Here is a 70163-nt window from a genome sequence, read left to right as displayed (position 1 = left end):
GTGTCCCCAGGCAGAGCTGCCTGGAACGTGCTAACTAAGGTATTACTACATATTAGTGCGAGCTTTTGGCTAATAAATAACAGAACTCCGTTCATGCAAACGAGCTGTGGTCCTCGAAGGTTAAGTGATGGGACCAGCACTCTGGGGTACCCTCAGTGACGGCGAACTTCACATTCTCGAGGGAGAAAGGACTTGTGCAGGGAGTCCAAAACCATTCAGCAAAATCCTTGATCACTGATCAAAATGACCAGGGGTCTTCTGGTATAAAGTAGTAAAATTGGTATACATATATATATTCTTTAATGTTTATTATTAAAGAAAGAAACAGTGTGTGAGCAGGGAAGGGGCAGAAAGAGAGACCCAGAACCTGAAACAGGCTCCAGGCTCTGAGCTGTCAGCACAGAGCTCAATGCGGGACTTGAACCCACGAACTGCAAGATCATGACCTGAGCCGAAGCTGGACACTTAACCGACTGGTTGAACCACCCAGGCGCCCCAGAACTGGTGACTTAAAGGGACACCTGGCCGACTCAGTCAATAGAGCATGCAACTCTCCATCTCGGGGCTGTGAGTGCGAACCCCACACTGGGTGTAGAGTCTACTTAAAAAAGAAAACAAAAACACCCAAAAAACTGGTGTCTTTAAAAACTGGCTCAAAAAAATTTACTAAAAGTCAGTATTATTTTAAAAACTTCCTAATTGATCATAACAGTCTACTATTTTATTTATAAAGTTCTTTGTATAAAAATTAAAATACAAGTAGAAAGCCATCTATAACTCCATCATGCCACGTTAATAACTTGACAACTTTTGCTTTTTTGACAAAGCGTGTTTGGCAAAAGTTAGCCATCAGCAAGGCAGGATGGCTTCAGGCAGATACCCCCCCCACCCTGGGAAGAGACCCGCCCAGGAGAGCCCTTCTCACTGGGTTAGTCACACTAGGGAAGGACACCAGGGCACAAAGGACACAGGGGGGTGGGGGGTGCCCAGGAGACCGGGTTGGAGCCGGCAGAGGAGCCTCGAGAAACTATCTGGGGACCAATTACCAAGGGCCAGGCTGAGGGGAGCAGGCTGGGGACAAACAACAGAGGCCGCCTGCCACTGGCAATCAGGAGGGACTGAAGGAGGGGAGGGACACACTCCAGAGCAGTACGGGGGGGCCTGTAGCTGCCTCTGGGCCCCAAGAAGGCTTCTCTGGCCAGGGGTCTTTAAATCCTTCCAGCCCTCACCAGCGCCCCGGGAGTTAGGGGCCTGAGGCAGGAGTGAGTTGGGGCGGGTGGGGGGGGTGCCCTCCCTTCTTCACCCTACTTCTATGACACACTGAGGCTCCAAGTAAAATTTTATTCAACCGGAGCTCTGCTGTTAAAAAGAGTCAGTAGAAATATAGTAAATAATTCCATGGTTCCTGAGAAATAGGCGGTCACCAGGGATACCAGGTTCAAAACCCAAGAGCTGCTCTTAAAACTTGGATCTTAACTTCCCAAAGGTAAAGACCGTTGAAGGGAAAAATCCGGAGACGGCCTGTCACTCTGACCCCACTTCATGCGCTGTTAGACGTGGACGCGGGCACGGGGTGGATTAGCAAAGGGGAGCTCATTCTCACGCAGGACAGGGAATCCAACGGCTCCTTTAGCTCTCAGAATAAGCTCTTCCATAACCAGGAAAGCCCACTGGCCTGGGAGACGCTCTGACGGCATTAACACATTAGTTACCGGGAGGCAGGTCCTACCTTGCTAATCAGGGCAGGTGCAATAGTTTTATTGATGTGCTCAACAGCCTTTGAGACACCTAGAAGGAACAATCAAACCACATTACCGACGTTAAGGAAAACCAGGCGTGAGCGGCACTGAGCGAACCACCAAGGATACGAACCCAGATATTCAGAAGCGCGCCCAGAGACCTTAAATGGGACCACTTTCAAATCCCCAATTCTCTGTCCCCCCGAAGTTGGGGTGTTTTCTGGCCCAGTCTGAGTGCTCTTACCTAGGACCCCCAAGGATTAGAGCCACACACAGAGCAGCCACCTCGAGGGAGGTTAGTCGGCAAGGGCATGCACTGGGAACCAGCCGCGGACGCTGAAGGATGCCCCGTGCATTACCTGTGTGCACAAGGCTGGTGCCAGGAACTCATTAATATACTTAACGGGTCTGGAGACACCTGACCAGTAGAGATTGACGGAGAAGGAAAAAAGACAGACTCAGAAGAGGACAGGCTGTGAAGGACACGGAATGAGAGAAGACAGAGGAGACAGGAAGGCAGGGAGAGTCCTCGGGGCCACGGGTTCACCCGCTTGACGGTCAAGGTGACGCTCAGCCCTGCTCGGGGGACCGGTATCCGCCTGGGAACCCGTGGGAGGTCGTCGCCACAGCGCCGGCCTTGGACTTCCCTAGGTCACTTCATTACCACCCCTTCCTTGCAGTCTTTTTAGGATTTTCCCCTAATGGCCCTTCTCTGAACCTAATACCACAGACACGGTGCACACCCGTTTATATACTGTGGCCCTTTGGAGGGCCATAACCCACAGTAATATTGTAGGATTTTTTTTTTTTTTTTTTTTGCCTTCCCCAAGAACCAATTTCTATCCCCGGGGTGACACTGCCCTGCTGAGAAGGCATGGTCTAGCCCCAGCTGCTCTTCTGTGATGTGGCCACACAGCCTCTGTGTACGGCAAGGCGGACTTTGCCTTGGTGAGTCACCCAAGAGAAAGATCGCACCGCCAGGACTGGTCTGCAGGCGAGCCATTCGCCAGGCCTTCCAGACAGCCTCCTGACAATAGCCGCCTGGAGGCCCCCCTACCCCCCTGGCCCCCCCCGGTCCCCCCAAGGCTCTTCCTCAGTATGAGGGAACACATCTTCTCCTTGCACTTCGACCCTAACCAGGACTTTTCCAGATCGGAGACCAAGCGCGATACAAATGAGCAAGAAACTCTTGCCCCCGAGTTTATAGGTTCAGGAAGGCTGGAATCGATACCCAGCTCTCCCCCCACCCGTGCAGGGTACACGCTCGCCATCGACACCACAGGCCAAATCAGAGGGCCGGCCTCAAGTACAAGGTGCATGGAAAGTCGGGGAGGCTGTGACGGGCTGGAGGCGAGGGCGACGCACGCAGCCACGCTCCGGAGGCAGGTAGAGGACCCGACCCTTACCTTTTCCCATATAGCGTGTCTTGTCATTGTCCCGGAGCTCGAGGGCCTCGTAGATACCAGTTGAGGCCCCGCTGGGCACAGCAGCTCTGAAGAGACCTGCATGTTGAGGGAGGGAGAGGAAGAAATCGTGACTGTGAGACACAGTCCCACCCACTCACTCACAGATGGCAGCCATCAGGAAACGCTTCCCCGCACCACCTGGGAGATCCAGACCGTCTGTCTCCCATCCCCTTCTCGTGGGGACCATTTCCCAACGCGGACTCTACGGCAAAGCCGGAGAACTTCTCTAGTTTCAAGAGTGTTCAGGCAGAGCCTCTCAAATGTTCCTGCACACAAATGATCACCTGGTAACCTTGTTAAAACGAAGGTTCCGAAACGGGGGGTCTAAGACTCTGGCCTGTACCTCCAACAGGCTCCCCGCCAGTGCCCTGCAGCTGGTCTGTGACCACGCCTGCGGCACCGCCTCCCGACAGAGATACGCGCAGGCCACGGATGGGATTGAAGATCCTCCAGTAGCTACGCTGAAGCCAGAAAGTAAAACCAAGGGCGCCTGGGTGGCTTAGTTGGCTAAGCATCTGACTCGGCTGGGGTCATGATCTCACAGTTCGTGAGTTCAGGCCCTGCATTGAGCTGATAACGTGAAGCCTGCTTGAGATATTCTCTCTCTCTCTCTCTCTCTCTCTCTCTCCCTAAAAAGAAACAAACTTAAAAAAAAAAGTAAAACCAAGAGAAATGAAACTATTCTTTAACCCACTACATCAAAAAGATTATCATTCAACATGTAATCAATAAAAAAGAATGAAGCTGGTCCAGGTCTGAGCTCGGGAACACTGGAATGCGATCGGGCCCTGCAGCACGCCGTCCCGCGCACGGGGGACCCGCCGTCCCGCGCACAGGGGACCCGCCGTCTGGCAGGAGCTGCGCTACAGAGCAGAAAAGTCGCTGATCTTGAAAAGGACAGTGTCAAGAAAGGCACTGCAGGCAGACAGGTTCAGGGGAGCAGGAAGTGAAGGCAGCTTCTAGAATCTACTTGAAACTGTAAGGGATTTCCCCACCTGAGACACAAGATGGGAAACGAACAAAGAAAAAAAAGAATCAACCAGGCATTTTAAATAAACGGTCCGGTAATCTGCCTGCATCACTGCAGTGACCTTGTGGGCAGCAGGACACGTGGTTTTCTGACATGCGCCCTGGCTTTCTAGATCCCCACCAGCACTGGAGGAGTTGCAGGAGCCGCGAAAGGACGTTCCAGTGTTGGCAAATGTCCCACTTGGGGGGGGGGGCGTGCCCAGGTGGGGACAGGGGCCACGTGCTGTCTGTACCTTTTGCTCCATTTTGCTGTGAACCCAAAACTGCTCTCAAAAGTAAATTAAAAAAAAAAAAATGATGAAAGCATCTTCACAAGTCCACGATTTCCTGTTTTTGAAAAGCATGAAGAGACTTGCAAGAGAAAAATTTCCATTCATTAAAAAAAAAAAAAAAAAAAAACACCTGGTCATTTTAAAGTATTTCAAAGAAAATACCCCCTTCCCCAACAATCTTTCAGTATCTTGAATCCTTTCTTCACTGTTGGTTAGAGGCTGTTAACTTCCCAACGGAAAGTTCCATGCTCTAAGCAAGCCAATCTTGCAAGACGCAAGGAAATTCCCAGCATCCTCTGCGAACCCGTGGTATTGGGCATGAAGCACATGCTGTGTGGAAACCCTGCTCGGAGAGCACCCGCCACAGCCAGGAGCCACAGGCAGGGCAGGAAGGGAAGGGCCGGACTTTCTACAGACCATGACTCAGCTCTGACTGGCGGGTCTGTGTGCTCAGCACCGCTAGGTGATTCTGCCTGAAGCTCCTTTCCTCCCCCACCCACGAGGTCCATTTAGAAACTGGCTCACACATTGTGCTCTCTCCAAAGAAAGAAGCTTTAATAGAAAAAGTCTCCATTTTAATATTTTCTCCATTTGGGCAAAGTCCTCCCAGGGGGACTTACAGCTAGGTATAAAACAAGAGCCTTTGGAAGGGCCCAACACCCAAATGTTAAGAACTGTCCCCAATTCTTGGTCTAAGAGTTATTTCTGGAAACAAGAGAATACACTTGCACTCCTCTGATCTTTCCATTTCAACGGAGAAAGCTCCATCTTACCACTCAGATCTGCTTTGCTGGTCAGGAGCAAGCTATGAAGCAAACTAGTGATGGGCCCTTTTTGGGACAAGGAATCGCCTTACCTCCCAACTCAGTGACCTAGGAGCCAACCTGCTTTCTGTTTTAAATACCAAGAAGCAGTAAGTCAAGGACCCCATGCTGGGCAACCTTCCCCACCTCCTCCCAGTGAGGAACTACAACCTACCAGCATGTGGGGATCAGAGGGAAAGGCTTTCACAACAGACCTTTCCTAACCTAAGGCTCTTGTCATTTAAATTAAAAACAAAAAAACAAAAAACAACGTGGAGGGTGGGAGCAGACCTGCAGAGAGGAAGGCTCACGTACCTTTGGAGGTATAGAGGTCAACCTCCACAGTGGGGTTCCCACGAGAATCGAAGATCTCTCTGGCGTGGATCTTGAGAATAGACATGGTGACTATCTGTGGGGAGACACAGTTCATACTTTCCATAAGCCATAATGCAGTGTTGAGTCATCTGTTCAAAGACTCGCTTTGGAAGGTTCCTGGACAAAGAAAGACTTTGTACTGGACAGATACTGGATGCGAGGCCGACAAAGGTGGGGAAGCCTGTGGGCCCTGGCCCTGAAGGCCCTAAACCCCAGCAGTCTAGGCCTTGTCCTCTACGTGAAGAAAGCCTGAAAATGTGTGCCAAGGCAGAACCAGAAACAACCGGAAAGATTCATGTGCTGCCGGCATGCAGAATGGCTGAAGAGGAGGCGGTTTGAAACGGGTTATTGTCAACAGTTCCCAGAGAGGGCTGGCATGGGAATGGAAAGGACCAAGTAAGGACCAAGGGGACATGAAGGTCATAAGCAAACCCACCTAGGACAAAACACACACACACACACACACACACACACAAATCCAAAACCAAACCAAACCACAAAAAAACCCAAAAAATACAAAAACCAACCAAACAAAAAACAACCCTGATGTGATCCAAGGAGGAAAATCTGGTATGTAGTGTAGCAGTGAATTAACAGCTGGGGACACAAATCACCAAGTTGGAGGGTAGCAGTAAAAGATATTCAACTGGTGGATACTGGATACTCAGAACTTTTGAAGCCAGGAGTGGCCTCGGCCTGTGCACGATCTTTGCCACCGCCAATTTCACACTTCACTGTACTTGGATCTTTACCAAGAAAGGACCCACAGTGATATCTAATTAGTATTTCTTTCAATAGGCATTTGACCCATTCAAAAAAAAAACCTTAATTATGAAACGTCCTAAGTTGAAAGTAGAATAAAGATTGTATCTTTGTTTTTTTAAAAAATTAAAAAAATTTTAAAAAGTAGGCTCCATGCCCAACGTGGGGCCTGAGCTTACCACCCTGATACTGAGTCACATGCTCTGAGCCAGCCAGCACCCCCCCACCCCCCCCACCCCCCTCCAAGAGTCCATCTTTGAATGCTAAGATACTCCAGGGAAAGTTTTCTTTGAAAGCACGCGCCCGTGTGCGCACACACAAAGATTTGCTGCCACCAAGAGCAAACACCAAGTCCTTAAAGAAAGCCCTTTCTCACCTTCCCCTCCAGGGACTCCCAAGGAAGATAAGAACTTCCAGGACTGAAAGCCGCCTAGTGGAATTGGGTGAGTGTCCAGAGCCATTATCTAGCTGGGCTCCTCTCCAGGATCTTGTCTGGAATGCTCTGAAGCAGCAAATGGCATCTTTCTTTTTTATGTTTCAAAATTAGACAGTGAAATCACTTCAGTGGCTTCACTAGGTTTTTAACAATAGAGTTTTATTCCTTAGTCAATAAAAAAAGGCATCTAGTTTTTATTATCTCACAAAAAGGCAAATTTGTTTACACATTTTTTTTTTAGCTTCATGATTTTGGTTAAGTTCGAATTTTGGCGTATTATGCCTGTGTATGACTGCCACCACCTGACAGAGTCCCTCAGGCACTTTGCTGCCAATCTCCCCCCCCACCCCCGAGGCCACCAGACTCACTTCATAGGTTTCAGATGCACTTTTATTTTTCTTAATGTGTAATTATTTTGGGAGAGGCAGAGAGAGAGACAGACAGATATACTTTTAAACACATCTTTATGACACTATGGCCTCTTAAGAACTCATTTTTTGTTTCATTTTAGAGATATTAAAACAAAGTAATCGACTTATTTCAGCGTGTGAAAATAAAATGCAATTTAAATTGGAGAGGAAACTATTCTTGAAGTCATTAACGTACGGTAGGCAGAGACCACAAGGAGGGCCGGTCTCCCCAGTTCATCTGCCTGCACTGAACCCCGGACCAGGGGCAGCACGTGTGGACCGCGGCGGTCCAGGGCCGAAGTGTGTCCTCGGCTGCGAGTCACCGATGGGCCACACCACCCAGAGGGACGACCACGTTGTAGGGGAAACCGCGAACAGGAAGTTTTCTTTAAAAGGCATCCTTTCTAAGGCAGATCGGGAGCCGACCGCGGGTGGCCAGGCCGGGCAGCGGGAGCAGCTCCAGCGTGACCCGGGCGAGGTCGCCTGGAGGGCTTTCCCAATTATGCAACGGTCCTGCCGCGGCCTCCCTAAGCGTAAGGGCCTCCTGAAGTTTCATTCATCAGTCGCTCTGCTCACCCCGTCCCCCCGCCGCCCGCCTGCAGGCCGAGGGCCCCCAGGCCGGAGCAGGGGCTGCCGGCGGGGGGAGGGGACCGCGGCTTCCGGGCATCTCTCCCGTCCCTGCCCCTTCCTCCATTTTAGGAAAGGCCCGGCGCTCATTAGCACCCGGGGTTAGGCCCGTATCTTCCCCAGAGCCCTGCACCCTCCGCGCCTGCCGCATCCTACTCCCGAGCTCCCGCTGCCCAGGAGGCCCCTTAAGTCCGTAATCGCGGGCTCATCAAATCCTGCCCCCGCCCCGGGCACAGCCCGGCGCCGCGCCCCTGGTCCCCGAGGCCCGCTCGCACGTGCCGGCCCGCCCCTTCCACGTCCCCGCGGGCCCCAGGGGCAGGGCCCCCCGCAGGCCTGGGCGCCGGCTCGGCAGCCCCTCCCCGAGCCCCTACCTGGCCGCCGGATAGCGCTGCCCGGGAAAGAAGCAGGGGTGCCGCAGACACCGAGCCGGAGGATCAGCCGCAAGGTCTCAGCGCTCGGAGGGCTCGAGGCTGGTCTCCGGGCTGCCTGCCCCGACTTCCTGCCCAGCTCCCAGAGGCCCCGCCCACTTCCCGCCCCCGCCACGCCTCCTCGCCATTGGCCCGGCGCGCCGTCATTCGGGCCCGCTCCTCCCTGGAGGGGGCGGGACTGCAGCGGCCGCCGTGGCCCGGAGTGGGAGGCGACGGTCCGGGGACGGGGAGCGGAGCGGGGCCGGGGGGCCCCGACTCCCCCGCCGCCGCTGCGTGGGGGTGCGGGCCAGCCCCCGCCCCGATGAGCCCCACACTCCCGCCCCGCGCTGGGACCTCTGGCCGAGCGGGGTCTGCGGTGCCGGGGCCCCCGGGAGGGGAGGGGCCGGGCGGGGCGGCCGGCATGAGGGTTCGGGGCTCTGTCACGTACTCCGAGTCCCGCACGCACGCAGCGTCGCTGCGGCGCCGCACGTCCGGCCCACGACCTTGGCGGCGACCTGCGCGGCCCGCCCCTCCCGGCCTGCCCTGCTCCGTACCGCGGGGCGGGAGACCCGGCCGGCCTGGCGGCCTCGACCCTGCGCCCAGGCCGGGGTGGCGGCGCCTCGGGGCGCGGTGCTGGGGGCCACGTGCGCCCGCCTGCGTGCTGCGCCCCTGGCCGCCCGCCCTCCGCGGTGCCCCGGTCGTTCTGTCCTTGTGCGTCGGTCAGACAATGGGTGTCAGGCGAGGTGGCCCACAGAAAGCCAACTTCCCTACATTTTGGCGCTGATGCCTTTTGAGCGCTTTCTACGTGCCCAGTGTTCGTTCGGCCTTTAGCCCTTAAGTGTTGCATCTGCGCGGGAGGCTTCGAGCCTTTATCACCTGGTACCTGTGAACCACGAGTGTAATGATTTGGGACTGGAATTTCGCACAGACCAGCGGAGGCCTCAAAGCCCAAAGCAGGTGGTATTCCACGGTGGTCTGGCAAATGAGAAACAGGAAAGGGTGGGTGCAGTGATTTCACCTTTCTGATCAAGAAAGAACTGCTACTCAGGGGCGCCTCGGGGGCTCAGTCAGTTAAGTGTCTGACTTTGGCTCAGGTCATGATCTCACGGTTCGTGGGTTCGAGCCCCGCCTCAGGCTCTGTGCTGACAGCTCAGAGCCTGGAGCCTGTTTCAGATTCTGTGTCTCCCTCTCTCTCTGACCCTCCCCTGCTCACGCTGTCTCTCTCTCTCTCAGAAATAAAATTAAAAAAAAAAAAAAACCCTGCTACTCATGTAGACTCACTCCTACATCACATCGCTCCCCTGCCCCGGTCCAAGGAAGTGCTGAGGCAACTACTTCGTTGTCTATTGTCGTTAAATTTGTATTTGTCAGCCTTCTCGGTCTGTAAATCTGAGAGCTAAAATGTAACGCATCTCTTTGTTCTCTGCATTGCCTTGCAGGTAGAGATTCAAATGTGTGTTCGAATTTAATTATTATTTCTTTTGGCCAGCGGCAGATCCCTCTTTTCTTCCTCGGCTCCTAGCACTTTGATCCCCCCAGCCAGGGGCTTGGGTTTCCAAGGCTCTGGTGCACAGTATTTTGTTTCCCACTTGCTGAGCAAGAATTTTTAGGATTAAATTCAACTAAAGAAACAACAAGGAAATTGCAAAATATTTCCAAAAGAATTATGTGAATTTTGCAAGCAGAGTTTGTGATTTCACCAATACACTGATGTTTCAGGCTGCTTAAAACCTAGACCCGGGCCCCATGACTCAGCAGCTAAATCAACAGCCAGCAACTCCTAAGCATTATAACTAAGGAAATCAGCCTCACAGAGCTCATATTCGGAGCGATTCTAAGGTGTGGCCCTGAAAGGGCTCCAAAAAACAATCTCTCTTATTTTACATCAGCATGGTTAGAGCGATAAAGATAGAAAGAGAGGGCTCTCTGGCCAGAGCCAGTGAATCTAGCAGGAAATCAAATGCAGAACCTGACAGCTGCTGTTGCAAGATTTTTAGAGGCCTCAGCATAGCGTTCCAAGCCAGCGCTTCAACCTCAAATTGTAGCTCAGATGTTAATGATTGGTAGAGATGCCCTCACATCTTTCCCCAAATCCCTAGGCTGCCAAATGCCCTCCCTGCCTCCACAGATCCTGAGGTTTTGTTAGCAGGCCACTGAGCTCACGTTTGCCTCCTGTGCAGTGCGGGAGCTTTTACCTTGTTACGGGAATTTAGTTATTATGTATCACCGACAGAATGCTTGTGGAGCAATTGTGCCAGTGCTGGAGCAAAAACACTCACCTTCGCGGTGGGCAGGGAGGGGCTGTGAGCATCCAAGGCCACCATCAGAACCCCACACGGAATCACTGCAGATACCTCCTTGCAGGACCTTTGCTGATTGACACTGGGATTGGGGGACAGTGAGTCTGCCGCAGCCTGCGACCGACCCGGGTTACTGATTGCATCTGTGGCACATGTGTGCACCTCTGGGTGAAAACTGCTGGCCCGCTGAAAAAGTGACCCCCTTTTCTCAGAAGGCAGGTCTGTAGCCAGATAGAAACTTCAGGGTTGGGTAAGGGGCCTGAGGGTGGTGAGAGATCGGAGGAGAGCAGAGGACCATCAGTGGACCTCAGCGATTGGCCTCTCTCCTTGTAACAGACCAGGAGGCTTCCATGTTTGTTACTAAGTAGTTCCCACATACCAAAGAATATAGAAAGCACATCTGGTGTAAAGAATAATGAAAGAAAGGAATAATAAGTTAATATCTGTGTATCCATCAGCAATGCCATTAATGTCCATGTGTCGTCTTCTCTGGCCCCAGACGGAGCACTGACTTACCCACTGTCCACCATGCTTGTGCTTATTATTCCCTTGCTTCTCTTTATAGTTGTTAAATACATTTTTTTGAACTTTATATAAATGGTATCATACATCGTAGCCTCTTGCTATAATTTTTTTGGGCTCAACTTGGCGTCTGTAAGTTCCATCATAGATGGTTCAATTTCAGGGATGTAGAGTATTCCATTGTGTGGATAACACACTTTTTTTAAAAAATCAATGTACATTTGGGTGGTTTCCTAGTTCTTTTTTACTTGTTAGCACCAACAGCACTGGGATGAACCTCGTTGCAAAGGTCTCCTGAGTGCAGGTACAATTTTCTCCAAGGTGCGTGTATAACTTGCACTTGCAACTAGATGTGGGCCGTGAATGTAATCATCTTCAGCTTTGCTTTCAAAGTACCTGTACCTCCAGGCACGTCCACCAGCAACGTATGAGTTCAGACCCGTTTGAAAAGGAAATTCCACTCTTCCCTGGCAACTTTTTCTAGAAATTTGATTGATTCTCAACTTACCACCCTTTTCAAGTCCTTCACTTAAAAAAACCCACATGTCCTCATTGTACATTGCAATCAACCCTCTATTTTTATGGTAGCTTTGAGGGCCTGTCTTCAGGCTTCCTGCCATCAACGGCCCCTCCTCTGCCTTCTTCAGAGATGACTTTGCAAAGTCAGCTGGAGGAAGTAGGGCTCGGGCAAGACGTGGATTTAGGAAGACGGAGGGGCGCCTGGGTGGCTCAGTTGGTTAAGTGTCCAACTTCGGCTCAGGTCATGATCTCACGGTTCTTGGATTCAAGCCCTGCAATGGGCTCTGTGCTGACAGTTCAGAGCCTGGAGCCTATCTTTGGATTCTGTATCTCCCTCTCTCTCTCTGACTCTCCCCTGCTCTCTCTCTCTCTCAATCAAAAATAAATTAAAAACATTAAAAAAAAAAAAAAGAAGATGGAGCACAGTATGGTTTTTAAACCAATCCACTGCCAGGAGGGTATTTAGGGGTGCCCAGATGAGAAGAGGAAGGAGGAGGCCGCCTAGAGATAATATGTACACCGGAGGGGCATCTGGGTGGTCCAGTCAGTTGAGCATCCTGCTCTTGATTTCAGCTCAGGTCATGGTCTCACCGAGATCCAGCTCCGCATCAGGCTCTGCACTGACAGTGCGGAGCCAGCTTCGGATTCTCTCTCTCTGACCCTCCTCCACTTGTCCTCGCTCTCTCTCCCCCTGTCTCTCAGAATAAACAAACCTTAAAAAAAAAAAAAAACCTAGGGAAATTGGGGAAGCATGGAACAGACACCATCGAGCAGAATTCCCCTTGAAGGAGCCCATGGAGGAGAGCGCAGGGGTCGGTGGGGGCGGGGGGGGGGGACCGAGGGGCTGTAACCAGCTAGAGGAAATCGGCCTAAATGAGCATCAGAGGGAAGGGTCTCTAAAGTGGATACTCTGTGCCTTAATTCCTTTTTCTTTGAAATGGATGCGATAATCCTAACCTCAGGAGGCAGCCTTGAGCCGGAACAGCCCCAGGTACCTCTTTCTCATCAGCAAGGGAATCATCTCTCAAAGGTGGAGTGAAGGCCTGGGAGCCGCCCAGACCTCCTAAAGCAGCCGGGGCAGGTCTCTAGGGGGCTTTAAAAAATTTTTTTTTGATTTTTTTTTGATGTTTATTTTTGATGATATTTTTTGATGTTTATTCACAGAGAGAGAGATAGAGAGACAGAGCATGATTGGGGGAGGGGCAGAGAGAGGGAGACACAGAAGCCGAAGCAGGCTCCAGGCTCTGAGCTGTCAGCACAGAGCCCGACGTGGGGCTCGAACTCACAACCATGAGATCATGACCTGAGCTGAAGTCAGATGCCTCACCCACTGAGCCACCCGGGTTCCCCCCTGCTTTTAAAAATTCCTATCTGTTGCCACCCTCTTTTTTTCAGGTTGTCACAAACGGATACCCAGGCGGCTGTAGCTCTAGAGGCTGAGAAGCCCTATTTCTGTGGCCGACACAGGGCTCCTGCCTGTCAGCTAGGTGGGTGGCATTTCTAGAGGCAGGGAGTGCAGACGGCCCATTCCCGAGTGCCCATCTCTGCCAGGGAAGGAGAGGTCAGAGGACGCAGTGGTGAGCTCCGGACGGAAAAGCAGGAGCCAAGTTCTTTCAGAAGACAGTGGTCCCTGCTGATTCACTGAGAAGAGGGTTTCCGTGGGGCTTCATGAGGACCTCAAGATCATGAGAAACTTCTCCCTCCACCTGTCATCAGTTGAAGTTACTGAGGCCTCATTACCTGCCAGGTATAGCCCACTTCGCTGTCAACAAGACCAAGGATGGGATCCGTGCGATCATCTCCACTTCTCAAAGTACAGAGAGGCTGGCGGACTCGCCCAAGCCCGCAGCTAGTGAATGGAGGCATGACGGGCGAGGGGGTGACCCATCTCTTGTCCCCAACCACTTAGCATCCTGCCTCTTCAAGATGAAGTTCACCTTGTCCTTGGATTTCAACCAGCTGCCACAACACTCAACTTAGTCCAAGGAGCCTTCCCTTAACTAGTGTATCTACCCACGACTTCTAACCCCCACACAGAATGTAATTAATTAAATTAATTTAATTTCTGAATTTGATTTTTATTCCGTAGCATCTTCCGAATGAGGTGCAAGGCTCACAGAGTCTTCATTATCTGCTGGATCTTGAAGGGGTTCTCTCCAGAAGGGGTTTGGAGCCGGAAGGAGAAAGCCACTTGCAGAATCAGAGTGGCTGTAACGTCATATTGCAGTTTGAGTTCCAGTTACAAAATGTCCCCAACCTCATGGTGCCATGTGCGGGCATTTCCCAAACCAAAGGGTGGAAACCCTCCTGATTTTCCACAAACACATTACGGCTCCCTGGCTGGGAGGTCCCTGGACCTCTGTTACTGGAATTCCATAGACCCCTCTCACTGGTTTGAGTGCTTCCTGATGGTCAGGAAAGTGCCAAATAGAGAATGGATTTCAGCACCGCATTTGTCAGAGCCTGTTAGGATATTCTTTCTTTCTTTTTTTTTTTTAACGTTTATTTGCCTGGGGTGGGGTGGTGGGGGAGGGGCAGAGAGAGAGGGAGACACAGGAAGCAGGCTCCAGGCTCTGAGCTGTCCGCACAGAGCCCAGTGCAGGGCTTGAGCTCAGGAACCGTGAGATCATGACCTGAGCCGAAGTCGGATGCTTAACCAACTGAGCCACCCAGGTGCCCCTAGGATATTCTTGTGGTTAGAAGGGCAATGCAGACTGGGTAGATTTATTTTTATTTTTTTAAGTTTATTTATTTATTTGAGGTGGGGGGTGGGGAGGAACAGGGAGAGAGGGAGAGACAGAATCCCAAGAAGGCTCCTTGCTGTCAGAGCAGAGCTTGATGTGGGCTCGAACTCATGAACCGTGAGATCATGACCTGAGCTGAAATCAAGAGCCTTAACTGACTTAATCAAGGCTTAACTGACTGAGCCACCCAGGCGGCCCCAGACTGGGGAGATTTATAACTGGCTGACTGGGTCTCCTAAGGGGCTGATTCCAAACAAGGCTCGCTCCTTGATGAGGGAAGCGAGGACACACAGCTAAAACGTCACAGGTCATCAGAGCTAGGTGGGACAGCTGTGCTAGTGAATGGCTGACTCAGGGTTTGCACCAGACAGGCCAAGCCAAGATGCCGGGGTGACCAACTGCCACCCCCAGGAGCTTCTGAGTGCCAGCCATGCCCCAAGAGGCTGTGGAAGGACTTCTCAGACAGGGGAGGGAGTTACCTCCTGAACGCAGCTGAGTTGGTGACATTTGCGGGGTGCCTGGGTGGCTCAGGTGGTTGAGCGTACGACTATTTTTTAATGTTTTATTTATTTCTGAGAGAGAGAGAAAGAGAGAGAGAGAGAGAGAGAGTGAGCAGGGGAGGGTCAGAGAGAGAGGGAGACATGGATTCTGAAGCAGGCTCCAGGCTCTGAGCTGTCAGCATAGAGCCCGATGCAGGGCTCGAACCCACGAACCATGAGATCATGACCTGAGCCGAAATCAAAAGTCGGACGCTTAACTGACCGAGTCACCCAGGTGCCCTGAGCATCCGACTTTTGATTTCGGCTCAGGTCATGATCTCACAGGTCATGAGCTTGAGCCCCGGGTCAGGCTTTGCAATGTGTCAGCTCAGAGCCTGCTTGGAAGCCTTTCTCTCAATCTCTCTCTCTCTGCCCCTACCCTGCATGTGCTCTCTCTCTTTCAAAGTAAATAAATAAACTCCAAAAAAAAAAAAAAAGGTTATAAAAAGAGAAATTGTGATGTTTGGGCACCTGGCTGGCTGAGTCAGTGGGGTGTGTGAATTCTTGATCCTGGGGTTGTAAGTGTGAGCCCCACGTTGAGTGTAGAGATTACTTAAAAATAAAATCTCGGGGCACCTGGGTGGCTCAGTTGGTTAAGCATCCGACTTTGGCTCAGGTCATGATCTCACGGTTCCTGGGTTTGGGCCCCGCTTAGGTCTCTGTGCTGACAGCTCAGAGCCTGGAGCCTGCCTGTGTCTCCCTCTCTCTCTACCCCTCCCCCACTCATGCTCTGCCTCTCTCTCTCAAAAATAAAGATTAAAAAATTAAAAAAATAAAATCTCAATAAAATAAAATAGTGATATTTTGCTCATCGTGGATTTTGGTGTTAATTTCAATGTTTTAAAATGTGATTTCTCTGCGTTACTCGGGTTTGAGCCCCACCCTGCCCTGAATTGTGTGCCCCAGACGAGTGCCTGCTTGCCTCACCCTAGTTCCCGGCCCGGGGTGGTGTGGTAGCTGGTGCCAACGCAGCACTGATGGAAGGTTCCTGCCCAGCTCACGGAGGACCCCTCCGGGGTGGCGGCATGGGGGGAAGCCAGTACCCCCCCAGCCCCAGGAGCAAGGAGTCTCGGGGAGGCTGAGAGCAGCTGGATTTAGGAGAGAAACGGAAGGGGGCATTTCCAGAGGACACGCGGCTCCAGCCCGGGCTGCGGGCTGTGCAGGGAGTCGCTGGGGGCTGCGATCCGTCCCTCGGTGCCCAAAGGGCTCTGCGGGTTGTGTCCAGGCTGAAGGCGCATGAAAATTAACTCGCTGTCGACCCTTTTAAGATTTTTATGATATCTTTCAGGTGATCTGTGACCACTTGGGATTAAAACAAAAGAGAAGAGAACAAACAAAGCCCCCGAGGCCGAGAATGAACACCCCGCACAGATTCCATTCATGACAAATGGATTTTTGGATCTGGGGAAGAGAGATGCTTTAGCAAAGACAAAGATGCTTCTGTAACTTTCCAATTAAAGCGCCCCATTTGGACGCCATCCCAAGCCTCGCTGAGGCCTGTGCACAGGCTCCTGGCAGGGAAGGGGTCACCGCAGGCATCTCTTCCTAATGGGCGTCCTTGGGCTCCCTCTAGACAGAAGATTTTACTGCTACTGCCAGACCCACAGACACCAGCTCCTCAGGCTGGAGCTTACAGCTTGCCAGTGCTTCCGACACTGTGAGTTTAATTTATTCTCATTCACCCCGAAGAGTCAGTATATATATATATACACACACATACATTCTATGTCCCGTTTGCTGCAAAGCAGTTTTCAATCTGGGCAGCAGTCCCGTGAAGGAGCTTCTAATTAGAAGTTCAAGGAATGCCCGAAGCTGCATGCAAATGTGGTGAGTCTGGGGCATTTTCTTTCTTTCTTTCTTTTTAAAAAATTTTTAATGTTTACTTATTCTTGAGAGAGAAAGAGCATGAGCAGGAGAGGGGCAGAGAGAGAAAAAGAGAGGGAGACACAGAATCTGAAGCAGGCTCCGGGCTCCGAGCTGTCAGCACACAGCCCGACTCGGGGCTTGAACTCACGAACTGCGAGATCATGACCTGAGCCAAAATTGGAGGCTCAAACGACTGAGCCACCCAGGCGCCCCTTAAAGACTTTATTTTTAAATAATCTCTACACCCAACATGAGGCTCCAACCCACAACCTCAAGATCAAGCGTCTCATGCTCTACTGACTAGGCCAGCCAGACAACGCAGATACACCACATTTTTAATCCATCAACAGCTGGTGGACATTTGGGTTGTTTTCATTTTTTGGCTGCTGTAAATAATGCTTCGATGACCATTCATGCACTTGTTTTTGTGTGGACATATGCTATCATTTCGCTTGTGTTTAAACCTAGAAGTGGAATTCTTGGGTCGAATCAATCTTTTTTCCTTTGCTTAAATATTGATATAGCCCCCCCAACAAATGGACTGATTTTGGGAGGCACCTGGGTGGCTCAGTTGGTTAAGCATCTGGCTTCAGCTCAAGTCATGATCTCATGGTTTGTGAGTTCGAGCCCCACATCAGTGCAGAGCCCACTTCAGATCTTCTGCACCCCTCCTCTCAGCGCCTCCCCGACTATTTCTCTCTCTCTCTCAAAAATAAATAAACGTTAAAAAGTGTTCTTTAGGGGCGCCTGGGTGGCTCAGTCAGTTGGGCGTCCGACTTCGGCTCGGGTCGTGATCTCACGGTTCGTGGGTTCGAGCCCCGCGTCGGGCTCTGTGCTGACAACTAGCTCAGGGCCTGGAGCCTGTCTTCGGATTCTGTGTCTCTCTCTCCCACTCTGACTCATGCTGTCTCTATGTCTCTCTCTCTCTCTTTTTTTTTTTTTTTAATATTTTTATTTATTTCTAGGAGAGAGAGCGTGAGCAGGGGAGGGTCAGAGAGAGGGGGGGATACAGACTCCGAAATAGACTCCAGGCTCTGAGCTGGCAGTCAGCACAGAGCCCGACGCGGGGCTCGAACCCACGAACTGTGAGATCATGACCTAAGCGAAAGTCGTACGCTTAACCGACTAAGCCACCCAGGCGCCCCTGTCTCTATGTCTCTCTAATGTTAAATAAAACATTAAAAAAAATTTTTTTTTAAAGTGTTCTTTAAAAAAAATGGGCTAGGGGCATCTGGGTGGCCCAGTCGGTTAAGCATCCAACTCGGCTCAGGTCATGGTCTCACAGTTCGTGGGTTCAAGCCCCGCGTCGGGCTCTGTGCTGGCTGCCAGCTCAGAGCCTGGAGCCCGTTTCAGATTCTGTATCTCCCTCTCTCTCTCACCCTCCCCTGCTCACGCTCTCTCTCTCTCTCTCTCTCAGAAATAAATAAAACATTAAACAATTTTTTAAAAATGAGCTAATTTTGAACGTACTGTTGAGTAGCTTGCTTTTTTTCCCCCACTTAAAAACATACTCTGTGACATCTTTTCATATCATTAAGGATTTCTAACCTGTAATCTGAAAAACAAATTAGTGTTTTGGGCAAAATACACCCTAGGTCTGAAAAATGATATTTAGGGGGTGGAATCGACACTTTCTGTAAGGCTTTATATTGTTTGAACAGTAAAGTCAACACACCAGTGTCCCGTGTGCGTGGAATGACGCACAACTTTCAAATATTAACACCCCCTCATTGGTGGGAGTTTGGGCTGCTTATTTCAAATACTTGGATACCTTCACCCCGCGATTCCTTCCCCAGCAGAGGCACCGCAGGGAGCCGTCAGCCTCGTGGCTAGTGAGGGGTCTCGGTGGGGCTTCCCTCTGTCCTGGCTCTTGTGTGACCGTTGACCCCCTGCGTGTGACAGCGAGGCCTGAACTGGCAAACAGAGCAGGCTTCCCTAGGCAGGTATGAAGGATTTCTCAATTCAGTCTGTAAACAGGAGCACTTTGGGTACGGACAAGTCTAACACCAAGTACATAAAAAGTACCTAAAAGGAAGTTCTGTGATTTCAAAGGATTAAAAATAGGGGCGCCTGGGTGGCTCACCTGTCTCAGCGACCGACTTCGGCTCAGGTCATGATCTCACGGTTTGTGGGGTCGAGTCCTGCGTCGGGCTCTGTGTTGAGCATGTGGAGCCTGCTTAGGATTTTCTCTCTCTTCCTCTCTCTCTGCCCCTTCTGATGCTCTCTCTCTCTCTCTCTCTCCCTCCTTCTCTCTTTCTCAAAATAAAATAAAGATGAAAAAATTAAGGAAAAAAGGAAAGAGAGGCATCTGGGCGGCTCAGTTGGTTAAGCGTCTGACCTCAGCTCCGGTCATGATCTCGCAGTTCGTGAGTTCAAGCCCTGCATCGGGCTCTGTGCTGACAGTGTGGAGCCTGGAGCTGCTTCAGATTCTATACTTCCCTCTCTCTCTGCCCCCTCCCCTGCTTGTTCTCTCTTTCTCTAAAAAGTAAACATTTAAAAAACTTTAAAAAAAAAAGAAAAAGGAAATAAAATGATATTTAAAATTTTTAACGTTTATTTATTTTTAAGAAGGAGAGAGAGACAGAGTGTGAGCAGGGGAGGGGCAGAAAGAGAGGGAGACCCAGAATATGAAGCGAGCTTCAGGCTCTGAGCTGTTAGCACCGAGCCCGACGCAGGGCTCGAACTCATGAATCATGAGATCATGACCTGAGCCAAAGTCGGCCACTTAACTGGCTAAGCCACCCAGGCGCCCCTAGAAACCTTTGATCGGCCCTTGGCTTAGCGGCTTGGTGTTCCTTCAGGGAAGTAGCTGATGCTTGTTGTCAGGAAAGAAACCCCTGAGCCTCAGGCTTGGGTCCTGGCCCGACACACCAGGTGACCTTCCAGGCCTCAGGCTCCCTATTTGTTGGATGGGGAAGAAACATCTGCACCGCTAACTCAGGCTGTCACAGAAGAAATGGCCACAAGCTGCTCCCTGCATATCACCAACACAATCTGTTGCTAAAAGAAAGCGAAAAGAACTGCTTACGGGGGTAAGGGGGGTCCCCACTTTCCAAAGTTTCAGCAGGTCCTGTGAGGGGGCGTGGTAAGGTCAGCATTTATTGGTCACTGAAAGTGCAGTTTAAAGTGCGTCTGTCAGGTGCCTGGGGGGCTCAGTCGGTTAAGCGTCCGACTTCGGCTCAGGTCATGATCTCACGGTTCGTGGGTTCGAGCCCCGCGTCGGACTCTTTGCTGACAGCTCAGAGCCTGGAGCCTCTTTTGGATTCTGTGTCTCCCTCTCTCTCTGACACTCGCCTGCTCATGCTGTCTCTCTCTCTCAGAAATAAATGAAAACATTTTAAAAAATTAAGTGCGTCTGTCAACACAGAAGGCTTGGTTTGCGTTGGCCAAGGGTCACACGACAGCCCAGGACTGGTGGGAAGGGGACGGGAGGATTGTGAAATTAGCCAGTATTTTTGTTTTAATGTTTATTTCTTGTTTTTGAGAGAGAGAGAGAGAGCGAGCAGGGGAGGGGGAGAGAGAGAATCCCAAATCCCAAGCTGACAGCATGGAGCCCATGTTTTGGTTCCTGGGCGCCCTCCCACCTGGGATCCTGACCCTCGTCTCTGATTGGCTGACCCAAACGACAAAACAACCAAGCCCCTAATGATGCTTCAAGCGGCGCCAGCACAGAGGATATTATAAAGCCAACACCTCTCCCCCCGCAGCATTCCGTCTGCACACAAGCCCGGCTCCCAGCCTGCGGCCGGCCACTCCCCGCTCTGGGGCAAGGCTCTGTCATTCCCTCACCCTCTGACTGCCTGATCCCCAGGCCGGCTCCCCCATCGGTCTGGAAAACCCAAGCAGCGAACGTCCAGCTGGATCCACAGGTTCAGCCCAGAGCGTGGGCCTGATACACTTTTGCTGGATGGACGAGGGCTTCTCCCCGGGGGTGTAGGATTCTATTTTCCAGCTTCCCCAAACCCGCTGTGTCAGGTTCCCCGCACTGTCCTTATCTGTCATGCTGAGGCCTGGCGGGAGCCTTCTTCAGGAAGCCACCGCACCCATGAGATTCGGAAGGAGGAAAGGACGCAGGCTTCTCAGGCCCCCCGAATCCCCGCTCCCAGGGGAGGCCGGCTGTGGGGAATCACAGAGCCGTCTGCCTCTCCTTGTGCACGGGGCAGGGCCTCTCCCGGCTGCTGGCGGCCACAGGATGGCCAGCCGGCCGGATCTCTGCCCAGCCTCCTGGGACCAATGTGATGACCTAGTTAGGACCTCAGCAAGCCGCCCGGGGCGCCATTAGCCTGGCATCCGTGAGAGGCACGTTCTGGCACTGGTCTGTTGAGTGGATGATGTTTGTTTTTCCCCCTGTAATCAGCAATTTATAAGACACTGAGGCTCCAAACGCCATGTCCTAAGGAACAGGTGGAACGGGACATAGAAAACGTCGGCTTCGGGGCACCTGGGTTGCTCAGTCAGTTAAGCATTCAACTTCCCCTCAGTTCGTGGGTTCAAGCCCCGCATAAGGGTCCTCGCTGAAATGCAGAGCCTGTTTGGGATTCTCGCTCTCTCCCTTGCTCTCTGCCCCTCCTCCACTCGTGCTTTCTCTCTCTCTCTTTCTCTCTTAAAATAAATAAACTTAGAGAAAGAAAGAAAGAAAATGTCATCTTCAGGAGATGCTCAGCACCTCCCTGACAGAGAGGCAGGGGGCAGGTACTGATTTCTCCGCAGCTCCCGGACAGACCTTCAATGGGGGCACTAATGGAGGGTCTTTGGCTCCCTTATAGTCTCCACCAGCATCTCCCCAAACACAAATTAGGTGAAAGTAGGCACACATGCTATTTTGAGACAAGTCTTCTAGATCTCTCTTCCAATCTAGTTGCTGTAGTGTACAGAAATCACGGGGCTAACACTCACCTTGTATCAGTGTCTTCTATATCAGAGTTTAAAAAAATGTTTATTTATTTTTAAGAGGGGAGGAGGGGCAGAGAGAGGGGGACAGAGGATCCCAAGGAGACTTGGTGCTGACAGCAGCTAGCCTGATGCAGGGCTCGAACTCACAAACTGTGAGATCATGACCTGAACTGAAGTCCGATGCTTTGCCGACTGAGCCACCCAGGCGCCCCTCAGAGTTTTGTTTCTGTTTTTGTTTTTTTTTTCCTGGCAAATTTTGTCCGGCTAAGTTAGCAAGCGTTCCAAAGTGATTGTAGTTGATAACGTTCCTCATTCCCGTGTGTCCACGAGAATAATTGTTTTTTCTAAAGGAAAAGGATGTCACACAACTTCATGGCGTAACAAGCCATTCTCTCACTACCGTTAATACCCATTTCAGATCTGTTTCCCTTCTCATCTCCTGGGGGCACTTACGGTTTCCGCGGCGTCAGACCACGTGGCATTTTATTACATTTCATTCACTGTTCTTCCATTTTGTGGCTGCCTGTGTCGCATGCCGCTCCTCTCCGGAGGAGCAAACATCCCCAGTTCAGCCCTCAGGATTACACACGCCAAGTTCCACTAAAGGCAAGCTCATGAGACACGATTTGCAAACACATAAGGAAAGAAGCAGTTATGAGTGAGAGTCGACAGAAACGATCAACAACAGACTAAGGTCAGCGAACGATGTCAGACTGTGGAGCGATCAGATACAGATAACTAAATACCTATATATGAAAGTTTTTTTAAAAATGTTAAAAATTGAGCAATCAGAAGAGACTTCAAAACTGACCAGAGGGGGGGGTGCCCGCCTGGCTCAGTTGGAAGAGTGTGCAACTCTTGATCTCGGGGTTGTGAGTTTGAGCCCCACGCTGGGTGTAGAGATTACTTAAATAAATTAAAAAAAAAAATTTAAATGACGAGATGTATTTTTTTCTATTTTATTTATTTATTTATTTTTTGATTTACACCCAAGTTAGTTAGCATGAAGTACAATAATGATTTCAGGAGAGGATTCCAGCGATTCATCCCCTGCGTATAACACCCAGTGCTCATCCCTCCCAGCAAGTGCCCTCCTTCCTGCCCCTCCCCCACTTAGCCCATCCCCCCCCAACCCCTCCAACTACCCTTAGTTTGTTCTCTACTGTTAAGAGTCTCTTATGGTTTGTCTCCCTCTGTTTTCATCTTATTTTTCCTTCCCTTCCCCCATATTCATCTGATGTGTTTCTTAAATTCCACATGTGAGTGAAATCGTATATTTGTCTTTTTCTGTCTTATTTCAGTTAGCATAATACTCTTTCGTTCCATCCACGTTGTTGCAAATGGCAAGATTTCCTTCTTTTTGATGGCCAAGTAGTATTGCATTGTGTATATACCTCACACCTGTCAGAATGGCTAAAAGGAACAATTTAGGAAGCAATAGATGTTGGCAAGGATGCAGAGAAAGGGGACTATTTTTGCACTTCTGGTGGGATGCAAACTGGAGCAGTCGCTCTGGAGAACAGTATGGAGGTTCTTCAAAAAATTAAAAATAGAACCACCCTATGACCCAGAGATTGCACTGCTCAGTATTCATCCAAAGGATACAGAAATGCTGATTCGAAGGGGCACATGTACCAATGTTTATAGCAGCGCTACCGACAATAGCCAAAGTATGGAAAGAGCCCTAATGTCCATCGACGGATGAATGGATAAAGAAGATGTGGTATGTTTATTTATGTTGAGAGAAAGAGAGAGCACATGGGAGGGACAGAGAGAGAGGAGGAGAGAATCTCAAGCAGGCTCCTCACTGAGCTGGGGCTCAAACTCACGAACCATGAGATCATGACTTGAGTTGAAATTGAGTCAGACACTTATTGGACTGAGCCACCCAGGCGCCCCAAGGCAAGCCCCTTCCGAAGCCCAAGCCTACTCATGGCCGTGGCCACAGTGGCAAAAGGAAAGGAGAGATGGCATTTTGAGGGGCAGAGCTGGCTGAGCCCCTGGCGAGGCCACGCCACCGCTTGGAGGGGAAGCAGAAGAAAGAAAAATTGTGATCTTCTCTCTGCATCACGTTACGGTGCATTCACTGAGCAGGATGGCCGTCCAAAACTAAAAGAATGAGGTGGGACTATAGTGTATGCACGACGTGGAAAGGTGTCCACGGTGTAGTGAGGGGGAAACGGATCAAAGTTCCAGGCAACACGTGGCACGTGGCTCCAGCTGTGTGCGGACGTGTGTGCGCGTCTACGTCTGGAGGACACACCCATACGGGTAACAGGGGCTCCCTCTGCAGAGTGGGTGAGGGGAGGAAGGAAAAGGATTTACTTTCACTCCTCTATGCACTGCTTGGAGAGTTTCTTTCTTCCTTTATTTCTTTTCATCTCGTTTAGTTTTGCTTACAACGGGCATTGTTACTTGTGGTGCCCAAGTTTTGGAGCCCACACATGTTTGTTTCTGGCTGGGACTCAGCTTGTTATAATTAGGAGTGTGGCCTGGGGCGCCTGGGTGGCTCAGTTGGTTAAGCGTCCGACTTCGGCTCAGGTCATGATCTCACGGTTCGTGGGTTCGAGCCCCGCGTCGGGCTCTGTGCTGACAGCTCAGAGCCTGGAGCCTGTCTTTGGATTCTGTGTCTCCCTCTCTCTCTGACCTTCCCCTGCTCATGCTGTCTCTTTCTCTCAAGAATAAATAAAACATTAAAAAATTTTAATAATTAGGAGTGGCCAGGCCAGGGCAAGAGGGGGTGATGGCCTGTGTGTCCCTGGGGCCGACTGGAGAAGGGCACCGGCCAGGGAGAGGGAAGGTGGGGTAAAGCAGCCAGTGGCTACATCCAGCTGGGTTTTTTAAAAAACTGTTTAATGTTTATTTATTTTTGAGAGAGACACAGAGACAGAGTGGAGGAGGGGCAGAGGGAGGGAGACACAGAATCCGAAGCAGGCTCCAGGCTCTGAGCTGTCAGCACAGAGCCTGACGCGGGGCTTGAACCCACAAATCACGAGATCATGACCTGAGCCAAAGTCGAACACCTAACCGAAGGAGCCAGCCAGGTATCCCCAGCTGGGTTTTTATATTTACCTCCTTGCCCCACACCTGGGTTACAAGGGAGAGCTGGGTGGGTCCCTTGATGGGATCCCTCCATCCTCCCACCAAGTCCACTATGGCAACAGGCCATTTCCTTCTCCTTGGTGAAGGGTCTGTTTGAAGATGAGCTTTCTTGGGGCGCCTGGGTGGCTCAGTCAGTTAAGCGTCCAACTTCAGCTCAGGTCATGATCTCACAGTTTGTGGGTTCGAGCCCCATGTTGGGCTCTGTGCTGACAGCTCAGAGCCTGGAGCCTGCTTCAGAGTCTGTGTCCCTCTCTCTACCCCATCCCTGTTCATGCTCTGTCTCTCTCTGTATCAAAAATAAATTTTAAAAAAAGAAAGAAAAAAAGATGGGCTTTCTTGCTGTGCAGAGTTGCCATGGGGCTCAAGAGGTAAATAGAAGTGACCTATTTTCTTCACTCTCTTTTTGCTTTGTCTTCCTGTGTGGGTTAAGAACAGGCCAGGGCCTGGTTCCAAAAGTCCCTTTAATTATTTAGAAAAAGTCTTACATAATTTAACCAGAGGGACCCCAGGAATCAAATGCGTAGTGGCTGCAGAACACATGGAACGGAAAGTGTGAATTTAGTGAATAGGGCCATTTCAGTTCATTAACTGCCCACATCTCCCAGGAAGTAGTTTTTAAACATGATAATGCCTTTGCTGGTCCTGGGGTGAGTCCGTGCTGCCCCTCAGGTCTGGGGTGAGTCCGTGCCCCAGGAGGCCAGCAGTGCCAACCCAGGGCACCAAATGCCAGAGACTGGTCACGGCTCACCCCCAGGTTACTTGTGGCCTGCTGGCTGGCTGGCTTGAGAATGACGCTGTTGTCATTTTTTTTTTTTAATTTTTTTTATTTATTTCTGAGAGAGAGACAGTGTGAACAGGGGAGGGTCAGAGAGAGAGGGAGATACAGACTCTGAAACAGGCTCCAGGCTCTGAGCTGGCAGTCAGCACAGAGCCTGACGCGGGGCTCGAACCCACGAACCGTGAGATCATGACCTAAGCGAAAGTCGGACGCTTAACCGACTAAGCCACCCAGGCGCCCCGACGCTGTTGTCATTTTTGAGATTGGGCTGATTGAAAGTGACACAAAGATCCAGGGTGACTAAGGTCTGTCAAACACTCTTGCCATTTTCAGTGAGGACTTTGAAGATACCTTTGATCAGTTGGCGGACTCCTCAGAAATCAAGCCAATGTTATTCCTGTGGATTTGTGTGTCTGTTCTGCGTCTGTGCTCTTTTTTTTTTTTAATTTTTAAATGTTTTATTTATTTTTGAGAGAGAGAGAGACAGCGCGAGCAGGGGAGGGGCAGAGAGAGAGGGAGACACAAAATCCAAAAAAGGCTCCAGACTCTGAGCTGTCAGCACAGAGCCCGACGTGGGGCTCGAACCTGTGAACCGTGAGATCATGACCTGAGCCGAAGTCAGAAGCTCAACCAACTGAGCCACCCAGGCGCCCCAATGTGCTCTTAAAAATGCAGATAGCTTACCCCTCAGTTTGTTTTCCCAATGAGCTCATATTGTCTAGCTTCTAAAGACCAAAGGGTCAGTAATGCAGGACACCACACCCTCTTTGCAGTTAGCCCGTAAAGAGACTTTTCTTTCTTTTTTTACTTTTTAAAAAAGATTTTATTTTATTTTTTAAGTTATAGTTTATTGTCAAGTTGGTTTCCATATAACACCCACTGCTCATCCCAACAAGTGCCTCCTCCATGCCCATCACCCGTTTTCCCCTCTCCCCCACATCGACCCTCAGTTTGTTCTCAGTATTTAAGAGTCTCTTATGGTTTGCCTCCCTCCCTCTCCTTGACTATTTTTCCCCTTCCCCTATGGTCCTCTGTTAAGTTTCTCCTGTTCCATATATGAGTGAAAACATATGGTATAAACTCTTATTTTTTAAGTAATCTCTACCCCCCAGTGCAGGACTTGAACTCACAACCCCAAGATCAAGAGTCACATGCTCTACCAACTGAGCCAGCTGGGCAGCCGGAAAGCAAGGGCTTTGGAGTCCGTGTTGAGTTGGCCTCAGGCTAAGTCCCTTCAGGCCACTGCAGAGGTTGCCTGGGGAGCCTCTGGGGAGAAACGCCCCATGGCTGTGAGGAGGGCAGGACCAGGCACTGGGAGAAGGTGACCCCGGGGCAGCTGGAACGGAGGCTGGTTCTGCGAGAAAGCTCCGGCCTGAAATTGAGACCAGAGGGCCCGGCCTTTGCCATGTCGGCAGGTGAAGGACAAGTATCTGCCACAGAGGTGGGATCTCAGTGTGACTGCGTTACCTACTACCTCTGGCTCCCACGGACAGCTGCGTGTCGCCCGCGGAAGTTACTTTCTATCTCCAAGCCTCAGTTTGCTCCTCTGTGAAGTGAGTAAAAAAAATACCCTAACTTGCAGGATTGTTTTAAGGATTAGAGATATAAAATACACAGAGAGCTTCTAGCACAGTGTTGGTGTGGCTGGTAATATGCAAAATACGCAATGGATTTTCAAGACATGGTACAAGAAGAGAAGTAAAATATCTCATAAGTATTTGAAATGCCAATTACCTGCTGAAATGATGTTTTGGATACATTGGATTCAATAAAATTTATTATTCAAATTAATTTCATTTGTTTCTTTTTACCTTTTTAAAGGTGGCTACTAGAAAATTAAAATTACCCACAGGGCTCATCAGATACAGAAATGCTGCTCACACACACACAAAAATGTCTAGAGTCTAGATTCTAGACAACTTCTTGGCTATTCCATCATTTCATCAGCGAAAAATTGTTCTTAGGACCCATTATGCTAATTAACAAACCATCTGGTGTTGATTGGAGATAAAGAGAGCCAAAGTGGTCTTCCTTTTTTTTTTTTTATGGTTATTAATTTATTTTGAGTGGGGGAGGAGGGCAGAGAGAGGGAGAGAGAGAATCCCAAGCAGGCCCTGTGCTGGCACAGAGGATGAGGGACTCAGTCCCATCAACTGTGAGATCATGACCTGAGCCAAAATCGAGAGTCGGATGTTTAATTGACTGAGCCCCCCAGGCGTCCACCAAAGTGAGCTTTCGATGTGTTTTTCTTTTTTTTTCTTTCTTTTCTTTTCTTTTTTTTTTTTTTACAAATAGTTTATTGTCAAATTAGTTTCCACATAACACCCAGTGCTCATCCCCACAAGTGCCCTCCTCCATGCCCATCCCCCCCTCCCCCCCACATCCATCAGTCCTCAGTTTTTGTCAGCATTCAAGAGTCTCTCATGGTTTGCTTCCCTCCCTTTCCCCCACCATTTCCCCCCTTCTTCTCCCCCTTGTTCCTCCGTCAAGTTCCTCCTAATCCTCCTATACGTGCAAACATATGGTATTTGTCCTTCTCTGCCTGACTTATTTCGCTCAGCATAACACCCTCAAGGTCCATCCATGTTGCTACACATGGCCAGATTTCATTGTTTCTCATTGCCATGTAGTATTCCATGGTATAGATAAACCACATCTTCTTGATCCATTCGTCTGTTGATGGACACTTAGGCTCTTTCCATGTTTTAGCTATTGTGGAGAGTGCTGCTATGAACATTGGGGTACACGTGCTCCCATGCCTCAGCATTTCTCTATCCCTTGGGTAAATTCCTAGCAGCGCTATTGCTGGGTCCTAGGGGAGTTCTATCGTTAGTTTCCTGAGGAACCTCCACACTGTTTTCCAGAGGGGCTGTACCAGTTTACATTCCCACCAACAGTGTAGGAGGGTGCCCGTTTCTCCACATCCTCACCAGCATCTCGAGTTCTCTGATGTGCTCATTTTAGCCTCGATGTGTTTTTCAAATGCAGGTTCTAACTACCTCTGGACTTTGCATTTCCAACTGAGTAGAGCTGGCTGTCCCTGAGAAGTAGACCGAAACTAAGTCACATGTACATATCGTGCTGAAGGAATTTAGAGTAAATTGTAGGCACTATACCTCCCTTTCCAATCCCTGCTCTTAAGAAGACCACTGTGTTGTCGCTCAAACTGGGTCAGGCAAATATGTTGATAATCATATTTAGAATCTTCTGTTTAAGAAGATGGGAAATCGAGTGCTGTTTTAGAAAGCATTTCATCCAAAATGATTAACATGCTTATAACAGGGGCTTACAGGAGTATTCAGTTATGTCACATGGCTCCTCCTCCATGGATGTTAAATCAAGACTATGTTACAGCAGAGGGCGCCAAATACACTCCCCCATTGTTTTCTCTTTTTAAAGAAAACATGACAAGTTAGTGACCCGGAAGGCTTGAATGAAAAACAGGCCAGGGAAATCATTGTTTTGAGAGTTATTTTCAGCTTAATTAATTCACTTTGGCTGTCCAAATTCATTCTGGGTCTGCAGGCTACTTTCAAACAAATGTTATGACAGATCTCATACCAAAGATTTAGGGCAAGGATTTCCGTTTGCTGAACTGTCATCTCCAACTAAACAAACACAAACGTCAACAGAGGATCCTTAGGCAAATTAACTTTCCTCTGAATGGGCTCTTTTCTCTCTTCCATCTGCATTCATTCCCGTGGGTACTTTTCAATGGGGCTAATTCCTGTAGATACACACGAATGATGGAAACTTAAAAAAAAAATTCAAGGATCATTTGGGAAAGGTTGGTCCTGGTCTACATAAAATTGTTCCTCTATCAATTTCAAGGAGTCTAAACATCTATTTCAATTTCTTCTATCGATTTCAAGGATTCTAAAAATGTTTTCTTCAATGAGTTAAGTAGAATTACCATGTGATCTAGCGACTCCACTCCTAGGTATATACCTTTGAGTACTGAAAATAGATACTCAAACAAATGCTTGCACACAAATCCTCAGTTGCACCATTAGCAATAGCTGAATGGTGGCAACAGCTGAAATGTCCATCAACAGATGAATTGATAAATAAAATGTTATATATTTGTAGAATAAGCTATTACTCAGGCATGAAAAGGAATGAAATGCTAATACAATGCTATAGTGAATGAACCTCAAAAAATATGCTAAGTGAAAGAAGTCAGACATAAAAGTCACATATGGGGTGATTGTATTTATTTTTTCAAGATTTAAAAAAATTTTTTTTTATTTTTTTAAGTTTATTTGTTTTGAGAGAGAGAGAGAGAGAGGGAGGGGCAGAGAGGGAAGGAGAATCATGAGATCATGACCTGAGATGAAATCAAGAGTCAGATGCCCAACTAACTGAGCCACAGGTACCCCAATTTTTATTTTTTATTTCTAAGTAATCTCTACACCCAACATGGGGCTCGAACTCATGACTCCAAGATCAAGGGTCACAGGTTCCACCGACTGAGCCACCCAGGTGACCCAGGATGGTTTCATTTATATGAAATAACCAGAATGGGTAAATCCATAGAGATAGAAAACAGACTGGTGGTGTCCAGGGACTGAAGGAAGGAGGGAATGGGGGGTGACTGTGTAATGGGTACAGGATTTTCTTGGGGTTGATGAAAATGTTCCGGAACTAGACAGAGGTGGCGATTGCACGACATCATGAAGGTACTAAGCGCGACCGAACTGTCGTCTTTAAATAGGTTAATTTGATGTTATGTTAATTTTACCTCAATTAAAAACAACTGATCACTTTTTCTGTAACTGGATATTGGATGGTACAGGGAATGGGAGTTTCTGAATATCCCAAGGACCTTTTATAGGCATCCGTCAAATAGGTTTCCTGGGTCAGCCTGGCCTCTCCCTAACATGCCGCAGGGAGACACCAAACCCATCCCTCCTTCATGGTGGATCCTTTATCCCTCTACAGATCAGCTGTTGGCAGTTACACTATAGGTCGTGTCTGAAACTCAAAAAAAAATTCTGCACAGTATTTTTCTGGCCACTGGATGTCATGAGCGCACAGTGTACACGTCGGCTAGAAAACCTGCACCCTCAGAAGAATACAGCTTCATTCAATATGGCGGTGCCCTGTGTGTGGCCGCGCGAGCGTGTGGGGCAAATGACGAGCCCGTTGAAAAGTTTTGTTTCTGCAAGCATGACATTGAGAGGCAATCGAAGAAAAGCAAAAACACAGCACTGGCTTCTCTGTGTCTTCCAGAATACTTCAATGGATCACCAGTTACAGAAGGACAATCAAAATCTAACATGAGGTGCTGTTGGGGCCACTTCTCAAGCATTCGGACCAAGAAAACTGAGTCACCTGGTACCTCTGGCTTTGGACAGTACAGAGCTTCACTCATTTAACAAAATAAGGACAAGTAGATGCTTGTTGTCACTATCTTATTTCCTGTTGAATAGTCTTAAAAATATTTTTATTATTTATTTACTTTTTTGAAAAAAAATTTAATGTTTATTTATTTTTGAGACAGAGAGAAACAGAGCACGAGTAGGGGGAGGGGCAGAGAGAGAGGGACACAGAATCCAAAGCAGGCTTCAGGCTCCACAGAACCTGGCGCGGGGCTCGAACTCATGAACTGCGAGATCATGACCTGAGCCGAAGTTGGGCACTCAACTGACTGAGCCACCGAGGTTCCCCGCAAATGTTCTTTACACTTATTTATTCTTTTTAAGTAGGCTCCATGCCCTACATGGGGTTTGAACTCATGACCCTGAGATCAGGAGTCGCACGCTCTACGCACTGAGCCTAGCGGGTGTCCCCCAATGAATGGCCTTTGAGTTCCTCTAGAGAGTAGCCTCTGTGTAAATCATTCTCAAAGCCTTCCATGGTTGAATAATGAGTTGAAAGGGTGATAAATAACAAGACGACACTCATTGGGGCGCCCGGGGGCTCATTCGGTGAAGAGTCTGACTCTTGATCTTAGCTCAGGTCTTGATCTGGGGGTCCTGAGTTCAGGTCCTACCTTAGGCTCTACGCTAGGCGTGAAGCCTACTTAAAAGCAAACAACCCCTCAAAACAAAAAACAAAACCCATGAAAACAGGATGACACTCACATAAGGAACCAAACAGGCCCAGGGAATGGAGACTGAAAACTAGGAAAGTTTTAGGAAGATCACTTGTTCATTCGTTCGTTCGTTCGTTCATTCATTCATTCATTCCTGTTTTGTTTAGGATTTTTGTGTCTAAATTCCCGAGTGATATTATCTTATAATTTTTCTCAGTTATGCTGTCCTTGCTAGATTTTGGTGCCAAGGGTATACTAGCCTTATAAAGCTGTACAGGGCTCTTTAACTGGCATTTTTCTTCTGTCAAGGGCCAGGGAGGAAATATATCAGACTTTGCAGATTCTATGGTCTCTGTGGGGCACCTGGGTGGCTCAGTCAGTTAAGCATCCGACTTCAGCTCAGGTCATGATCTCACAGTTCGTGGGTTTGAGCCCCACGTCGGGCTCTGTGCTGACAGCTCAGAGCCTGGAGCCTGTTTCAGATTCTGTGTCTCCCTCTCTCTCTGACCCTACCCTGCTCACGCTGTCTCTCTCTCTCTCTCTCTCTCTCAGAAATAAATAAAATATAAAAATTAAAAAAAAAAAAAGAGCAGACATGGCCAAATTTAGCCCACAAACTGTGGTTTACATACCCCTGTTCTAGGCTATGCATTATGTAAGTTTAGAATTATTTGTTTCTTAAATGTTTGAGAAAACTCTCTTGTAAGACCTCATGGGCCTGTTTTTGATTTGTGAAGATGTTTTTTTATTTTATTTTTATTTTTAAAACTTAAAACATTTAAAAATTTTAATGTTTATTTTTGAGAGAGAGAGACAGAGTGCGAGTGGCAGAAGGGCAGAAAGAGAGGGAGACACAGAATCCAAAGCAGGCTCCAGGCTCCGAGCTGTCAGCACAGAGCCCGACATGAGACTCAGACTCATGAATCAAGAGATCATGACCTGAGCCGATGTCGGATGCTTAACCGACTGAGCCGCCTAGGTGCCCCATGTCCTGGTAACTTCAATTCTACTTTCTGTGTCTATGAATCTGCCTACTCCCTGGACTCCATGTAAATGGAATTGTACAATATGTGTCCTTCTGTGTCTGGCTTATTCACTTGAGATGTTTTCCAGGTTTGTCCTGGGTATAGTGTATCTGTCAGAATTTCCTTCCTAGTTAACACTATGCTGGTAATGATTTTGTGATATATACATGTATCAGATTAATACATTGTCCACCTCAAACTTACACAATGCGAGATGTGAATTTTATCTCAATAAAGCTGCAAAATATAAACAAAAATAATTTCCTTCCTCTTAGAGCCTGAATAATATTGTACTGTGTGTGTGTGTGTGTGTGTGTGTGTGTGTGTATCCATGCCACATTTGGTTTTTCCATTCATCATTCAACTGTCAAAGGACACTGAGCTGTTTGCACTTTCTGGCTATTGTGAATAATGCTGTTGTGAACATGGGTGTGCAAACATCTGTCTGAGTCCCAGCTCTCACTTCTGCCGGGTGTATCTCAAGAAGTGGAGGGGCGCCTGGCTGGCTCAGTCAGAAGGGCATGTGACTCTTGGTCTCTGGGTGGTGAGTTCAAGTCCCACATTGGGCGGAGGTATTACTTAAATGAATAAATAAGAACTTAAAAAAGAAAAAAAAAAAGAAGTGGAATTGCCGGATCATGTGCTTAACTTTGTGAGGAGAGGCCAAATGGTTTTCTTTCATTAACTTTTTAACTGAAGCTTAACACACCGATGATTGCATGAGTCATCTATGTATATTCCCCTCAATCATCTCAAGTCAATGCCCCGGTCAGGATCCCGACCGGCTCTCCACGAGGCCCATTGTGTTCCCTTCTGGTCACTTCCAACACCGGATATTAGCTTTGCTTGCTTTGAAACTTTCCGTAAATAGAATCATTTGCTATTTAATCTTCTGTGATTGGCTTCTTTCATTCAACGTATCGTGAGATGCGTCTACCTTGTTGACTGTAGCCAGTGCTCATTCTTTCCATTGTATAAATATGCCCCCATTGGGATGCCTGGCTGGCTCGTCAGTGGAGTGTGTGACTCTTGATCTCAGAGTAGGGAGTTCAAGCCCCATGTTGGGTGTAGAGATTACTTAAAAATAGAAAATCTTTAAAAAATAAAACCACTATTTATTTATCCATTCTGCTGTTGATGGATCCATGAGGCGTTTCCAGTTTTCAGCCAGAATGAGTAGGGTCAACATTCTTGTACTTGTCTGTTGGCACATGAACGTCCAGATTCCTGCTGGGTGTCTGCATTTTGTTAGGTTATTGGGTTTGGGTACCTTCAGCTTCAGTAGAAACTGACAGTTTTTCAAAATGGCTGAATCCACCTCATGCACTTCCACTACCAAGGAGTGAGAGTTTGAATTGTTTTTGCAATCTTTTCTTTAAAGTTTATTTATTTTTAATTTTTTTGATGTTTATTTATTTTTGAGAGAGAAAGACAGAGTATGAGCAGGAGAGGGGCAGAGAGAGAGGGACACACAGAATCCCAAGCAGGCTCCAGGCTCTGAGCTGTCAGCACAGAGCCCAACGTGGGGCTTGAACTCGCACAACTGCGAGATCGTGACCCGAGTCGAAGTCAGACACCAAACCCATTGATCCACGCAGGCACCCCAAAATTTATTTATTTATTTTGAGAGAGTGAGAGAGCGCGCCAGAAGGGCATGGTTAGTTGTGGAGCCTGATGCGGGACTCGATCTCACAACCAGGAAGGAGATCATGACCTGAGCTGAAATTAAGAGTTGGACACTCAGCTGACTGAGCCACCCTGACACCTTTATTTATTTTTTAAAGTAGGCTCTATGCCTAACACAGGACTTGAACTCACGAACCGAAGATCAAGAGTCACGGGCTTCATCAGCTGAGCCAGCTGAGTGCTCCTCAAGTAATCTTTTAAAACAATGTCTTGTTTAAAAATAAATAAATAAATAAATGAATTAATTGCAAATACCTTGTTTAAGAAATTCTTGTCCATCTTCCTATTTGTTGCTGTCTTTAATTTTTCTCAATAATCTTTTGTTAGGATTATTCATGGGCATTTGATTTTTTGATGCCATTGTAAAGGATATGATCTTTTAAAATCTGACTTTTTATTTTAAGTGATTTTAGATTTGTAGTACAGAAAAGTTATGAATATAGTGCTGAGAGGTCCTGTAGTAATATAATTTGTAAAATTAAAAAGATTTTGAGTTTTGGGGCGTCTGGCTTGTTTAGTCAGTAGACCATGCAACTTTTAAAAAAATGTATTTCTTTATTTTGGGAGAGAGAGAACGAACAGAGAAAGGGAAACAAGAAAGAGAGAGAGGGAGAGAGAATTCCAAGCGGGCTCCACACTGTTAGCACAGGGCCCGATATAATGTATCTTTGGATTTTGGATTGTTTATAAACCAGTATGTCATCTACGAATGAGAGAGTTGTTCTTCTGTCTTTCTAATCCCTACACCTTTTCCTCCTTTACTGCACTGGCCTGGATTTCCAGGAAAGTTTTAATATAATGTTGAGGTAGCAAGTATCCTAAGCTCTTTCCTAATCTCAGAGGGAAACTTCCAATATTTCACCATTAAGTATGATGTTTGCTGTAGAATTTTTCATAGATATTCCTTATCAGACTGAGAAAACTCCCCCTTTTCCCCTAGTTTCTTAAGAGTTTTTTTTTTTTTTTAAATCATAAGTGGACTTTGATTTTCTCTTTTGGATGATGAATTTTATCAACTGATTTTTTTCTCCACAGGTGTTGAAATGCCTTTAATGCTTTTTCCTCCTATTTTTTGTTACATTGATTTCCAAATGTTAAACTAACCTTGCATTCCTGGCACAAACCCTGTTTATATATCCCTGCCTTGGTGATCTCTGATGCTTTCAAAGAGGTTTTTTGAAAAAACCTGATTTGCGCAGCCTTTCTAACTTTCTTGGTGGAAGTGTTAGTAAAAAATAAGTTAGGTTTCCTTCGCTGAAGTGGAAAAACCCTAAATATTTAAAATTTTAGTGTATCTGTGATGCCCTCCTTTTCCCTCTTCGATCAATATTGCAGAGGTTTGTGGAGCACAAAGCAAAGGACTATATTTCTGTTGCAGAGATGCTCCCTGCATGCCAGATTGTGACTCAGGCCAAAAGGTGATTCCTCTGTCCCCTCGAGGCATACCAGGGGGTGCGGGTCCTGCCTGCTCTTGGCAGATTGACCACATCAGGTCTTGGACACCCTTTCCTAAAGTGCTACTGTCACTTTTTCAGCTTACTGGGTGGCGGTGCTAATCCAACCAGCTGACTCTGGCCATACCATTGTGACCACTACGAGCTCAGGGACACACCTGGCCACAGGGATTATGCCAACAGAGCGGCTGCTGTCCATCCTGGTCCTCCACAGCCCCCTCCATGCCTGGTGTGTTTCATGACCTTGCTAATGTTTTTAATGTTTATTTATTTTTCAGGAAGAGAGTGAGAGTGGGGGAAGGGCAGAGAGAGAGAGTGGGAGAGAGGATCTGAAGGGGGCTCTATGCTGACGGCAGAGAACCAGGAGATCATGACCTGAGCCGAAATTGGCCACTTACCCGACTGAGCCAGCCAGGCGCCTATGACATTGCCGATTTATTACTCCGTTCTTTAGAGTCTAAATCCAGTTTTCAGTAGCTCTCAAGTTTCATTTAGTTTGGTGGGTCCCTACGTCCTTCCTTGGAGTAGGCTGCATGTTGCCTTCACATGTATCTAAACCCTGGAAGCTGTGAATGTCACAGGAGACTTACAGATGCGATTAAGGATTTTTTTTTTAGTTTTTAAAAAAATTTTTTGAGACAGAGAGAGACCCAGCACAAGTGGAGGAGGGTTAGAGAGAGGGGGAGACACAGAATCCGAAGCAGGCCCCAGGTTCTGAGCTAGCTACCAGCACAGAGCCCGATGCAGGGCTCGAACCCACGAACCGAGAGATCCTGACCTGAGCCAAAGCTGGTTGCTTAACCGACTAAGCCCCTGGGGCGCTCCAGTTAAGGATCTTGAGAGGGGAGATTATCCTGGAATTTTTGGGTGGACTCTAAATGTAATCTCAAGGAGACTTGTAAGAGGGCAGCAAGATCCAAGGAGGAAACAGGAGGTGTGATGATTGAAGCAAAAGATTGGAGGGACCCTAGGAGGGAGAGCAGTGCCTCCAGATGCCAAAAGGGCAGGGGAGGGAACAGCTTCTCCCCTCAGAGCCTCCAGGAAAGACCAGCCCTGCCAACTCCCTGGCTTGAACCCAGTGAAACTGATTTTGGATTTCTGACCTTCAGGTCTGTAAGAGAATAATTTTTTCTTTTGTTTGCTTATCTATTTATTTTTGAGAGAGAGAGCACAAGCAGGGGAGAGGCAGAGAGAAAGAGGGAGACCCAGAATCTGAAACAGGCTCTAAACTCCAAGCTGTCACCATGGAGCTGGAAGCAGAGCTTGAACTCGCAAACTGTGAGGCCATGACCTGAGCTGAAGTTGAAGTCCAACACTCAACTGACTGAGCCACTCAGGCGCCGCTGTAAAAGAATAGCGTATGTTGTTTTCAGCACTGACTCAGTGGCAGTTTGTTACAGCAGCCGCAGGGAACTGATACAGTCTACGTACGTAACCACTCACTTGGGCATAAGGGGAGAGTCAGGCAGGACCTGTATAGATTTGGAATTACTGACCGGTTTAGGGGTGGAGCTGAAAGACACGTACCTGCCCGACAGAAGTAAAGTGGGGGTGGCCTACGTGAAAGGGATATAAGCAGGCCTCTGCCCTCCAAGAAGTAGGAGGTCCAGCGAGCAGGTGCAAATGCGAGGGCCAATTCGAACAGCAGGTTCTACGGTGAGTTCACACAGATGGCAGCTCAGAATGTCGATGGCGAGCTGAGCTGTAAGTGTTGTTAGGTATTTGGTTCCTATTTTGCTAAAACTTAAACTAATAAATGGAGAAGAGAATTTCCACTGGGGTTTTGGTCTGGGTGGTTTTTTTGTTTGTTTGCTTTTTGATGTGGGTTCCTGGAAGAAGGATTGATATGATGGAGGAAAATGCCTGTTGGTAGGGGCGCCTGGGTGGCTCAGCTGGCTGAGCGACTTCAGCTCAGGTCATGATCTCGCATATCATGAGTTCAAGCCCTGCGTCGGGCTCTGTGCTGACAGCTCGGAGTCTGGAGCCTGCTTCACATTCTGTGTCTCCCTTTCTCTCTCTGCCCTTCTCCCATTAACTCTGTCTCTCTCAAAAAAAAAAAAAATTTAAAAAAATAAGAAAGAAAACACCTATTGGTAGACACCCTAAAGGATAAACACTGAATTCTAGGGGAACAGATGAGATGGAAGACTGGATATACTTCCAGGGAGGCTGCTGAGAGTATTCACAGGCTTCCCCACTGAATTGCGAGTGGATATGGCTGACTATTCATCAAGAAGATTATTTAATAAGACAATTTCATTGTGTTAATGCTTCACTCATATGGATGTAGCTGAAAGTCAGAAAGGAAATAGAAATGTTTTGAGTAGTCAAAAACGAAGTTTCAGGGGCATCTGGCTGGCTCAGTCAGTAGAGCAGGTAACTCTTGATCTCTGGGTCATGAGTTCAAGCCCCACACTGGGTGAGGAGATTACTTAAAAAAATAATAAAATAAAAGATACTTAAAAAAAATAGATGTTTCAGGGTTTGCGTGTCTTGGTTTTAGTACAGACGGTATAGGCTCTTGGCTCTTGGTCTTCCTGTTCTTCTTGTGCATGTAATTCTAAGACGTGTGGTCATCTGATGTCTGGCCAGATAAAAAAACAGTAAATAAGAAGCCGGGAGATGAGGGCAGGTGAACAGATGACCATTAGAGGCACAGCTGGCAAGCTCTGTGAGCAGCGCTGCCTGTAAACAATAAACACATTCACAGCGCAGCCCCCGATGCTCTTGCTGCCCAGCCCTGCTCTGCCTCCTAGTCTCCACACTGTCCACCAACTAAAGGGCTAGTTCCTGACAGAGTAAGGGGCTTCCGACCCTGTGATAGCCCCAAGTCTCACTTCTGTCCTGATGGGCCATGCCCTGGCCTTATGGATATTAACAACTAGAATATTACTCAGGAACATCAGAGTACGTTGTTTTACGCTAGCTAACTTCCCCCCTCAATATCTCAGAAATCCAAAAATATAACAGTTAGGGGCTGTGTCATGCGAGAACAGTCTTACATAGTTACAGGCCCCGTGGGCTTTAATATATTACAATGCAGGATACTTGATTTTCAGATTAGTGAGCCTCTGTCATTAAGAAAAACTTAATTACATTAGCTGCATCTATTTGAGAAAACAGGCATGTGTGTGATACGTTTTAGAAGCTTTAGTCCAAAATGGACTAAACGTGTTGGTACTTATGCAGAATTGAGGCTTTAACTCTCTAGAAAGCTCACTTGTCCAGAAGGACTCATTCTTCAGGATTCCAGAGCTGGAACTCCTGAATGAAAGAAAATGATGGCCCGTCTGTACCACCACTAGCAGAACGTGTACACTGTTGTGTAGCCGGATCCATTCTTCCATGCTGGTCTTATGCAAAGCTGAGCATTGGCTCACCTGGCCTGACCACCCCTCCCTGCTCACCTGGCCTGGTCACCCCACCCTGCTCATCTGGGCTGATCACCCCTCCCTGCTCACCCGGCCTGACCACCCCTCCCTGCTCACCTGGCCTGACTAGCCCTCCCTGCTTACCTAGGCTGACCCCCTCTCTCTGCTCACCTGTGCTGATCACCCCTTCTGCTCACCTGGGCTGATCCCCATCCCTGCTCACCTGGGTTGATCCCCCTCCTTGCTCACCTGGGTTGATGGTGCCTCCCTGTTTACCTGGGCTGACAGCACCTCCCCGCTCACCTGGGCTGACCACAGGTCCTTGCCCCTTCCTTTTCTTTGTCTCCGTGGGTCTCTGTCATGGAGCTGTGGTGGCACCGAGGAAGGACAAAGCTCCTTTCTCATGTTTGACATGAGGCTGCGACGGAAATGTCAGCTCCTCTCAGACAGCTGCTCAAGGCAAAAGCCTAGAAAAACAGGAGTTTGGAATAAGATACAGCCTTGATGAGCCGGAGACGCGGTTGGATGAAGGCAGAAGCAGTTCAGAGTCAAATGTGACACGCTAAAAAAGCAAATTAAAATGAAAAAAAAAAAAATCCCCACAAAACCCAAAACAAGCAACGGGCTTTGCAAATAGAAGAAGGACGAAACTCATGTTCAAGGTTAATGGAAAATTTCACGGTTGAAGAAGACAGTGAGTTAGAAAGTAGGCAACAAAAGGAACCCTACCTGTTTGTGTGCCTGTGCCATTGCAGTGGCTACATGGGAGGGAGGGACCCTCTTTCTGCAGTAACGCACCCTCATTAGCGCTGGTCCGATCACCGTATTAGCGTAATTACTCACTCTACCCACCTATTGTCCACATTAGCCACCTGCACAGATTCCCGGCCCGCCCAGCAAAGGTTCGGAGAAACCAGGGCAGGGACGTAGGTCTGATGGATGAATGTGGTGCGGGCTGCCTGGTGAGGTTGCTGCAGTTGCAAACTCACAGAGGTAACTGTGCACTCACCGCGAGGACTCTGAGGACTCGGAGGGGCGATAAAAGTGCCAAAGCTCCCTGGGCGTTCCTAAGCGACAGGGGAATCCTGAATCCTGAATCCCTAGGTGACAGGGGAACCTGCTGGAAGTGGAGCCCCGAGTAAGAGCAGACACCCCCCAGCTCCCCAGCACCGGCTGTGGGCACCTGCTCCTGGGGCCCCCCTTCCTTTGAGCGCTTCCTGTCTCCTCGCATTGCCCCTGGCCCCTTCCTTCCTCCCTCTCTCTGCAGGTCGGCCCTATCCCTCCCTCAGCACCCCTCTCCCTCCTGCCCCCCCTGCCCTGGCTTCGTACCCCAGCGGCCATCACGTTATGACCTTTCGGGCTCCCTCTGTGCTCCCTCTTTCCCAGAGTCCCGCTTCAGTTTCCCAAGAAAAACACTCAGAGCCTTGGTGTGTGATTTTCTGCCCGCTGGATGTCGGGGGCCCCTGGCCCGTAGGAAGGTCAATGGTGAGCCTTGCGGTCTTCAGGCCAGGCGGGGTCTCCTGGGATCTATGAGGTGGCCCTCTTGGCAGGGCCACGCACCGGGTGCTATTCTGAGAACTACACACAAATTTGTTGTTGAATCCCCAGGAGGGAGGTATTATCGTGAAATCCTATTAAAGGTAGGGAAACTGAGGCATAGAGCTGGTGGGTAACTTGCTTGAGGTTGTACACGGCTAGTAAGTATCAGAGCAGGGACCTGAACCCTGTCAGTCTGACTTCAGAACCTCTTGCTCTTAACCAGGCCTAACCCACGCTGCCCCGTTGCCAACCAGCATCCCCAGCCCCCAGGGACAGGGGCGCAGAATGACCTTGATGGCGCTGGGGTGGGCTGGCTCTGCTCTGCAGAGCTGGGCGGACCCTTGTACCCGGCCGGTGCCACGAGCGAGAGGCCTTTGCCCACCCCAAAGGGCATGGGAAACCCTTGCCCCTCAGCAAGTGTCAAGGCCTCTGTGCCCAAGTGCGAGCTGGCGGGATTAGGCGCTGGGCTGATCCAACGCGTCTGGGTGTAACCGAGCACACTGCAGCTGTCAGGACACAGGCTTCCCGTGGAGACACACGGACGCCCACGCCAGCTCGATGGCCCGAGGGCACGCACGGGGACGTGGCTGACGGCTGATTCAAGGGTGAGCAGGAGAACACAGGCCTCCGGGTGGGAGTCTGAGGTCGGTGCCCAAGCGTGTAGGGGCTGGCGGGGCCCATGTGGGCTGCTGAGGACGGGCAGGAAATACCGAGCGGAATCCAGGGCTTTCCCGGCCCCCGGGGATGGCCCTCACCCGTTCCCAGAGCCCCGCTTGCCAGGAGCGAGGACACAGGAAGTGCCATTGTCCCGGGAAATCCTCCCTCTCCCGCTTCTCTCTGCCTTGGGCCTTTCCCCCTCTGTGGTCACTCATCCACAAAGGGTGCACTGTGTGGCCCTTTCAGGTGAGCTGTCATAAGTGAGGGCATTGAACAACCAAAGCCGTGGGCTAGCTGCTCACGGTGATGACGCCAGCGCAGACCGGGCAAGGTCAGGTCCCACCACCTGGCCCCGTCAACCGAGTCACAAGGGCCATTGTGGGAAGGTGTTATTGTTTTAGTGGGTGCAGCTGAGGGTGGGTCAATCAGCTAGACTTGGTAAATTGTTATTTACAGTTTCTGAGCTTTTAAAAGAAGCGCTTCCCCGGGATCAGCCTGATTCCAGACCTGCGGCACCATGGTGGCCCCCCTACCCCTGCTGACTCTGCTCCTCCTGGGGACCCAGGTCCAGCATGGCTCCCAGTGGACCTACTCAGGTAAGCCCCCGCCCCAGGGGCTGTGCGCTTCCTCGTTACCCTCACCCCTGTTGGGGTTGCCCTTCGTGGCTACGGAGAGCGCCCTGAACTCAGAACCCACCCCCCCATTAGGACAAGAGGAATTCGCTCTCCCTTCCCTCGCCCCCCATCACCTGCAGGTGTTTTGCCTTTTCCGGCCACAGTGCTGGTTGGGGAGCCGTCTGGGTGCCTCCGACTGCAAAGCCCTTTGCTTTCTGAGTCTCTGCGTGTGGAAAATGAAGCTGTCAGGGCTCCCCGCGGTCTTACAGGGGGTGTGCGGGCTTGCGAGAGCTTTCTTCACGGAGAGCTCACAGTAGGAGGTTTACCCAGAACTGCTCGGCTTGCCTTTGCACAGCCCCCGGGCTGCGCCTCCCAGTTGCCGCGGCCCTGCTGAGGCTCACGTCTGCACCTCTGGACACGAAACACCCCTCCCATGGGGCAGTGGGGACAGTTCCTGCCCGTGTCCCCCCTTTCCCACACTGCACCAAGGGGATGGGGCTCTGGACGACACTCGGGGTCGCTGGAAGACCCACTCTGCACGCGGTGCCCCCAGCTTCAGCCACGAGAGGAAACGTACATTCAGGGTGGATGTGTGTCCTGTTAAGTCAAGGGCAACAGAATTGGGGACATCACGGGAGGCTCAGCAAGTCCAGCGTCAGAGGACAGGGAGGCCCACGCTGACCAACCACCCCACTCTGAGGTAGAGGAGTCCCTGGGCTTCCTCGTCACGTGGCTCCTTGGTACTCAGGGAGGTTCAGAAGGACAAGCAAGAGAGAACCCCAAAGGCGGGTCTTGTCCTTCCCAGGTTCAGCCCAGCCCCTGGGACTGTGGCTCTCCGGGAAAGCCCTCAGGGGCCCAGGGGCACTCGGGGTGGCTACTTCAGATGCCTTTGGGGAATATTCCAGAAACCCAGAAACCTGCAACACTGCTAGGGACAAGGGCCAAAGCCTTTGGATTCATGCGGGGGCTGTGCTAGGGTCCTCCGGCCTTGAACTTGGCATCCTGCCTCTAGAAAAGAATTCCTTAAATATTGGTTTGTAGTATTAAATAAAGAGCAGAGAAATAAAAACTTGACTTGCCTGTTCACTGCAAAACCGAGAGGCTGTGAGGGGCCCCGATACAAACATCTTCCTGAAAACAAGCCAGGCCCCTGCCACGCAGCCACCCCGTAAGGTGGGGAGAGCTTGGATTCCCAACTGCAAATGGCAGGTACGGCCCCTGGCAACTGACTGGCTTTCTTCCTTCTCTCCCCTAGAATTATTACCCACCTCAAAAAAGATACATTTCCTTACTTTGTTTTTTTTTTCCCCCCCCCAACGAACCACTTTGGTCATCTTTGAACCTGATGCTTTCTTTCCCTTCCTGCCCTGAATCCAAAGTGGTTTTTACCATCCTGGGACCCAATGACAGGGGTTGGAGCAGGTAAACAGGTGGGCAGGCCTGCAGTGGGGGGGAGGGGACAGCACTATTGTTGGGGGAGGGGAAGGAAAACTGTGCCATTGGGAGCAAATGGAGAAAGGACCCCTAAGTGACACAGCAATGCCAAGCCCAGGGAGACTTCCGGCGCGTTCATCAGCGCATTCCCATTCCATGGGGGGAAACTAAAGCTCTATAACAATGACTTTCATTGTTTTTCCAAACGCTGCTTGACTGAAACAGGGGAGGAGTTCAAAGCCCCCGCCAGACACCAGGTTCCCCCGAGATGACTTTGACAATGCCCCCCTTCCTTCCTGGAGGCCGGGAAGGCAGACCTCTGCCCTTGATCCTGGCCTCTTGCTGGGCAGGCCCTGCTGTGAACTGAGCCCATCAAAGAGCTGGGACCCCTTTGGCTGTCTCCTGTCACAGAGGGGGCACTGGACCAAGCACAGTGGCGGAAGGAGTACCCCAGCTGCGGGGGGAAGAGACAGTCACCCATCAACCTGCAGAGGAGGAAGGTTCAGTACAACCCCTTCCTGAAGGCTCTGAACCTGACAGGCTACGAGTACCAGGCAGGCGAGTTCCCCATGACCAACAACGGCCACACAGGTAAGGGGACGGCACTTGGCAGCAGGTGCCAGACGCTAGAGTGGGCTGGGAGCTGGGGCCACAGGTGGGGGAGGGGGCTCTCCCCAGGCTCACCCAGGCCCAGCCAGCGGGAGCTGCGGCTGATCAAGGCAGTGCTGTTGAAGCCACTGCCCCGCTGCCAGTGTTCTGTTGATCTGTGCCGTAGTCTGATTTTCCATATTTTTGGTATTGAGTCTGATTGGCCCAAAATGTCTGACAATTGGGCCAGGATTTCTCAGAGATTTAGAAAGAAGCTCGGGGCGCCTGGGCGGCTCGGTCCGTTGAGCGTCTGATTTTGGCTCAGGTCATGATCTCACGGTTCATGGGTTCGAGCCCCATGTCAGGCTCTGTGCTGACAGCTCGGTTCTGTGGAGCCTAAAGCCTGCTTTGGATTCTGTGTCTCCCCCTCTTTCTGCTCCTTCCCTGCTCGTGCTCTCTCTCTGTCTCTCAAAAATGAATATATGTTAAGGGGCGCCTGGGTGGCTTAGTCGGTGAAGCGTCCGACTTTCGCTTAGGTCATGATCTCGCGGTTCATGGGTTTGAGCCCCGCGTCGGGCTCTGTGCTGACTGCCAGCTCAGAGCCTGGAGTCTGTTTCAGTCTGTGACCCCCTCTCTCTCTGACCCTCCCCTGCTCACGCTGTCTCTCTCTCTCTCTCCTAGAAATAAATAAAACATTAAAAAAATTTTTTTTTTAAAATGAATATATGTTAAAAAGAAATTTTTTTAAATAAAAAGAAGGTTTTGTATTGTTCCCTTCTAGGAAGGGGGTGGAGGTCAGACAGCAAAAGGTTGACCCGGGTCTTGGGGACCCCCACTTCAGAAGCCTGGACAGGACAGCTGTAACATCTGTGCTTTCTGTTTACTGAACATACTTTCTGATTTTCCAAGGAGGCCCGTCTCCTCTGAGCCTCATGCTTCCCTCTCCGCTCTCCCCCTGCAGGGGCGCCGTTTAGGGTAGAGGCTGAGGCCTTGGGAGGTGATGCAGCCTCTGTGGCCGAGCCAGGTCCAGACCCTGGAAGCCTGATTCCTCCCCACGTCCTCCGACACCTCCCCTCCCTCTCCCACCTGGGCTGGGCCAGTTCACTGTCCACCCGCTGGGGGGCCTGGGGGTCACGGGACTTAGCTCTCCTGTTCGCACAGTCGAGCAGATAAAACCTGGCGCCCTTGATGGGGTGGTGAACACAGGAGAATGCAGCTCTGTAAGAGGCCTCAGGTCCAGGAACTGCACAAATAATTCATGAAGTCTCTTGTTATCATTACTGTCAAGCTCCTGCTTCCAGAACTTACTCTCTGAGGCTGCCAGCAGGTCGGCAGTTTGGGCTTCGGCTGCTCTCTTTGCCCTTGATCAGGGACAAGCTTGGCTGACCCACCAGGAGAGCGGCCAGGGGGGTCCCGGGTCGAGCGCGCCCGCTGCGAGCAGGGACTGTGTCCATTACCTGCCGCTGCCTGGGGCTCTGTGCTGAGGATCCCAGGGAGGGAGGCGGTCGGGAGCCCCCAGCTCCCGGGGCTCTCGGAGGCTGCGTCCCCCCCATCCTCCCGTCTGGAGCCGGCCAGGCCCCCCTCCCGTGGGCTGTGCTGGGCTCTCTGGACCCCGGAAGCCTGTAGGGTCCCCAATCTACCCGACATCATATCAAACATATATCAGAACGCATTCACAGCTCACATACTTATATATTTTTAAATGTATTTTAAAAGATTTTTAGAACCCTTTACAATTGCTTATACATGTTCAGCAAGATCTAAGCTTAGAGAATTCTATGGAAGGAAAAAAAGTCCTAACTGAAGCATTTTCAAATTTAATACCATTTTGATGAATAAGTTTAACAATAAAGTTGGGATGATATAATTAAACTTTGCTAATTTGGGGGCGCCTGGATGGCTCAGTTGGTTAAAGTGTCCGACTTCGGCTCAGGTCATGATCTCACAGTTCATGGGTTCCAGCCCCGTCGGGCTCTGCTGACAGCTCAGAGCCTGGAGCTGCTTCGCATTCTGTGTCTCCCTCTCTCTCTGCTCCTCCCTCACCCCTATTCCTGCTCTGTCTCTCTTTCTCAAAAGTAAACATTGTAAAAAAATTTGTTTTAGTATATGTGCTGCCGAAGCGAGCACTAAAAAAATTTGTTAATTTGGATTTTGTAGGGTTCTCTTTATATCTTGGAGCCTAAGATATAAATATAGTATTTTAATATAAATAAATATATAATACATAATATCAATAATGTTATAATTTATAATATAAATGTTAATGTTATAAATAATATAAATAATTTTTTTAAGTTTTTTAAATGCTGAGTACAGTATTATGCTCAGCATGTTTTTAAATGTTTTATTTATTTCTGAGAGAGAGAGAGAGAGACAGCATGAGCAGGGGAGGGTCAGAGAGAGAAGGAGATACAGAACCTGAAGCAGGCTCCAGGCTCTGAGGTAGCTGTTAGCACAGAGCCCGACGTGGGGCACGAACCTACGAACTGTGCGATCATGACCTGAGCTAAAGTCAGGCGCTTAACCGACTGAGCCATCCAGGCACCCCATAAATAAAAATAAATTTATATTTATTAATTAAATATAAATAATTTAATTTACTTAATTATTTAATATATTAATTTTATGTTATATATAATATACATATTTATTATATATGTATTTTGATATTTATATAAGAATATATATTTAAATTTTATGTTTTAAATATATTTAATAATTATTATTTGATTATATTAATTATTTAATTTATATTATAAATAATATAGGTATTATTTATATTATAATACAAATATAAGTCTCCTAGTCTGAGGCTTATCTACTATATATAGAATCACATTTATAAATAATTTGTATCTAGATTATGTTTCTAATACAAATAATAATGGTATAAATTAAAAGATATATGCATATTTTTTAATAGACTTTTTTTAAGGAGAGTTTTTTTTTAATGTTTTATTTATTTCTGAGAGAGAGAGACAGACAACGTGAGCAGGGGCGGGGTCAGAGAGAGGGAGATACATAATCTGAAACAGGCTCCAGACCCTGAGCTAGCCGTCAGCACAGAGTCTAACAGGGTGCTCGAACCCATGAACCGTGCGATCATGACCTGAGCCGAAGTCGGATGCTTAACTGGCTGAGCCACCCAGGTGCCCCAAGGGCAGTTTTAAGTTCACAGCAAAATTAAGTGGAAAGTACAGGGATTTCCCATATATCCCCTGCTCCCACATACGTTGTCTCCTCCATTACCACTATCACTCACCAGAATGGTACATTTTTTCTTTATACCAAGGGTAAACTGACCTTGACACATCATAATCACCAGAAGTCCATAACCTACCTTAGGGGTCACTCTTGGTGTTATACATTTGACGGGCTTGCACAGATGCGGGATGACATGTGCTCCCCATGATAGCATCATACAGCATCTTCATGGCCCTAATTACTCTCTTTGCCCTGTCTGCACTCATCTCTCCCCCCACTGCCCTTGACAGCCACGGATTCTTTTACTGTCTCCACAGTTTTGATTTTTCCAGAATGTCATAGAGTTGGAATCCTATGGCACTGAATCCTTTTCAGAGTGGCTTCTTGCACTTAGTGATACATTTAAGTTTCCTCCATGTCTTTTCATGACTAGATAGATAGCTCATTGTGGTTTAGCACTGAATAATGTCCCATTGTCTGGATGGACATCTTGGCTGCTTTCAAATTTCAGCAATTGTGAACAAAGCTGTTATAAACATCTATGTGCAGATCCATGGACATAACTTTTCAGCTCCATTGGGTAAATACCAAGGAGCATGAATACTGGTATGGTAAGAATGGGTTTAGCTTTTTTTTTAATTTTTAAAAATTTTTTAAATATTTTTATATTTCTAGGAGAGAGAGAGAGAGACAGCATGAGCAGGGGAGAGTCAGAGACAGAGGGAGATACGGACTCTGAAATAGGCTCCAGGCTCTGAGCTGGCAGTCAGCACAGAGCCCAACGCGGGGCTCGAACTCACGAACCGCAAGATCATGACCTAAGTGAAAGTCGGATGCTTAACCGACTAAGCCACCCAGGCGCCCCAGAATGGGTTTAGTTTTGTAGGAAACTGCCAAGTGTTCTTCCCAAGTGTCTGCACTGTGTTGCGTTGAGTGAGTGAGCAATGAGTACCGTCATATCTCAGTCTCCTCCAACTGGGCTCAGTTTCTCAGTGTTTCTTTGACCTTCGTGGCTTCAACACTTTGCTGTCCTTTCTTGAGCACAGAAAACGCTCAGGTCATGTGCTTTTCCGGGCCCGATAAGAAGCTGGTTGAATTAGTTTCCAATAAAAGAGAGCAACTTCTGCTAAAAATTACATCAATTTTCAGAATCTGGAAAGTTCAGTGAGTTGATTTTTGGGGACAGGTATTTGGTCTCACCTTTTCAAAGGCACAGCAACGTGCTCTGAATTGCTGCCATTTTTTGACCCAGGCTGTGCGATCCTGTTGATAAAACCTGAGGAGTGAAACACTCTGTCTGCAGGGAATTGTGTTTTAGGGAAACATACCTGCCAGGAGTTTTGGTATCGCTCATACGGGGCTAATTGTCCAATTAGGAAGCTCCGGCTAGTCGTCTGCTTTCCAATCTCTCAGCAGATGACTTTGTACATCTTTTATTTTCTTTACTTATTTATAAAATATTTTTTATAGTTTATTTATATATTTTGAGAGAGAGTGCATGACTGGGTGAGGGAGAGAGAGAGAGAGGGAGGAAGAGAAAGAATCCCAAGCAGGCTCCACTCGTCAGCACAAAGCCCAGTGGGGGGCTTGAACTCACAAACCATGAGATGATGACCTGAGGTGAAGTCAGGCACTTAACCAACTGAGTCACCCAGGCGCCCCTGTACATCTTCTTTTAAAGGCTCTTCCATTTCTTTCTTTTCATGTGAGCATTGATTTGGAGGCTGGCCACATTTTAAGCATTAAATACATAGCACCTGCTCTACCAAAGGGCATGTGAAAATCTTTGGGGCCAGATTCTTGCTTCACACATATGAACTTAGTCACAGCTCCCTGACACTTTAGACAACTTGGAAGGGAAGCAGAGGACATTTGACAGATATCAAATACCTAATCTTTACTCTTTTTTAAAATGTTTATTTATTTTTGAGAAAGAGAGAGACAAAGCGGGAGCAGGGGAGGGGCAGAGCGAGAGGGAGACACAGAATCCGAAGCAGGTTCCAGGCTCTGAGCCATTACCACAGAGCCCGACCTGGGGCTCAAACTCACGAACTACGAGATCATGACCTGAGTTGAAGTTGGACGCTTAACCTACTGAGCCACCCAGGCGCCCCACCTAATCTTTGCCTTTTAGGAAAACCTATTTTGTTTAAAACCATCTTTGATGACTTTAAATAGACCTCGCTAACAGAATAGATGTTGCCTGTTCCTGGCCAAGTCCTAAACTATATCCTCATAGATATTTTTCTTAGTCACTCTCTGCTGTCACTCTTTAGGTCTCCCTTTTGCCTGGCTCATTCCAAAAGACAGAGATGTCTCTGAGCCCCGAGACAGTGCAATGACACTGCAGCTGGGGGAGCAGAGTGGCCTCCCTGTGGGAAGCCTGTAGGGTCAGGAGGGAGCTGGAAGAGCAATCCGTTTCCTGTGGGCAAGAACCTCACATCTGAACGCACCCATTGACAACCACATCAGGTGAAATCCCAAGCCGCGGGTTGGTAGGTTTCCTGACTTGCTGCAGAATTTGGTCTCTTGTCTTTTGAAGACAAGTTGAGCCTGTAATGGTGACATCCTGTCCTGGCCACACCCCGTTCTTGGCCTCGTCTCCCCTCCACAGATGAGCTGTGTCACTGAGCAAGTCTCTCCACTTCCCAGGGTTGACTTCCTTGTCCATAACCTAACAGTGTTGAAGCCCTATAGGGATGTTTCCAAAACGCTACACAAAGCAGGGATTTTCTTTTCTTTTCTTTTTAAAGTTTAATTATTTATTCTGAGAGAGACAGAGAGAACATGAGCAGGGGAGGGGGAGAGAGAATCCCAAGTAGGCTCTATGCCAGCAGTCAGCAAAGAGCCCGATGAGGGGCTTGAACTCACGAACCATGAGATCGTGACCTGGGCCAAAACAAAGAGTCGGATGTTCAACCGACTTAGCCATCCAGGCGCCCCCAGGACGAGGATTTTAAACACCTCAGCCTAGCCTCACAACAGCATTCTGGGTAGTAAAAGGCATCAAACTAGTCTCGAGAGGCCCCCCTTCCTATTCCTACACTGCGGGAAAATTCCAGAATTGGCTAGAAGTGGAGAGTGGAATTGTGGTTTCTATGCCCACCGGCCATGTTTTCTCAGGGCCTCCCCCTTCCCCAGGCTGACAAGCTGGCCCTGGCCCTGACCTCCAGCTCTGGGTGGGAAGGTGTGTGCCCCTGTGGGGGGCGCCTGCCCAGCCTGGCTCACCCAGGGCTGGTCCCCCATCCTGCCCTGAGTGCCGGCCACCTCCTCCCTGTGGGCGGCCCCGCTCGCGGCGTCCTAAGCCAGCATAGTACTGGCCTGCCCCGTGAGTAGGCAGGTGACCGGGGAGCTGCGCGACCCGTGCGTCCCCCTCTGTACCACTCACACCTTCGCCTTCCCCCCAGTGCAGATCAGCCTACCCCCCACCATGCGCATGGCGGCCGCCGACGGCACCGAGTACATAGCCAAGCAGATGCACTTCCACTGGGGTGGCGAGTCCTTGGAGGTCAGCGGCTCCGAGCACACCGTCGACGGGATCAGATTTGTGGCTGAGGTACTGTGAGGACCCCGGCCGGGTCCTTTTTTCCTCAAACCCCACAGTCACTTTCCTTAGCCAAAAAGATGGTGTCATGGTCAAGTCACTGTAAGGTTGACTTTATTTTTCATTCATTCATAACTATTCATTGATCCCTGCTGTGTGCTGGGGGTTCAGGCAGGGTCCCTGCTCTCACGGAAGCCACAGCAGGGCACGGGGCAAGCCTTCTTCGGGTTCAGCCCAGTTTCTTTCTTTCTTCCTTCCTTCCTTTCTTTCTTTCTTTCTCTTCCTTCCTTCCTTTTCTTTTTCTTCCTTCCTTCCTTCTTTTCTTTTCTTTCTTTCTTCCTTCCTTCCTTTCTTTCTTCCTTCTTTTTTTCTCTTTCTTTCTTTTTCTTCCTTCCTTCCTTTTCTCTCTCTTTTTCTTCCTTCCTTCCTTTTTTCTTTTTCTTCCTTCCTTTCTTTTTCTTTCCTCCTTCCTTCCTTCCTTTCTTCTTTCTTTCTTTCTTTCTTTCATTCTTTCTCTTCCTTCCTTCCTTTTCTTTTTCTTCCTTCCTTCTTTTCTTTTTCTTCCTTCCTTCTTTTCTTTTTCTTCCTTCCTTCTTTTCTTTTCTTTCTTTCTTTCTTCCTTCCTTTCTTTCTTTCTTCCTTCTTTTTTTCTCTTTCTTTCTTTTTCTTCCTTCCTTCCTTTTCTCTCTCTTTTTCTTCCTTCCTTCCTTTTTTCTTTTTTTTCCTTCCTTTTTTTTTCTTTCCTCCTTCCTTCCTTCCTTCCTTCCTTCCTTCCTTCCTTCCTTCCTTCCTTCCTTTCTTTCTTTCTTTCTTTCTTTCTTTCTTTCTTTCTTTCTTTCTTTCACGGGTGGGGGAGAGGGACAGGGGGAGAGAGAGAGAGAGAAAGAGAGAGAGAATCCCAAGTAGGCTTCACACTCAGGGTGGAGCTGGACACAGGGCTTGATCCCATGACCCTGGGATCATGACCAAAATTAAGAGTCGGATGCTCAATCAACTGAACCACCCAGGTGCTACAGTGTCAGCCAAATTTCTGGATTTTCAGGGTTGTCTCTCTTGTGTAGATTTGTCCTTAGGATGATGACAGGTTTACAGTGTCCTCCAGGGCAAGGTGACTCTTGCCATCTTCAAGAGAACCCATATGAGCCCCTTGGATGCTACCAGCTTGTCTTCCCAGAGGGAGGTGGGGTCAGGGAAATGCCCTTGAATTGCCATCTTCCCAGAATCCCACTCATGGCTCTTTCTATTCTTGGAGAACTTTCTGGTCTCGGGTAGATCTCATACCCAAATGGAGGGAAGTCAGAGTTGTTTGTGTGGGACAGGCTGAGGCCTTGGGTGGAGTATCTTTCTTTTCATTCCTCCCTGAAAACCTGAAGCATTTGAAGTCTACACAGACTGCCCTTGACTTAGCCTCTCTTTCTCCCACAGATTCATATCGTTCACTACAATTCTAAATACAAGAGCTACAGTGTAGCCCAGAGCGCACCAGATGGCTTAGCAGTGCTTGCGGCCCTCATTAAGGTAAGCTGAAACTACACGTGTGAAGTCATTGGCTGATGTCCGGAGGATTAAGTGTAGACAAAGGGCCTTCCTTCCAGCCCCTCCTGTCTGTTTCTAAGTTCATCACTCTTGGAAGCACCAACTCAATGAATATCTACCCTTTTCTAGCCCGTGCTCACAGTCGCTGTGTTCCTTCTGTGTCATCAATCTTGGGGACCTTGGACAAGTCAGACAATTGCCTTAAAAGACCTAGGATCACAGGAGATTGACTAGACATAAGCTGATCTGAGGGCAAGGGGTAACCAGCTATCTGGTGGATAAAGGCACTACCTCTCTGCGTTTCTCAGAAAGTCTGGAGGGCGGGACTTGTGGCTAGGTGGCCGGAAGTGATCAGTGAATTCAATTTCCCCCCAGACAAGTATTAGGTTGGATGAAATTGTCAAAAACAATCCTTATCCTGCTCTGGAAATGGGCCAAAGGAAAACAACAAGTTGAGGCATTTATCTGTGAATAATGGCTAGAATTTTGAGTAAAAAAAATGGGTCTATTCCTGTCGGCACCCTCCAGCTTGGTCAGAAGGGTAGTTTTATTGGGGCCGGCTGGACAGAAGGACCACTGCCTGGGGGTGAGGGACTCACCTGATGTGGAGTCTGAGTTGAAACCCGTGCCCCCGAGGCATTACCAGTAAGAGCAGCCTGATAGAAAAGACAGAAAACAGAGGGAAATTTGCGGCTCTGATAGTCTGAGGTTGTAGTCCTGGCTGGGATGAGTGGTAAGTGACAGACTCATCAGAAATGTAACGGGGGACTCTGGAAATGAGAGCCACAGAAGGGCTGTGCAAGCTTCCCGAGATGGCCTGATAGTAAAAGCTGAGGCTGAGGCTGAGGCTGATAACTGGCTGAACTTTGAACGTGCTTCTCAACTCGCACACAGATCCATCAGCAGAGGGTACAAATCTCATGGGCCCGAGGGGTTGGAGCACAGCCTCTGCTGTAATCACTGACTGACCACAAAACTATGCTGATGTTCCAGGGTCCCTAGAGGTCCCAAGGAATCCAGGCTGAAAATAAAATGTAAGAACTGAGCAGAAGTGACGCCTGGCTGGCTCAGTTGGTAGAGCACGCAACTCTTGACCTCAGGGCTGTGAGCGCAAGCCCCACGTTGGGTGTGAATCCTACTTAAAGGGCAAAGAATGAAATAAAATAAAAAGAATTGAGCAGAGACATCAGCTTCTGCACATGGCTGGGGAGACATACCCTGCTAGTGAAACCCATGCAAATTATTAAACACACACAAACTCTCAGGACGCTTTTTAAAATCAGGATTCATATTTGCTGCCATATATTATCTAAAAAGTCCAGTTAAAAAACATTGAGCATGCAAAGAAATAGGAAAATATGATCTATTTTTAGGAGGAAAAAAGTGCAGTCAACAGAAAGTGACTCTGAGTGGACCCAGAGTAAGTTAGCAGACTCGGCTTTAGTAATTTATTTTTATTTTATTTCTTTTTTTTCTTTTATAATTTATTGTCAAGTTGGTTTCCATATAACACCCAGTGCTCATCCCCATAGTGCCCTCCTCCATGCCCATCTCCCCCCTCCCCCCCCACACCCATCAGTCCTCAGTTTGTCCTCAGCATTCAAGAGTCTCTCACGGTTTGCCTCCCTCCCCCTCCCCCACTATTTCCCCCCTTCTTCTCCCCCATGGTCCTCAGTTAACTTCCTCCTAATCCTCCTATATGTGCAAACATGTGGTATCTGTCCTTCTCTGCCTGACTGATTTCGCTCAGCATAACACCCTCAAATTCCATCCACGTTGCTACACATGGCCAGAGTTCATTCTTTCTCATTGCCATGTCGTATTCCATTGTAAGTTATTTATTAAAAAATTTTTTTAATGTTTTATTTATTTTTGAGAAAGAGAGAGAGAAACAGTGTGAGCAGGAGAGGGACAGAAAGAGAAGGAGACACAGAATCCAAAGACAGGCTCCAGGCTCTGAGCTGTCAGCACAGAGCCCGATGCGGGGCTTGAACTCGTGAACTGTGAGATCATGACCTGAGCCAAAGCCAGACGCTTAACCGACTGAGCCACCCAGGTGCCCTTATTTTTAAATGTTTATTTAAATGTCCAAGATAGCTCTATTTCTTTCCCACCATTTGTCCTATTTTTGTCATTGACACTACAATAATAAACCCAACAATAAGTAGTATAATGATTGCTTTAAATAGTCATTGGGTTTTTTTAATTTTAAATGTTTAATTTCTTTAAAAGTTTATTTATTTATTTTGAGAGAGACAGAGACAGTGTGAGTAGGGGAGGGGTTGGAGAGAGAGGGGGAGAGAGAGAGAGAGAGAAAGAGAGAGAGAGAAAGAGAGAGAATCCCAAGCAGCCTCCACACTGTCAGCACAGAACCTGATGCAGGGCTCAAACTCATGAACTGTGAGATCACGACCTGAACCAAAATCAAAAGTCAGATGCGTAACTGACTGAGCGACCCACATGTGCCCCTTTTCTTTTTTTAAAAGTAGGCTTCATGTCCTGCATGGAGCCCAATGCAGGGCTTGAACTCATGATCCTGAGATCAAGACCTGAGTTGAAATCAAGAGCCGCACGCTCAACCAACTGAGCCACCCAGAGGTCCCTGATGACTTGTTTCTAATGAGAAGTCAGCCATTAATTGTACTGTTGGGCCCCTATCTATAAAAAAATATTTTTTCTCTTGTTGATTTCGACAGTTTGAATCTGACTCTGATTAGACATGGGCTTTGCTCGGTTTCCTGGTTTGGTAAATTAATTTTTTTCATCAAATTTGGGAAATCTGGGGCCATGTTTCTTCACCATTTTTTCTGTCACTTTCTTTTTCTCTTCTCCAACACTCTCACATGTAAGTTGGGCTGTGTGATCTTGTTCCCATGAATCTCTAAGGCTCTGTTCAATTTTCTTCAATCTTTTTTCTTGGTTCCTCAGATTGGGTAATTTGTTTGATCTCTCTCCAGATGCACTGACTCTTTCATCTGCTGCCTCATATCTGCTTTGAGACCATGTTGTGAAGTTTTCATTTTGTTTATTATACTTTTGAACTCTAGACTTTCCATTAGGTGCATTTTTGTGATTTCTATTTCTCTGTTGAGATTTCCCTTTTTCTGAGTCATTGTCATCATATTTTCCTTTAATTCTTTGAACATAATTATGGTAATTGTTTTTGTAAAATTTTTTAACGTTTATTTATTATTGAGACAGAGAGAAACAGAGCATGAGTGTGGGAGGGGCAGAGAGAGAGGGAGACACAGAATCCGAAGCAGATTCCAGGCTCTGAGCTGTCAGCATAGAACCAGACACAGGGCTCGAAGCCACAAGTCATGAGATCATGGCCTGAGCCAAAGTCGGAAGCTTAACCGACGGAGCCACCCAGGCGCCCCAGTAATTGTTTTAAAGTCCTGTCTGCTAAGGGTGCCTGCGTGGCTTAGTTGGTTGAATGCCTGACTTTGGCTTAGGTCATGATCTTACGTTCATGAGTTCAAGCCCCACATCGGGCTCTCTGATGTTTGCATCTAAATTATACACGAAGCTTTATCACAGGTATGTGTGTATTGGAAAAAGCATAGTATATAGAGGCTTTGGTGTCATGCATGGCTTCAGCCATCAACTGGGGGCCTTGGAATGTATTCCCTTCACAGAAGGGGGAACCGCTGTAATCACTGAAATGACCAGCAGCAATTAGAAAAGGTTAAATGGCACACTGAAAGTATTTGTTGGACACAAAAGCTGAAGCAGAGAAACAAGAAAACCATGAGGCATCTAGAAAACAAATAGCGCGTAGCTGTCATAAATCCAAGAAACTGAAATTCATACACAGTTGAAAGAAGAATCGATCAATGCCGCGGACTGAAGAGAACCATTGAACATTCACCTTTTCCACCAAAGGCAATTTTTCTGACTTCTTTTTATAGTTTTTTAAGGTTTATTTGCTTATTATCTTGAGGGAGGGGCAGAGAGAGAGAGAGAGAGAGGGAGAGAGAAAGAATCCCAAGCAGGCTCTGAGCTGTCAGCACAGAGCCCGACTTGGGGCTTGATCTCACGAACCGTGTGATCATGACCTGAGCCGAGATCAAGAGTCGGGTGTTCAACTGACTGAGCCACCCGGGTGCCCCAGGAATTCTTCTGGCTTCTGAAAAGTCAACACCCACGCAAAAAATAGCAACCTGGCAGTGGGCAGAATTGCAGCAGCTTTGCCGCGGCCAGATGACTGTCCTCGGCTCCATTGCCAGTGCTGGGGATGACGAAGGGGCGCATGAGACCAAGCCCCGTTCATCACAGTGAATCCTCCCGAGCTGACCCTGCCCGCACAGAGTCACTGGGGGTATTGTTACCCCGGTTCCCCGAGCGCCTCCCCCGTGACCGCCAGGATGCTCTTCCTCGAAGTTGCCACCATGTTTCAGTCTGGTCCCCCTGGAAGAGACGAGCGAGCCCAGGCAGTTGGTGGCAAAGACCAGCCAGACTACCTGTCCCGACACAAGTGGGGATGCGGATGGGCTGTGTCCCCCCTGCCCTCGAGGCTCTGCCCAACCCGCAGGGATACCGACTGCTGGACGGGGTGGGGACCGGACGGATGGAGGTCCCCTCTCCCGAGGTTGACGCCCTGCCTTTCCCCCCGCAGGTCGAGGATTACGGTGAAAACACGTACTACAGCAGCTTCATTTCCCAGCTGGACAGCATCAGGCATCCAGGTGAGAAAGGCAACGAAAGCTGCAAGAGCACGAGGTGGAGACGGGGTGATGGCGCTGGAGAGGGTGGCGCGCAGGCCCCGCCAGGGGAACAGGGGCCCCGTTCCAGCAATGCCTGCTGTTGGCGCAGGCTGGGAACACCTCCGGGAAGCCTCTGGTCGGAAGTTCCGCCGGTCGATTCCCACCACCGGAGGCTCCGCTGGCCAGGCTGCCACCGACCGGGGGTATCTTCACCTCACGGCTCTCTCCTCTGGCTCCAGCTGGTAGCGATGAGCCTGGGCGCTAGAGACAGAGAGGAGGGGGTGAGGGGTGTCTTTCTTAGCTTCGGGCTGGGAAGCACCTCCAGAGCGAAGTCTGTCCCCATCACGCCTGGACACACAGACACGTGGGGCTGGTCTCCTTTCCTCTGCGTCCCGAAGGCAGAATTCTTGTCTGAGGGGCCGCCGACGCCTATGACCCAGGACCTGAGCTACGGCCACGTCGGCTTTGATGCCTTTGTTTTATGCTTCTGACTTTGACCTCCTCTCCCAGACTCCAGCTCCCTGAGTTCAGTTCTGACCTCCTGGCCTCCAGCCCACGCATGTTCCATTCTGTCTCGTCACGCCTTGTCCCTTTGATCTCTCTGTGCTTGGTGGCCCCGCATTCTGCCCCTCCGTCCCTCCACAGGCTCACCGGGCAAAGCTCCACTTGGCTCTACTCAGAGCCCGGAGCCAAATGGCTGGCTGTGGCTGGACAGACACACAGACACCTGACTGCTGTTGTTTTTATTCATAGCTGCAAAGATGAACATGTACTAACACTGCCCGGAAATCCTAAGATCTTCCCCTGCGCGTTTCTTCTCCCCTCTCTCGAGTGCTTACTTCCCAGTTCTCCCCTCCACCTGCCACAGAGCGCCTCCGCCCCGGCCCGCTTCTCCGGGGGAGGGGCAGTCACACACCCACGCACCTTCTTTTCTTCTTTATTTAATGTTTATTATTTTTGAGAGAGGGGTGGGGAGGGGCAGAGAGAGAGGTGGCGGGGGGGGAACACAGAATCTGAAGCAGCTCCAGGCTCTGAGCTGTCAGCACAGAGCCCAACACGGGGCTCGAACCCACGATCCGTGAGATCATGACCTGAGCCGAAGTTGGACGCTTAACTGACTGAGCCACCCAGGCGCCCCTCTATCCACCCATTTCAAAGTGAGCCCAAACCAAGAAATCTTGTTCTCTATTCGAGAGTTCTTACTCAGAAGCCCCTAGCAGTCGTGATTAATCTCTTTCATTTATCATAAAGTGATTCCTCTGCTCAGCAGTGCTGATGACAGTTACACTCGTGAGTACTTTCCTCTGTGCGAGTTCAATGGCCGCCTTGAGCCCCACAGCAATCCTACCCTGAACATTCCCTGTTCACAGAGGAGGGAGCAACCTCTGGGGAGTTGGCACCCAGCAGCACCCCTCGCCCGGGAGGAGGTGTCTGAGCGGGTCTCTCCTCAGAGTCTTGTCTCTTCCTTCTAGGAAGCAGCAAACTGGGTGAATGTCTCCCACGATCAGCTTCTATGTTATTCTGCTGAATCAGGAGGTTCAGACTTGGAGAGGTCTGAGCCTGAGCTGTCCCCCCTTGTTAGGGACTAGAGTCCCCTAACATTCCTTTATCTTTTGGCCCCTCCGTTAGGACAGAGCACAGTTCTGAGCGGCCTTGACATTCGGGACATGCTCCCAGACAACGTGCATGACTACTACAGCTACAAAGGATCACTCACCACCCCTCCCTGTACCGAGAACGTCAACTGGTTTGTGCTGGCAAATCCCATCAAGTTCTCCAGGGCACAGGTAACGCCCGGCGTTGCCCCAGCAACGTCTCCCCTTTGGAGCGCCCGGCTAACAGGAGTGCTCCCCTACATCCCACTTGATGCCAATGCCTGGGCTCCTACTGTCCTCGCCTGTCCTGTCCTGGGCGATCTATTAAGGGCCGTGGCAGAGATCGACAAGTTGAGGGGTCAGGGGGCCCAAGGAGCCCTCATTGATACAGCAAAAGGTTGGGACTGGACCCCAGTCAGAGGAGAAGGGCCGCATGGAGAAGGCAGCGATTTACCGAGCACTGCTCCCGCTGGGTACTCTTCTAGACCTTTGATAGACAAACCCCCGTCCCCGTAGGGCTAACAGTCCAACGTCATAAGTGGCTTGATGCAAGGACAGCCTCACCATTAGCTCTTTCCCATGCTCACACACCTGCAGCCCTTCGGGGAGAAGAGCTGTGCCCGCCACCTTCCGTCCCCGGCGTAGCATGGGTGCACAGTAAATATTTGTTGGGTTAATTAAAGGACAGATGTTACTGAGGTTTGCGGAGACAACGCTGGCGTTTCCTTCTTCATTTCTCCAACCCAGGAAAAGGGGGGAAGACCCCTCTTGAAGGATGCCCGCACACAAAAATCTGTTTACTTCTTTCTCTCCTTTCTACTGGTGACCAAATGGTCCCAGAAAACAATTAAAAGAGGTTGTTGGAAGAATCAATGGATGGAAGGAAGCATGAATACTCTCCCTGCCACGTAGCAGGATTTGAGATCTTCTCACGCCCGCATTTTCCAGGCTTATATAAATAAATCGAAGCTCTGGTTCAGTTGCTAAATATACCCCTTTACACTATCCAGTACCTCTTCCCCTCCATAACTCCCTTCGTGTGGCCTACAGAGTTGGAAGCTAGAGAATTCCATGATGGATCACCAGAACAATCCCCTCCACAACATCTACCGCATGACCCAGCCCCTGAACAACAGAGTGGTGGAAGCCAACTTCATGAATCTCCCTAACGAGCGTAAGATCAACTATTGTTCATCCTCTGCAATTTTTTGAGTCCCGTTCTCTTCCTTCTCTGGGCGGGTCCATCTCTTCTGGGGATGGATGGAGAGTCATCTAAGGGTAGGAGGCTCAGATGGGCCAGTCTATGCAGGACACGCATGGGCAGAGGAGATGACTCATCTTCCCAGGCCAGACAGTGATGCCAGTGAGAAAAACAGAGAAGACCATGACGATGGACAGTTCGGTGCTTTATTACCTACTTGGTCTTGGCCAGACACAGGAGGAGGGGCAAGATGGTTAGCAACATCCAGACACTCCCATAAGAGTAGAGGTTCAAGTTAGCCTTATTAAGCAGAACTCAAATTATTTCCCTCGTACCTTTATCTTGGTCTGTTCACAAGACCATCCCCAATTCCCCCACATTCCCGCAAGGTGGGGTTGACTAGGGCACGCATCATTTACAACATTTTCTTGAGGGTCACGCCCCAGACACCAGGGTGCTGGAAGAAGGCATGATTAGTGCAGACAAACCAGGACCCTCTAACCCACTGGGTCAGGCTTCTTGGCTCTCCTCATTTCTGTTTCTGTGGCTGTAAGAATGCAAATATTCTGCAGTTTTCCCATCTTTTTTTATTAAAAAATTTTTTTAAATGTTTTATTTATTTTTTGAGAGAGAGATAGAGACAGTGTGAGCAGGGGAGGGTCAGAAAGAGAGGGAGACACAGAATTAGAAGCAGGCTCCAGGCTCTGAGCTGTCAGCACAGAGCCCGATGCAGGGCTCGAACCCATAAGCCTTGAGATCATGACCTGAGCTGAAATCGGATGCTTAACCAACTGAGCCACCCAGGCGCCCCAAATCCTGAAACCTTTATTTATATTCCTTTAATAGAATTGGTCTCCAATCAATATTGCCTACTCAGTATTACCCCAACTTTATTTTTAAGTTTATGTATTTATTTATTTTGAAAGAAAGAGAGAGAGCATGAGCAGGGAGGGGGCAGAGAAGGGAAGAGAGAGAATCCCAAGCAGGCTCCACACCATCAGTGCAGAGTCCAAGTCGGGACTTGAACCCACAAATCGTGAGATCATGACCTGAGCCGAAATCCAAAATTGGACGCTTAACTGATGGAGCCACCCAGGCGCCCCAGTGTTAACCCAACTTAATATGTATTTTTCAAAACTTTCAAATCTCCATACACGCTCCCCTCCCCCACCACCAACAAAGGCCCTTCTGTGATTTTCTCCCCATCCTTCCTTCCCGGTTCATTGATTGTTTTCTCTTGCATTGGTTTGCCCCTCTAACAATACTACCAGAGGAAAAATGACACCGGATGGCTCATAACTACCTGGTCCCACCCCGTTGGGTTATACTATCAACCCATCAATGAAGAGTGGCCTGACAAAGAAGGTCAGTTACAAAAACAAGATAACGGCCACAGAGAGATGTTTCGTAATTCATTTACTAGAAAACACTATGTCCCCTCAGCTTAAGGGCTAACGAGCGTCATATGAGGAACCAAGTTCCGTGAGTTAGGATCACCTTTAACATATCGCCCCTTGGATTCTACCAGCTCACAAGCCTAAATTCAGACACAGTGAGATGCTAGAAGCCGGTGGGGTGGGAACATGGGCGGCATTCTAAGGGACCAAACATCCTTCCCATAAGTGCATGTGTGGGGAATGGCATCTGGCGGTCCCACATCCCAGTTTTCACGAGGACCGCCAAAGGTTCCACCTTTTCATACTAACTCTTCTTTTATGGGATGTATTCTAGGTTCTGAGTTCCAGCTTTACCTAACCAAGTTCAACGATAAGCTTGAAAGCTTGAAGAAACTTCTGGAAAAGAAGTAAGGGAAGGAAATCCACCAAGGGTAGGGAGCTTGAAACGTATGGTACTCAGGACGAGGCAGCCGTCCCTTGAGCCCACACCCTGCCGCGGCTCCGAGAAACTCTATGTCCGGATTGTATGCTCCCCGAGGCGCCTGTTGGGTTTCTGAGTAAGATGGGGAACCGTCATCCCCGAGCAGAAGGGAAGCGGGTGAGTTAGAGGACATCCCGGGGGACTGACTGGAAAAGAGATGTGAAGGACACGGAGCCCTAACGATCTTCCCATCAAATCATGCATGTTGGTCTGTGTAAATTACGAAGCAACCCAAAACTTCCCTGTGGGATTTGGGTGTAATAAAATAACTTTGAGAATTTGTCATTTGAAAAGTTCTCTTTTCTATTCCTTTGTACCATGTCGAATATGCGTCCTATGCCCTCCGTGCAGGGACACAGGCGGACAGAGATCGGGGGGGGGGGGGCGGTTCCAGGACCAGCATACGGGAGAAGGAAAGACAGTCTTACTTTGGGGACTTGCCGGTGGGGAGGTCTGGAGCACGGGCCACGATGCGTGAGCAAAAGAAAGAGCGGGGGGTGGGAGGAAGGAGGGGGGCCCCCGGGTGGCTCAGTCGGTTAAGCGTCCGACTCGATTTTGGCTCAGGTCATGATCTCACGGTTTGTGGATTCGAGCCCTGTGTTGGGCTCCGTGCTGACAGAATGGAGCCTGCTTGGGATTCTTTCTCTCTCTCTCTCCTTCTCTTAAAATAAATAAATAAACTTAAAAAAAATTTAAAAAACGATAGCCAAACTATGGAAAGAGACCGTCCATTGATAGATGAATGGATAAAGAAGACGTGGGACACTCAGCCATCAGAAAGAAGGAAATCCTGCCACGTCTGCAATAACATGGTGGAGCCGGAGGGTCTGATGCTAAGTGAAGTAAGTCAATCATAGAAAGACAAAGACCATATGATTTTAGTCATATGTGGAATTTAAGAAACCGAACAGACGACCATATTGGGGGGGGGGGGTGGGAAACAAACCATCAGAAACTCTTCACAATAGATAACCAACAGGGCTGATGGAGGGAGGTGGGTACTCAGGAGGCACTTCTGGGGATGAGCACCGGGCGTCGTATGGAAGTGATGAATCACTGAATTCTACTCCTGAAACCAATATTGCCCTGTATGTTAACCAACTAGAATTTCAACAATTTTTTTTTTAAATGTTCACATCAGAATTACCTGTAATTGAAACGTACGGGGAACAGGGCTGGCTGGCTGGCCCAGTCAGTGGAGCCTGGGACTCTTAATCTCGGGGGTTGTGGGTTTAAGCCCCACATTGAGCATAGAGTTACTTAAAATATTTTTTTAAAAAGTTGAACAAGGGGCGCCTGGGTGGCTTAGTCGGTTAAGCGTCCGACTTTGGCTTAGGTCATGATCTCGCGGTTCGTGGGTTCGAGCCCCGCGTCGGGCTCTGTGCTGACTGCCAGCTCAGAGCCTGGAGCCTGTTTCAGTCTGTGACTCCCTCTCTCTCTGACCCTCCCCTGCTCATGCTGTCTCTCTCTCTCTCCTAGAAATAAATAAAACATTAAAAAAAATTTTTTTAATTAAAAAAAAATAAAAAGTTGAACAATAACAAAATGATTGTACACACATATAATCTTAAGTGGCACAGTACATCGTAAGGGTGATTCATGAGAAAAACACCAAATGCAGAGTGGTGGTGGCGTCCATTATGGGGAGAGGGGGAGGGGAACACAGGGCCTTCAACTGCATCTGTGATGATGTATTGCTTTAGATGGGTGGTGGAGGCACGGGTGTTCATTACTCTTTATTAATTATTATTTATTCCTTTAAAAACATGAATCTGATCACATCACATTCCTACTCAAAACCCTCTAATGGTTTCCCTTTGGAAAATAAAAACTTCAACAAAATACCAAGACCCTCATTGTGGTCTTCACCATTTGGCCCCAACCACTTCCTGGATATCATCTTTTCCTTTTGCTCCCTGAGCTCAGGCCCTAGTAGTCCACAGACATGCCAAACATATTTTAACCACAGGGCCTTTGCACATACTCATCTCACCACCGTGACTCTAAGGCCCAGGCTTCTGCTCTTTCTTGCCATGCTGCTCCATCCACATCACCACGAAAGCCACCAGGCCATCTTCTGTTTTAGTCTAGACGTTGACAGTGAGCTTGAGATGACCCTGTGTGTCTCAGGCAACAACGAGGTGGGCTGCCTCACCATTCCGCCCTGAACTGTGATCCCAGAGCTGGGCCCATTGCTGTGTGTTCAGGGCAGGCTCCTCTGTGGACTGGGAGAGGAGGGTGCCGAATGGCCTCAGCAGCGATGCGTTGTGCAGGAGGGAGGGATTGTCACCCGGGGCCGAGTCACCGCTCTGGAACCCTCTGCTACCGATTCCTGCGGCCTCCCTGGGCCACCGGCAGATTTGGACAACGGCCCAGGGCGGATGCACAGCTCCAAGCGCAGGCAGTGAGGCGGGTGGGGGCTCAGCACTGACCCAGCTTCCCGGACGGTTTAACCATAAGGGCCGCTCACATCTATGTTGTGCTTCAGAAGTTCCGGAAAGTTCCTCCGGCCTCATCTCGGAGCCTCCGGCAGTGCCAGGCAGTGCGGACTCTGATCTCCGAATCAGGGGCAGGGAAACCGAGGCCCATAGCTCCTCGCGGACAGAACGCTGCTTACAGGCCCGGAGGACGCCCCCTCCGGTATTTATGGGTCCGGGCGTGCAGGGTGCTCACCGCGCTGAGTGTGCTTCCCCAGTGAAGCAGGGGCTTCGGGGTGAGCCATTCCCTGGAAGCCAGGACGTGGCGGGTCTGACCCCAAACCCACTCACCCGGCCTGGGTTCCAGAGGCCCCACTAAGCCGAGCCCCTACCACGTGGGTGCCACACTCCTGGAAGTCAGGGAGGGCCGCAGGAGGCGGGGGCACCTGTTACCCCCCCACCCCCGTGTTTGTGTGTGTGTGTGTGTGTGTGTGTGTGTGGCGGGGGGGGGGGGCGCAGGGAGAGCTTGCCGGGCACAGAAGCAGGAAGGGCCGGTGCTGGAGAAGATGGGGGGCCAGGGTGGTGGGGTGGGGGTAGGAATTGTCCTTGTAGGGAAGTGACCACAGCCCCCGCCCCAGGGCCCCCCGCCCGCCGGCCTGCCCAGCTGGGAGGTCTGGCCTCCTGACCGTGGGGGGTTCAGGGGCTCCTGGGGCAGCGGGGCCTTGGGCCTGCGGAGCCGCCTGGGAGACGCCCGGCATGAGATGGGGAGAGGCACCAGGAAGCCGGCAGGAAGGGTCGGTCCAGCCTGCAGCCCTGGCGGGTAAAATTTTTCTGTTGAAGTTTTTCTTTATTATTATTTTTAATGTTTATTTATTTTTGAGAGACAGACAGAGACAGAGTGCAAGGTGGCGGGGGGCGGGGTGCAGAGCAAGAGGGAGACACAGAATCTGAAACAGGCTCCAGGCTCCGAGCTGTCAGCACAGAGCCCGATGTGGGGCTCGAACCCACGAACCGTGAGATCATGACCTGAGCCGAAGTCAGACGCTTAACAGACTGAGCCCCCCAGGCGCCTCATCAACTGACATTTTTACAGCCTTTCTGGAAACTGTAAGTATTTATTGTTTAATTGTGTTACTGCTTACTGTGAATTTAGGATTCCAACTGTTCCCTATTACAAACAACACAAAAGAGGAATCGGGCTGAGTTTCGTTTAAAAATGAAAACAAACCCAAGAAAAATCTTAAAAGGCTTCAGATGATATTATTTTCGGGTTATGGTTGTTTCGCTCGGGTTGTCGTTGTGAACCCTTTTGTAAGTAAACCGCTGGGGTTAATTCTGCTTTCCCTAAGGTTTCTCCTGGGAGGGGCAGAGCCTCCAAGGGCACATTCTATCCCAGTGACAGAGAACCTGCTCCTCAAACAGCCACAGAGGCGGCTGCACGCTGTCCCTGAAAGACAGCCGGGACGGCCGCCCCCTCGAGGGCACCACCAGGCCAGTCCAGGAGCAGAGGCTGGAAGACCCCCTCGCAGCTCTGGGAATCCCAACGGTCCACCTGGGGTTGTGTGAGTTCATGGTGCTCGCGAGCACTTGCAATAAAATATCCCTTAGAAACAGCCTGTTAGCTGTTCCGTGGTGAGTCTCCCACCAGTGCCAGGATTTCCCAAAGGCTCTTCTGCGTTGGGGCCATTTTGTGAAACACGAAGGAAAGCCGAGGTTTGGCTGAAGATGGATGGGAGGGCGGAGTAGGCAGGTGGTGTTTGCAAAGGAGGTGCTGCCCCCCCGTGGCCACTGTGGGGATGGCCAGGCCTGTGCCCCAGCGAACCTTGGAGATCGATCTTCTCTTCCCATTTTTCACATTGGTAAACTGAGGCTCAAAGGGCCCATAAAGGCCTCGTGGTGAGTTACAGGCATATCAGCAACAAACAGCACAGCCCATGTCCTGAAGCTGCCGTTCTTTCTCTCATAGGAAGGTGTGGGATTGCACGGGGCTGTGGCCTCTCCTGCCTCCACTGTCTGTTTTATGAATTTCTTCCTCCCTTCCTCCCTTCCTCCCTTCCTCCCTTCCTCCCTTCCTCCCTCTTTCCTTCCTTCCTTCCTTCCTTCCTTCCTTCCTTCCTTCCTTCTTCTTTTCTTTCTTTCAAGAGAGGGGGAGACCATGATCAGGTGAAGGGCAGAGAGAGGGCGAGAAGGAGAATCCCAAACAGGCTCCGCGTTGTCATCTTGGAGCTCGATGCGGGGCTCTAACTCATGAACTGTGAGATCATGACCTGAGCCAAAGTCAAGAGTTGGACACTTAACTGACTGAGCCCATCAAGCGCCCTAAAGATTTTATTTTCAAGTCATCTCTACACCGGACGTGGGGCTCGAATCCACAACCCTGAGATTGTGGATCGCACCATCTACCGACTGAGCCAGCCAGGGGCCCCTGATGCACATCTTTCTTAGAAGCAGACACAGATGGCCAAACAGAGCCTTGGACTGGGAAAGAAAGCACCGGCCGGGACCCTTAGCTCTTGTCTGGAGCAAAAGTCCCCACGCTCATGGAGGGGGCCGCTGAGGCAGCGCCCTGTACGTTCTGCTCAGCCCGTGCCCTGCCCCCACCCCGGTCTATCCGTGAGCCCCACTTCGGCCTTGAGCACATGGCCCCCCGCCCACGATACAGGCCCATGCAATGCACATTTAGGAACAAGGAACAGAAGAGCCAAGGGGACGTTCAGTGACTTGCTCCAGGCGTCTCGGATATGAAACGGCAAAGCAAGATCTAGAACGTAGGTCTCCTGTTTCTTAGGCGGGTGATTCCTCTGCCACATTTCCCACCGAGCAGACGTCGGAGGGCTCCTATCAGAAGTTCACTTGTCCCTCCCAGACAGCAAAGCGCTCAGACCCTCCCTGCGGGCGCCCATCAGTCTGTGCAGGTTCAGACCCTGCATCGCCCGTGAAAATCTTCCACTCTGAGGCTCTCGTCAGGATAACGGGAACGATGGCGAAGACGTTATTCATCAGTGGGGCTCCCTTCCCTCGAGGACATGGCTTAGGGACAGACTCTGGGGACAGAGGGGGGCTGAGATGGCAGGTTCTCTCAGACACAAAGACAGCACAAGGTGGGTGTCACGTCCGACCCCGCCCTCACGGCGGTGCCCCGCAGGGGCTCCTGGATGGGCCGAGCCAGAGCTCACGGAGAGATGTCTGCCCCCGACACACGACACACGGTGCATTTGATCTCCTCAACAGCCCTGCGAGGTAGATGCAAATCCAGTTGTTCAGATTGGAAAACGAGACAGACCAGTAACTTAGCAGGATTCACAGCTGTGCTCTCTCGCTCCAGAGTCCACGCTGGAATGGCCATCCTTGGAGGGGATGAACTGCCTGTCAGTGGGGGCATTCAACCAGAGGCTTGAGGACTACGGGAGGGCTGCTGAACAAGGGATTCCTAACAGGGACAGGGACAGGGACTGGGCGATAAAGTCCCTTCCGGGGGTGAAATCCATGATCTCAGGGACGGGTGGGGGTGGGGCGAGGCTAAAGCAAACCTCTCCTGAGCGGGTGCATGGGGACAGCCCCGTGTCCACGCCGGACTCACCAAGCAGCTAAGTGGCAGGCCGGCTGGTTTTCTAGAGAGTGGCCACCAAGGGGGCACTGAGGGGCTGCCTGTGGGACTCCTGGTCCCCATACCCGGGCCAGATCTCTCTCCCTGGGGGTCGGCTTCTCAGAGCCCAAACCTCGCTAGCCGGGCAGTCAGCCAGCCCCGGGGCCCCTCCCTGAGCCCTTCCCGATGCCCCAGCGCCATGCTAGCCTCGGGGAAGCTCAGGGCCATCCAGACCCTGGTGGGCAGGGCCGGGGCCGCCGCCCACCTCCTGGGCACAGCGTCCTCAGCTGTGAAATGAGGGCAGTGACGAGACCATTGCCAAGGCCCCGATATCTGCGACTGTGGAGGTTCAGGGAAGGGAGTGGCCGCCAAGCCCAGGCAGCCGGAACAGCCCAGTCGCTCTCAGTGAAGCTCAGAACAGCACAGTCCAAATTGCAAAGAAGCCCGGATTACGGAATAATGGCAACATGTTGAATGTTTTCTTCATTCAAGTACATAACATAGGGCAGGTTGTTAATAGAGTGCTTACAGGAAGAGGTCCTATGGTCCTGCTTCAATAAAGAATTAATTTTCGGGGCGCCTGGGTGGCTCAGTCGGTTGAGTGTCCAATTTAGGCTCAGGTCATGATCTCACGGTTCATGAGTTCAAGCCCTGCGTCAGGCTCTGTGTTGACAGCTCAGAGCCTGGAGCCTGCTTCAGATTCTGTCTCTCTCTCTCTCTCTGTCCCTTCCCTGCTTGCTCTCTGTCTCTCTCTCTCTCTCAAAAATAAACATTAAAAAAAATTTTTTAAAAGAATTAATTTTCGATTGGCAATGTTTTCTTTTGTGTGTGAAAACTGAATAGCTAGGTTTTTTGAAACCTCGCTTTCTTTAGAGGACTTTCCACCCCTTCCTGCAAATGGCCGACCGTGGCAGGTCAAGTCCAAGTGTACCTGCGAACCTCAAACAGAAGGATCTGGCCAACGGGGGGTTCCACGTGCCTCCCCCGAGATCTTGGCTCACGCCCTCCCTTCCTGGGAACCTTGACTTCGGCATCCTTCCTTATCTCACAGCCACGGCCTTGCACACCTGGTTAGGCATGAACGTTGCTGTGTAAACCAAGCAAAGTGCAAAGGCCTGTTCTTCATTCTCACACAAGGCACGCGGCCGGGGCGTGAGCAGTGACTCCGTCTGAGCCCCAAACCTGAGGACAGCAACGCCGGGGAGGCCGCCCGGGGAGAGGCTGCAGCCGTTAGGACTCGGGGCCGCGGGTCACCTGGCCGTGAACCACACCCCGTGGACCGGCGCCTGGTGACCACCTGCTGGAGGTGCTGGCGCGGCAGCCGCTAAGTACCACCGTGCACGGTGCTCTCGGCGGCTGGACCACGTCCGCGGGGTGGACGGTGGAGGTGATGCTGTTCCGGGCACTGACATGGGCAGTAATCCCGTGGAATTCGGGGACTCGCTTTCGGGGCCTGACGTCCGTGGCCAAGTGGGGACTAGACCCCAGGCCTCTTGGCTTCCAAGGTCACACGACTCCCCGCCACACACACACTGGCCCAGACACGGTGTGGTTTACCAGTGTGAATTTTAAAAAACATTTTTTATCGGTCACTTCTTTCATTTGAAATGTATAACCTGATATTTTGGCGCACATATACATCTATGATATTATCACCTCAGTTAAGATACGGAACATTTCCATTATTCCAAAAGTTACCCCCCGGGAACCCCTGATGTGTTTCTGTAACTTTAGATCAGCTTGCATTTTCTACAATTTTATGTAATTGAACTAATACAGCATGTACTTTTTTTTGGTCTGGCTTCCTTCACTCATCAGAATGACTTAACGATTCACACATGTTGTAGAACTTGCCCTTAATTCAGATCTTTTTCTTGCTGTGGTGCCCTGTTGCATGACTGTCCCACAGCTTGTGCACACACTCACCACAGGATGCACTTCTACATGGTTTCCAGTTCGGGGCCACCCCAAAGAAACCTGCTACAAATATCCGTGTACAAGTGTTTGTGCAGACATATGCTCTACTTTTGTTGGGTAAATACCTCTGAATGGAAGGCAGGCTCACTCAGCACATGCTTGTCTCACTTTTTAAGGGACTGGCAAACTGGTTTCAGAAGTGGCTGGATCGTTTTATATCCCTGACAGCAGTTCACAGGGGTTCACGTTTCCACACCTGGCCAACTCGTGATGTGCTCGGACTTGGGGAGCTCAGGTGTTTGAACGGGTGTGTTGAAGTAGCTCAGTGTGGTCTCAATTTGCATTTCTCTAATTGATAATAATATTGAGCACCTTTCCCTGTGCTTATTTATGATCAATTTCTTCTTTGGTGACATGTCTATCTAAATCTTTTGCCCATTTTTTTTATTGGGTTGTAAGTGTTCTTTTGGAGTTTTGAGGGTCTTTGTAGTTTATTTTTTCTTAATTTTTACAGATTTATTTATTTTTGAGAGAGAGCGCTCCCGTGTGAGTGGGGGAGGGGCAGAGAGAGAGGGAAACACAGAA

General features: G+C 49.5%; 2 protein-coding genes and 1 long non-coding RNA gene across 3 annotated transcripts in view; 1 reads left to right on the top strand and 2 right to left on the bottom strand.

Moving 5' to 3' along the window:
- Positions 1 to 8420, bottom strand: part of ENO1 (enolase 1) — a 14788-nt gene extending 6368 nt beyond the window's left edge. Inside the window, exons 1-4 of the mRNA XM_039234952.1 lie at positions 8291 to 8420; positions 5625 to 5718; positions 3146 to 3241; positions 1730 to 1788 (exon numbers count right to left, since the gene is read on the bottom strand). Coding sequence (XP_039090883.1) covers positions 1730 to 1788; positions 3146 to 3241; positions 5625 to 5709 — 240 coding nt within the window. The 5' untranslated portion in view covers positions 5710 to 5718; positions 8291 to 8420. The remainder of the gene's footprint in view (positions 1 to 1729; positions 1789 to 3145; positions 3242 to 5624; positions 5719 to 8290) is intronic.
- Positions 8421 to 38278: 29858 nt separating this feature from the next.
- Positions 38279 to 40181, bottom strand: LOC120233599. The gene is made up of 3 exons (XR_005528866.1): positions 40015 to 40181; positions 39466 to 39629; positions 38279 to 38476 (listed from the first exon to the last, which is right to left on the bottom strand). It is a non-coding gene; the product is annotated as an uncharacterized LOC120233599 (long non-coding RNA).
- Positions 40182 to 41858: 1677 nt separating this feature from the next.
- On the top strand, positions 41859 to 61871 carry CA6 (carbonic anhydrase 6). The gene is made up of 8 exons (XM_039235011.1): positions 41859 to 41954; positions 43818 to 43997; positions 50606 to 50754; positions 52168 to 52260; positions 56897 to 56966; positions 58614 to 58771; positions 59630 to 59753; positions 61512 to 61871. Exons 1-8 carry the CDS (start codon positions 41876 to 41878, stop codon positions 61586 to 61588), a joined length of 930 nt encoding a protein of 309 aa, XP_039090942.1. The 5' UTR covers positions 41859 to 41875; the 3' UTR covers positions 61589 to 61871.
- Positions 61872 to 70163: the final 8292 nt, after the last annotated feature.

The sequence above is a fragment of the Hyaena hyaena genome, unplaced genomic scaffold (assembly GCF_003009895.1).
Source record: "Hyaena hyaena isolate Hyena2069 unplaced genomic scaffold, ASM300989v1 scaffold_94, whole genome shotgun sequence".
In the NCBI taxonomy this organism is placed as follows: Eukaryota; Metazoa; Chordata; class Mammalia; order Carnivora; family Hyaenidae; genus Hyaena; species Hyaena hyaena.
This window is presented reverse-complemented; position numbering and strand designations above follow the sequence as displayed.

What these genes read in the sequence shown, in the direction of transcription:
- CA6 (XM_039235011.1), top strand. Translation starts at nt 41,876, where the DNA reads ATGGTGGCCCCCCTACCCCTGCTGACTCTGCTCCTCCTGGGGACCCAG. An exon ending in CTCCCAGTGGACCTACTCAG is followed by an intron (nt 41,955 to 43,817) that starts GTAAGCCCCCGC and finishes CTCCTGTCACAG; the next exon opens with AGGGGGCACTGGACCAAGCA. An exon ending in GGACAGCATCAGGCATCCAG is followed by an intron (nt 56,967 to 58,613) that starts GTGAGAAAGGCA and finishes CCCCTCCGTTAG; the next exon opens with GACAGAGCACAGTTCTGAGC.